Below are 72,089 nucleotides of genomic sequence, written 5' to 3'. Positions count from 1 at the left end.
AGGGATATTACTACTATGCGGACACCTATTGGTCTTGTGAGGATGTGTACCTTGCCTCAAGGTGCTACAAACTCAGTTGCTCATATGATGAATGCTATGCGTAGAGTTCTTCGAGACTATATTCCGCAGTATACCATGCCTTTTCTAGATGATGTGCCTATTAAGGGTTGTGCAGAAGAAGAAAAGAATGAAAGTCTTGATTTGCGTGGATGTAGACAGTTTGTGGCTGATCACTTGAATGCTTGTGAACAAATATTGACACGATTAGAGGAGGTAAATTTGACACTTTCAGGGCTGAAATCTGTCTTTGCTGTTAATGAAGTCATCATAGTTGGGCATATGGTTGGATATTATGGCAGAAAGCCTTCTCCTGCAAAGGTGGATGCCATAAACAGGATTGCAGAGTATTGCTCGACTACTTCAGAGGTGCGGAGATTTGTGGGAGCTTGTGTATTTTACATGATTTGGATTCCTCATTTTGCTCATATTGCAGATGTTCTCTATCAGCTGCTTCGAAAGGGGCAGAAATTTCATTGGGATGAGAAGCATTCAAAAGCCATGCGTAAGCTCAAGAAGCTGTTGCAATCAGCTCCTACTCTTCGCAAGGCGGATTATCAGTGTGGACGGCCGATTATGTTGACAGTTGATACTAGCCCTATTGGCATAGGTTGGGCTGTGGGACAGGATGATGCTGATGGAAATAGGTATGCAATCCGCTTTGGAGCTAAAGTTCTTAATGAGCGACAAAGGAGATATCCGCAGATTAAAAGAGAGTTGTGGGGAGTAGTCACTGCACTGAAGTGTGACAAAGGATATTTTATTGGAGCTTCAGTTATTGTAGAAACAGATTGTTTGCCTTTGCTTGGCATGATTACTAGTTGCTCGACTCCAGATATAGCGATGCTTCCGTGGATTGCCTATATCAAATCATTGAATCCAGAATTTCGACACATAGCAGGGAAAGATAATCCAGTTGCTGACATGCTTTCTAGAGCGAGATATGAGGATGAGGAGTCAATGCTTGCAGAAGATGATGAGACAGAGTTTGCTGCTTCTGTCCTTATTCATGATTGTCATGTATCTACTGTTGAAGCCTTTACTGAAGAACTTTATGTTGATGAATGGCTGCAAATTGGACAATATCTAAGTTCATTGACTCGAAGAGCTGATTGGACAGATGATGAATTCAAGAAAATCAGAAGGAAGGCTTATGGGTATTTCTTGAAAGATGGTTTTCTTTGGAAGCATCCAAGAAAGAGAGGAGGCTTGCCCTTGAGAGTAGTTTGTGATGTAGCGATGCAAATACAGATTATGCGAGACTTTAATGAGAGCTCATGGGCTGGACATAGAGGTGTGTGGGCTACCTATGAGAAAATCAAAGAAAGATACTGGTGGAAAGGGATGTATAAAGATGTTTCTCATTTTGTGGAGACTTGCAGGGACTGCCAGCTTTACTCTTTAGTGCGACATCGTGATGAGTTGCATCCGACTTATCCACTATGTATGCATTACAAGTGGGTGGTAGACTTGGTTACTTTGCCAGTGGGACTTTGGCAGATGAGATATCTTGTCTTGGCTAGGGAGGATCTTACAAACTATGTTGAAGGTAGACCGTTGCGAATGAAGACCACCACTACAATATGTAAATTCTTGTTGGAAGAAATATTTTCCAGGCATGGATGTATAGGCAAGATTACAGCTGATCGTGGAGAGCTAGATGCTGATGAAGCTAGAGAATTCTTCTCACGGCTTGGGATTAAATTGGCTCTTACTACTGCCTATAATCCAGAGGGAAATGGCAAAAGTGAAAGAGGACATCCGCCAATAGTTAAAGCATTGGCAAAAGCTTGTAGAGGTCGGATTGGAGATTGGCCGAGATTACTACCTTTTGCATTGTGGGCTGATCGCTCTACACATAGTGTGACTACTGGATACATGCCTGCGGAGTTGATGTATGGGCAAAAACCTGTCATGCCTACTGAAATTTGTGCTCTCACTTGGAGTGTTCTTCCGTGGCATGAGAATTTATCAAGGGAAGAGCTGTTAGCCCTTCGGATTCGTCAACTAGAGAGAAGGACAGAAGATGTGCAGCTAGCCATTGACCGTTTGAAGGCAGCCCGTCTCAGAAATAAGGACAGGTTTGATTTAAGGCATCGCTTGAGGCCTAGAGCCATAAAAGAAGGAGATTGGGTTCTAGTCTATGACAGTAGTCTAGAAAATCAGCATAGTAGCATGAGAAAAATGGTTCAGAACATGTTTTGGACCATATGAAGTAAAGCAGGTTTTTGACAATGGTACCTATGAGCTGGCTGAATTAGATGGAACAACATTAAGGGTGCCTATTGCTGGAAAACGAGTCAAGATTTTCAAGAGAAGAGAAGATGAAGAATATGCACTTGAAGCATTGACAGAAGAAGAGCAGATAGGAGAAAGACAAGCAGATGAGACAGAAGGCATAGATGATGAAGCTGATAGAGAAACAGGTTTACTAGAATCAGAAGATGGACTTGACCTGTCTGTGGAGTTGAATGATCCTGGATAGTTGGCACATCCGGAGGATGCGCAGGTTTAGAGGGGGTGGATGTCGTATTGCTGCGCATTCGAGGTGTGTAAACCACCCAAAAGTTGTGCATGGGATTTGGTACTTTGTACATACTTAGTTGTTGTGATTACATTTATTTAATGCGTATGAGTATAGTGGGGAGGAGTTGGAGACAAAAGTGGCGAATATGATGAGATGCTTTCAGCCTATGTTGAGCAAGGTTGAGTGGAAAGCACAACTGATGCTGGTGAACATGTTAGGACTTTGTCTTCTCCTTCTCCAGCTACATCAAAAATACCTAATGATAACAACCCTCCACATCCAGGAGTTGGAAAGAAGGAGGCTAAGCATTGAAATGTGCTATGAGAAGCATGGAGTTATCACTGTTACAGTGTGTGCTTGTTTTGGGTTACAATGTGTTGTTTACATGGGCGCCAAAGATATGGAACGACAGGCTCTTAAAGTATTCAGAATGAGACTTTTTGGAGTTGAGGTACGTGCTGTCCAGTTTGGTACAGGTACGTTGAAAGATGTGGCATCAGAAGCAATAAGATACTTGGTTACAAATGAAGAGACTACACACTATATTTTAAGGTCCGTAACTGGATCTCACCCTTATCCAATGCTGGTGAGAGATTTTCATGCCATTATTGGCAAAGAGACTTGACGACAGTGTTGCTAATGAGGGATTTCAAATGCTAAGAAGGGAGGGAAAAGAGGAGCGTGTGACGAAAAGGAGGGAAGGGGCAATGCTAATTGAGGAAGAAAGGAGAGAAAAAGCAGGGGAGGTCACGAACGGAAAGGGGGAGAGGAGAATCTGAGCTCTTTCTCTGTCTATGCGCGTGTATTCTGTCTCCCGCACTGGACATAAAATTGCAGACTGAAGAAGCTTTTGAAAAATGAAGACTATTAAGGACTTAAGCCGTCCGTCTGCAGGGACATTGGAGCATCATGCCTTGACTGATTCCTTCTTCTTCTTTGTCTAACCGGACAAAGGTTTAAGCCTCTGACACAAATTTGACTCCTTTGGCTTTGATGGCGACGGAACGGAGGATGAAGAGTATGAGAGTGATCTGATGCCTTCTGATGTCGAAGTTAAGGTGGAGAGAAGATGGCACTATGCAGAGTGAGGGCGGAGAGTCGAAGTAAACATGAAGGCAAGCAGTTCAGGGAATGGAGCGAACCATAACAGCAATGATTATACGGATCACCCAGACAAAAATCAGGCGCTTGGGGCAGAAGAGGCTTTAAGATTGTCACAACCAAAACTAACGTTGAGGAGACTACATCGATCGTTAGGAGGGAGTTGCTGGGATATATCCGATGGTCTGATTAAGCATGAATAGGCGCCAAATCAACAAGGCTGATTTCAATTTTAATCAGAAGAGGAAGTCGACAGATACATTGTCGATTGGTGGAGAAACGAAAAAAGGACAGATGTAAGGTGGTATCGACTCGCGCTTGCTGTGAGACAGATTATGGTTGATTTCTAGGCAGCTCAGAGACACACATTCCCCTCATTCCTCCATATGTTTCGCCTCTTTGAATCCGCTTCCATAGACTTCTTTACACCAGAGTTCTGACACGGCTTTTGGAGATGTTCCCTGCTTCACTACAACGCATATAGTTCAAGAGAACTGGCAAGAAAAGAACAAGGGAAGAGAAGAGCAATGTATTTCGACAGTTTTCCAAGTGGAAGCTGTGGACTTGTCTGAAAGAAGATGACATATTTGATACAGCGCTGAAGACGGGAAGCTTTAAAAGACATATCAGAGCTCAAGCAGGGCATTGGGGAGCTATAGACTTGGTAGCTTTCTTTAAGCTATATTGATGCTTAGTTTTTTAAAGCTATTCAGGGTATACCTTAGAAAGAAGATGATCATCTAGTTCATCCTCGCCAGATCATTTGAAGTGCCATTGATGCTTCCAACAGAAGAACCTACTGATTCTGTTCTTCCTGATTGCTCCATCTTCTGAACACTTCTCACTCTCGTAAGTGTCCTTTGCAGCATGGAATTGAGGCCATGGGATATTTGCTGTTGTAAGCTGGAGGAAGGGTTATGAATGACATGCCAATTGAAGTTACAGAGTTGGAACATCTTACCCTGAAAAGCAAGTTCTTAAGCTTTATTGTAAAGCTATAAACAAATTGTAATGCTTTGTCATTTATTTTGACTTTATATCCATAAGTCATCTACACTGATCTATGAAAAGAGCTTTATCAAAACATTGCAACAGTGCAAAGCCGAGAGACGCTTAGCCTATGCAAATTCCTACACAAGCTGAATGTTCAGAATGAGAACTTATGGACCTCTTGTAAAGTTCTTGACAAGCAATATATGATCTTTGGCATCAAATATTGAGATCTTCTTGTTAGCCTCTTTCCTTGCTGTATCTTGAACCCCGTGTTTTGCAGCTCTTGCACGATCTTTTTGACACCGCTATGGCTTCATCCTCATCTATATTCTTCTTTAAAGTACAAGTTGAGTTTTTAGACTCTTAAACTTGTTAATGTGCATGGTCATAGAAGAACTATCCTTTATATCTAGCTTATAGAACTACATGAGTAATTTTACTTTTGAGTTTTTAGCTTGAGTTCCAAAGATTTTGTCAAGATCATCCCATGCCTTTTTTGCATCTTTGATACCAAAGATATGGTGCAATACATCATCAAATAGTCCCCAGGCAATGATGCCTAGAGGCTTGTTGTTCATCTTTTTCCACTCTTTTGTCTTGAGCTAGGACTTCTTCAACAAACTCGTCTTCATCATCTTCCTTCTTGCCATCTACATCTCCTATATCATCCTCAAATAGATCCCAGGGGTCTTCCCTCATGAGATGGTACATTGTCTTTTCTTTCTAGGCGTGAAAGCCTTCACCATTGTTGGAAATTTGCTCAAGTTTAGACATTTTGAAGGAGCTCTTATCGCGAGTACACTACTCGAGTAGTGTCTATCCTTTTACAATGAGATTGAGACTTACAAGGGATTTAATCAATTGGGCATTCCACATTAAATATCTTCATGTTTGTCATTGCAAGAGCTAAGGTAAAATCAACGAATGAGTTGTTCTTGAATGTGCTAAGAACACAAGTGCCAAGAAGCACTAGGCTAGTATCAAGAGATACTAGCTTATCAAGCTTTATGATGTCTGATTTCACGTGGTCTTCTTGATCTTCATGTGGACTATTTGAGTTTAGGTGGGTTGCTCCAAATCTTTTGCACTTTCTTGAAACTTTAGAGAGATTTTTGAAAGCTCCAAGTGTTGCTAGTCCAGTTTGACTATGGCGCAGACAAGGTAAAGTGGAGATGGAGGTGAGAAATGAAACCATGAGCTAACAATGAATTGATCAGAGGTAAAGAGAGATTGGAGGAGTAGAGTAGAGCTAAGCCATGCTCAACTGAGCTTTGATACCATGTTAGAAAGATGGATCTAAAGCATGGCAAGAGCTATGGAGATTGGAAAATGAATACAAGACCTCGTACAAGACTCATGATGACATAGATAATGAACTGATTTTTACACATGTGAATTAGGTCCCAAGATAGAAGCTTGGACTCATAAACAATCTTGTGTAAGACACTAACAATGACACTAACTGAAAGAAAAAAGCATCATGATATAGTGCATTCAACTCACTCAAAGTAATAGTCAACTACAATGCTTTAAAGTACATTAGGGGAGTTTTGAGGTCTCGAAAATGCCTTTTAGGAGATAGAGAGGGAGTGGTCTAGACCGATAGGAGTAGAGCCTCCATATAGAAGTTCTATTTTTAAAAATATAAAAAAATTACAAAAATATACATATATAATAATGTTACGACTTTGTATTATCAATATCTATTTTTAGCCTCTTATATTCATGATTATGACCTTCTTTGTATTAATAATATACAGTCTCGGCCACTTTTATTTAATGATATGTCTAGATTAATGATAATAATATGTTTAATCTAAATTAAAATTAATAAAGAGCTTGGCACTTATTTTTTTCCCTCCTTTCTTTTATCCCTCGTGTTTTTCCCTCCTTTGTGGTAGCTTAGTCCTCTCTCTCTCTCTCTCTCTCTCTCTCTCTCTCTCTCTCTCTCTCTCTCTCTCTCTCTCTCTCTCTCTCTCTCTCTCTTCTTTGTATTAATAATATACATTCCCAACCACTTTTATTTAATGATATGTCTAGATTAATGATAATGATATATTTAATCCAAACTGAAATTAATAAAGAGCTTGGCACTTATTTTTTTCCCTCCTTTCTTTTATCCCTCGTGTTTTTCCCTCCTTTGTGGTAGCTTAGTCATCTCTCTCTCTCTCTCTCTCTCTCTCTCTCTCTCTCTCTCTCTCTCTCTCTCTCTCTCTCCCTCCCTCCCTCCCTCCCTCCCTCCCTCCCTCCCTCCCTCCCTCTCTCTCTCTCTCTCTCTCTCTGTGTGTGTGCCATAGATGCAGAAATTTGACCTTCAACAAGGAGTCCAAGCTCCCAAATCACATTCATATCAATGTTTAACTCATTCCAAAAAGATAAAAGATAGATTCCTACAATCATTAGCAAAGGTAGTTGGATCACCATGCAACAAGAAAAATGTGGGAAAATGTGAAGATATGAGAGCTCATTCATCTTTGCTTGGAAGGGTAGAATCCGAGATTTCAAGCTTGGAGTAAATAAGAATAGCATAAAAGAGGTTCTGGTGCATTTATGCATAGAGAGCTATATTTGGAATCTAAAAGTTCAAATATTCCAATGCATAAACCAAATTGTAAGGATTTGATTCTTAAATTCTTTGTTTTCTTTAACTGAGTTTAAGGTTTTCCATTATAATATTTGTTCACTTATCTTGTAGATGTCTATCCTCTAATCTTGAGGAATGGCAACCGATCGAGTCTATTGCTAATGTGATTGATATGATGCATGGCTTGATTGAAAAAGAGATGTACAAAGGTAGAAAGAAGATAGAGCTTGCATAGAATGGAATATTCTTCTATGACCATTCTTATATTATCCCCATGTGTAGCGTAACCAATGGGGATCAATATCCCCCCTTCCTTTGCCCAATTTTTCAAGCTTTGAGTGGCCTTTTAGCTACTAGTGAGGGCTATAGATGTAAAATATTTCTAAGAGCATTAAAACCTAGTATCTCAAGTAGGCTAAGCAAAGTTACTTTGTTCATGCCTATTAATATATTCGTTGACTTATTTTCTAATGCTGAGATAAGAATAATTTGTTGATGAGGGATAAGAGACTAGGATAGAAGGAAAAACTATATGTAAGAATTATCAAGACTCTATAGCTTGTAAATATATGATTGCTACTCAAAATTTCATCCTTAGCTTTTATTATAGTAGATGGCATTTTGTTTGTGGTAGTTTGGTTGCTTTAGACCAAAATCTTAATAATTTTAGCAAAGATCCTATAGTGGATCTTGATGTTTGGTACAATGAGGATATTATTGCAATCCTAAAGGTTAGATCATCATCTACGCTACATCAAGTGAGGATGGATTTACAGAATAAAGATATTGAACTACCATAGTACTCATTTGTATTCCAACTTAATAACAAACGAGTAATTTTTAATATTATATTATATCCACTTAGGTGTATGTCCAATTTCACTTCTTGATTAGTAAAAATTTGTAATATATATTTTTTACAAATATCAATGAGGAGAGAGAAGAATATACAATTCAAGGATATTGAAGAAAATATCTATTTACTATCAATATAAAATACATGTACAAATTTTGTGACAATTTTTTGTCATCTATCTCCATGACTTATACACAAGGGCTTACAATCAATGAGGCAAAGCTACTTTTTTTGAGAGCTTTTCTTAGGAGAAGGGACATCCTTTCTAGGAGTCCTTTTGCCTATCTTTGATGCTTTGGTTGCCTTGGGTGTTGAAGGCATAGCTTCACCTGTTGTAGTTACATGCGTCTCCTCTCCTTCAATGTCCAAGCTCCACTCATGAGCTTTGCTCTTATATACCAAACATACTCCCTTGTAAACTGTCATACATTTGTAAGAAAATATTTTTAGTTCATTGTTATTTTTCACAATGGACTATATTATTATCATCAGTGGACTACTTTGCAATAAAAATCTATCTTAAATTTTAATATCTTTCACATTACCTTTATAAGTTTATCATCATTGATATAAATAAACTAAACCAATCTTCCGGCATTTACAATTACTCTCCAGCCACCACAAGAGTAACTATCATCGTGATGAGGGCATTGCAATCAATAATGTAAAGTAAAACTATGAAACTTGTTTATGGTAGTTTTTAAAATAAATTTTCTTAGTATGTTCCAACCATATTAATCAAGACCTTATCGCAACTTGTCTATATTGCATTGTTGCAAGTAAGTCAAAAGGCATGGGAGGCTTTTTCTCTAGTACTTCAATCAATCTTTTTACAGCTTTGTACCAAAAAGACAATAAAATTTAGATCAAAATATTTAGAGTACCTGTAAAAAAAATCAAAATATTAAGGAGACCCTAAATTATATAAATTACAACTTGGCATTTCCATGGCTTCCTTTTATAGAATTGATGAGGAAACATTGCCTCTCCACATAGCCTATTCCAATTAGGCTCCAATGAGAACTGAAAACAAAAATATTTCAATTATCTAGCAAAACAAGATCTCATAAAATCTAACAAAATATCAAATTACTTACTTTTCATTGTATGGAATTAGAAGAACCTCCAAAGTTTCAAAGTCAATTGAATTGAACCAATGGTCAAATGCACTTACATCAAGCTCACTCCTCATATAGTATGAGATAGACGGATCAAGAACCTCAATCTTTTGTTGTATATCAAAGGGAAGCTCATACATTACACACCTAGCAAAGAAATGGAGATAGTAAGCATCAATATGAAAGTCTATTGCTAGAAAAATATATTTAGTAAAAATAAATTTTGGTATACTATATCTCATCCCAGCAAGAAGAATAGAGTCATTTAGTTCTCTCACTTTATCCTTGAGAACTTGAACACAGTCAGAGTCAAAAAATACCATATCAGATCTTTTGTTAATATCACCAGGTAAAAAGAAACAAACATTGAATCCCTTAGGGTCGACCCTTTCAAGAAGGGTAGATAGCTCCTCTTCAAAAGTTGGGAGTTGTTCTGCTTCCTTTTCTTCTTCCTTCTTTCTTTTATACTCCCTCCATTTATTTGCCTGCTCTTCTGTGGCATTCTTTCTCATGTTGTCTTTTGTCCTTTTCATGGGTGATATCTTCAACCTTAAGACCTGGATCATTTTTCTTCTTTCTATATGGAGGGACATTTAAAAGCCTTCACATCAAAAAGAGGGACTGGCTCAAGGACCTTTGAAAACCTATATCTCAATCTCCTAAGAAGTATCATGTCTTTATCCATAAGTGTAAGCCTATGTGCATGAGCAGCACAAATATAAGAATCTTGGAAAAACTCAATCAAAAAATCTTATGTAGCCTCCTGAATATAGTTGAGAGCTACCCTAGTCCATCTAAAAATATCAGGACTACGCTTGTCACAAATTTCTCTAACAGGCCTCTGAAAATACAGATTTGGAATTGCATTATTCAAAGCCTTCATTGCACTTCTTATCTCCTTTAGGCATCTAATGTGTTGTGAGAACCTTCTTGTTGGCTTTGATTTCCTTGTAAGTTTGGAAGGCTTGGAGAACTAATGGATCTTTGAAACAAGACCTCTAAGATCAACTTTCTACTTCCTTGCAATGGCCTTAGTTCTGGCCATCTGAAACATCCAAGAAAACAAATAATACATCAAATTTAGAACAGATCTCCAAATCTCTGACATAATGTTATCTACAATCACTTAGTAGCAAACAAACACTAATCGCATAGTCTACCTCCAATTTCAATAAAACAATGCAAGCACAAGACGTGTGAAACACGAGAGGGTGTTTGTTTCTCTTGTCCAGAAGGCCTCTTCACATTTCACATGTCACTAATTTTTTGGATACATATTTGATCAAATACAATTAATGTCATGAAGTTTTACAAGTCTCACAAGAGAACAATGGTCATTCTGCAAATCTCACATCTTATTCTCAATGAGTTCAACCCTTGAAAGAAGATCTATCTGGATGTTCACATCAATAATATTGAAATCTTATCCACCTAATTCTCATCAACATTAGTGGAAAAAAAATTCATCCTTCTGTGTAATTAAGCTCTGTTGATCCATGATTCTATTTGAAGAAACTTGCATTCCTCGTGACATATGAAACGTGAAATAACTCTTGTCCATGGAAAGAGCCATGACTAATTGTGTTTCATACATCATGCTTTTTTTGGGATTATTTGGCAAGATTCGTTCAAGTGATTCAGAGCTAGCTTAGATTTGTGAAAAAACTTACATTTTCAAGGTCTCGGCGCATATGTTGGGTGATGAAATCTTCTTTACTCGCCTTGCGCTACAGAATAATTTTGCACTGTGACCAAGTTAGCATTGTGTTGGTGTGATTGAGAATAGAAAGAGCTTTGTCTTCGAAAAAACTATTTTGCGGTTCAAAAATTGGGTTTAAAATGATATTTGTTTACATGTGTGGTTTCACGCGTGCGATGAGCAGGACGTTTTTGCTTGGGAAGTTGTGCCACATGTCACTTACGTTTTTGGCATGATAGCGCTTTTATGGCTCCACTTTTTAAAGGTAAAAGATGATTCTTAGCATTTTCTTTTTTATTTTAAGGGTAGCTCCTCCAAATTAGTGCACTGTACTTCTTGAACAAACGTGCAGTGACCTTTGGCATATACATATGACAACTAAGGGTCAAGTTTATGCTAATATTTCTTTCACTATTTTGTATTGTCTTCAACGAGCTATTTATCTCGTAAGCATCCCAATCCAAACCAAGTGTATTCTAACAAAAAACCATTTATTATCAACAACAGAGAGGACTGCAAATCTTCGATATTAAACTTTGTATTGTCATTTTTTCTCAGCAATCTTGAATTTCAAGGCATTGAAGATTATCAAATTTGTAACCTTTCCTACGAAACAATTCACTGACGTATGAAACGTGATTTTACCATTTGCAAAGGGTTTTGAAAGTTAGATGTCGTGTTTCATGAGTCTTCAATGTCAAATAAAAATTGATCAATGAAATGCAAAATTGCATGCCTCCTCTGCTGCTTAAGTAGTCAACTCACTTTTTAAAGGCATTGTATTTTGATCCATTAACCATGTGTGATATCTTAGGGATTTCGACGTGCAAGATAAATGAAATAAGGTGTCATTGTTAACACTAATCTATGTTTGTTCATTTAAGAAGAGAAATATACATTAAAAACTTAGAAATTCTATAAGGGTTTTACTTATTTTTCTATCAATATTGGTTTAATCTTGTACACATATTAAATGATGGATTTTGATGTTCTAGATGCATTGTTTTAGGCAAATTTTTTGGATGTATAAAATGCAAATTCATCAAGTTTTTTGGTTTAAGCAACGTGTGAAATGAGATTTTATGAACTGTAAAGCGGTTTGGATCATCGTTTTCGTGTTTCATGAGTCATGAATGTAAAACAAAATTTGATCGATGAGATGCAAAATTTCATGCTTTCTCTGCTACATAAAGGGCAAATTCACTTCATTCATCTTGCATTTCTAAATCTCTAACATAACAAACATGTTAAATTTTTCAAAATACTAAAGCAATGCCTTGTAGGTTTTGACTAAAAAAATTTAGCAATCTTTCTTTGGTCTTCTAGATGTGAGAAAATTTGGATTGGTATATTATGCCTCTAATTATAATTTGTTGTTTTCTGGATTTGGTTTTGTGAGTAATGAGGATGACTAAAAGGAAGTTTTCTTTAGAGGGAATGGAGGAGAAGGATCTAAAGGATACTTGTGATGAAAAGCTCTTTGATCAACTAGAAATTCATCTAGATTTGTTTACATCAGAGATGTGCTCAATGTGGCAAGAGCTCTTGAAGGATCTTGAAGATAAACTGAAGGATTTTAGAGAGTTTTATGATAGACATGTGGAAGGCCTAGAGATTAAGGGATTTGTCCATTATAGCAATGTAATGGAAGCTACCAATGCTGCTAGAACAACTTTGCAAACAAGGTTTGGCCTTATTGATGTTGAGGAATTCAAGAAGTGGAAAGCAATTTTCCCTTTTCATCAGAATTAGCATCAATGTCTTCTTGTACAGAAGAATGTTGGATTTCTTGCATATCTTCAATATATGGATAGTTGTTCTTCGGATACAATACAAGAGAAGAAGATAGAGGATATTGCAAGCAAAGATAGAGAAGTTGAAGAGAAGGAGGAAATGTTTCAGTAGGATATTGAGAACCAGTTAGTGTAAGGATTTGATGTTGCTTTGTTCAAAAGTGAGAACCTTACAAAACTGGAAGAAAATGAGATAGAGTTAAGTGCAGAGATTGAAATAGGTCCTCTTGAATGTGTCCCAACATTTTCCAATTATGTGATCAAAAAAAAGAGGTATGTATTGCTAAATGATATTCAATACCTTTTTTATCTTAGAGAAGATTACTGTTTGGAAATCCTTGCAGCATGGGGTCAAAATGATAATAATTTTATCGATTATTAAAAGGAATTGCTAGCAACTATTGATGTTGAGGGAGAGAATTTTCAAGACAGCTTTGTAGCTGCATTTTTGTATTAATCAGATCGTGGAATATGAAAAGAGGGGATACATACAGAGGAAGAGTTCTTACAAATTCAGTAGAGACTTGGTATTGATAACATGGGGTATGAAGAGAAACTGAAGTCTCCATTAGAGGAGAAACCAAAAAATTTAATAAATCTATATTTTGATAGTCTTCATGAAGAAGATGAAAACCCTAAGGCATGAAAGATAATTCTAAGATATCCATTATGATTTATATTAGAGCATGTTATGCATTATAGACAAATATTATTGGATATTTATCCACTGGCATCTTATACTATTATAGTTTATTGTGCAAATAGAAATTGAAGATACATACAACTTTCTTAGAAGAGCCAAGGGCTCAAGGCCATTGAAGCTTAGCAAAAGTCAAAGCCTTGGTCATTATATTGGAAGCTTAAATAATCAAACATTTGCAATTTATCATAGCAAGTTGTCAAGCTCTCCAAGATTACCAATAATGGCTTTGAAAGCTATCTCCAAGGTGATTGGATCCTAAGCTTTCAATAGAGGTTCAGACAATATAATTTTGGTGGAGAAGGAAGAAGCTGTAAGAGTTTTTGGCTTCATGCCTAGATACAATGGATCTAGGACAGGATACTCTGGAGTTGTTGGCTCTTATTTGCTCTCCCATGTAGGAGATGCCAAGAATTTGAAGCTCCTTCCAGGCTATAGGAAATAAGAGTTCCTAAAATATAGAGGTCTCATCAAGTGGGATGAAACAAAAGATTCCTTTAAATGACCTAGTGAATTCCTTGAAACTAAAGGCTCTTCTGCAACAAAGTTTGACTAAAAGATATTAAGGGTTTCTTGAAACCCATCTTTTTCCATCTCTTTGTCTAGTTTGTAACCATTATGAATATCTTTGCTTTGCACAAGAGTTTAAATATCCCTCTTTCCTTCTTTGGGTGATAGTGAATATAGTCATTGCCAAAGATGATGTATTACATGATGCACTTGTGTCTTTGAGCTTGAATTTGTACCAAATTTGTCTATAGAACCATTGAAAAACCTCTAATAAATGGTTTTCTTTGTATCTTCCACCTCCATGTCTTATGTATTTTGTTCTTGCTTGATAATGTGATTTTCCATACCTTGGATTGACCAAATAGATAGAGATCCACATTTCTTGATAAAATATGGAGCATGGTTGTATAAAATATGCTACACATTTAACAAATAAAGAAATTCAATTAGAAAACCCTATATGAGTTAGACAATAAAGAGACATACATATGCAAACTTCTTGCCATATAGTGAGTGAAGTGTTGATTACCCCAAGCTTTTGTCATTGCCTTTTTAAAAAGGTTCAATTGGTTTTTGAAGTCTTTGAGATCATCATTATTTCATTCATTTTTATCATAATAAAAGAATACTTTGTCTAGTGTTTTCCAAACATTGGATTTTCTATTCCGAGCTTGTCCATTATCAACATGATCCTTAACTACATTATGTAGGCACTTCCATTGATTGTATCTAATAGTTTAGCTACCATTCCTAGAGTTTATCTTAGCAAGTCTCCCATGAAAGTTTGGGAACCTTCTAGCCTTCACTCCACCAACTTTTTGGGGACATAATTGCCATCCTTAGACTTTTGAAGATTTGGTTCAATAACAACATTACCACCATGCAAACCAATTGATAAGACTTTTTCAATCTTTGTTATAGCATTTGTTCTAGCTGATAATAGCTTCAGCTTCCATACAAATCCTATATAAAGATGAACAAGCTTTTCAATTATCCCACAAAGCACATGAAGTGTACAAATATGGACATTCACTAAAGAATATCTAGTACTGGCTTAAACTGTGGATCCTTGTTGTGCCTAGAGGAAGCTCTATTCCAATTGCTTGAGTTCAACTCTATGGTTGGAGACATGAAATATAGGCAAAGAGATCTAGAGTGGGTCCCCTTCGATACATTGTACATACTTTTAAGTGTCTTTAAGCCACCAACTATGTGTCACTCAATCTTATAGTTCCAAATCCTTCAACAAATAGCTCTTCTCCTACTTGTTGTCTCTTAATAACATCAGGTATTGGTGTTCAATGAAAAACCTAATACAATATATCAAAATCCTCGGTATCTACTTCAAATGCTCCTAGCCACTAGATGTTGTGTTCCGATTGAACACTAAATGACATTGAGTGATTGCAATGATCTGATAAAAGTGCTCTATTCATCAAGAAAATAGATATCCTCTCTAGTTTTGTACATTTTAGAATCTCACTTTCATCAAGTTTAACCACAAATCTAGCCACTCCTTGTGCCTCTTCTAGTGATAAGTCATAGAATCTAATCATTAAACATTGTAGGGTGGGCAAGTCAATGAAAATATTGTTAAATTCATTGAATACAACTTCATTTTTATTACCCTTGAATCTAGCCTTGAGAGGAAAGGCTCACCCAGAAGCTCCATCACTTTATTATTCACTCTCTATCTAATAAGTTTTAACCATAAATGGCCTTGGAAATATGCAATTACGTACTTGTCTCCTTGCTTCATATTTGACTGGAAAAGTTGAAAAATTTGTATATAAGCATCTCAACTAATACCAATATTATCTAGTGTCTTCTACAAGCACTAACTCAATATCCAAAGAATTATCCTTTATAAATGACTCCAACCATTGTTTCTTTGCCTTTTTAAATTTCTTCTCAAAAATATCTTTTGAAACTACTGAAGGAAGAAGATGATAATAAAACTAAGATACTTTCAAAGAATCTCTTTCACTTGCATTTGGTTGAAAAAGAGACCTAAACAAAATCAACATCACAAATCAATACAATTAATTATAAACAAAATCATATTTCATATTTTTAAAGTGAAAAAAAAATGCACCTTGCTGCTTGGATTCTTTTATTACAACTAGATCCTCCTCCTCATCTGAGACTCAATATTTCTAAGAGTCTTTTATCCATTTCGAAGGCCTTAAATAGTTTGCTTTCATTAATAATATTTGATGCGTTTCTCCAACGAATAAATCCTCTATTGATAGCCCTCTACCTTCTGTAGTAATTGTTGAGATATCGAGCTCCACTCGTGATATGCCAGGGTGACCGTTGTGCATTTATGTCACCACGTGTCAATTGCAGATGCGGTTGGTACACCGCCCATGAATAATAGCTAGATGACAGCTATCCTTATCTACTCTAGTTCGTGGCTCAGTTAGTATGCCACCTTAGTTATTTGAGTTTGGTTTGAGACCCATATATAGGGTTCTTCTATTTCTTTGTATTTGAGTTCTTTTTGGCTTACACAACTAAGAAGAGGAAAACTGTTTTCAGCCTCCACCTCTGTGTGTATTCCCCCATTGTGCAAGCAAGAAAGCTACAAGTGAGACTCATTCCTTCTCTCCCACAATCTTGACATGGTATCAGAGCCTTGTTTGTGGTAAGGAGCTCAAGAAAGCAAGCCAAGCTCGCGGTGTTCTGGTAAGAGGAGCAGTGTTGCTTTCATTTTCTGTTTTGGGAGCAGATCTTTGCAGGTAGCACAGCCGGAAATTGCAAGAGTGCATTGTCTCAAGTTGAGACGCCCTTCACGGTGAAGCAAGAGGGCAGTATATGCTGCAGGAGAGGGCTTTAACCCTTGGCGACCCTGTTTTTTTGATTTGAGGCCATTTCGGGGCCTATTTTGGAGGCGGATATTTTCTGCACGCACTCAGGAAAAGGCCTAGTTTTATGCTGTGCAACCACTGTTCTACAGGTCGATGAAAAGTTACTGTAGAAAGTGCATCGTATGCTTGTGTGCAGAGACATTGGAAGTTACAGAATCATCCCTGTTGCCTGTTGATGCAAAATCATCACTAGGAAGTGACTGTGTGGTCAAATACCACTTTCGTCAGTTTTGCAGATTAGCCCTTGTGAGGCTGAAGCTGTGTTCTTTGCAGTGACAGAACTTTTTGCAGTGTTCTGTAATGGCGTCTGATTCTCTCACACAGATTGTCACTGAAAAGCTTGACAAGAACAACTTCCAAGCATGGAAGTTTAGAATGACGAATTTCCTTATGGGAAAAGGATATTGGGAATTTGTTGCAGGAAATGAAGAAGAACCAGTTCTTCCTTATGTTCCCAATCAACAGTAAATGCAGGCATTCAAAGCATGGCATGAGAGAGCCAAGAAAGTTATGTACTAGCTGTCTATCAGTATTTCAGACTCTATGATTGTGCATATTCAGGATGCAAGTACGCCAAAGGAGGCATGGGATACTTTGTCAAAAATGTATAGCACAAATACTCAAGCCAAAAAAATGTAGCTCAAGCAAGAGTTGCATAATGTGCAAAGAGAAAATATGAGCATCAATGACTACCACATGAAGGTGAAGAAGATTGCAGATGCACTTGCTTCCATTGGGTCGCCAGTGGAAGATGATGATTTAGTTTCTGTGACCTTGAATGGTCTAGGAAAGGATTATGCACAGTTTCGAACATCCATTTCCGTCCGTGAAAGATTTCCTGATTTTGAGGAGTTGATTGCTCTTCTAATTTCTAAGGAGCAGAGAAATGGTGGTGCATCTTCTTCAGGAGGAACTTCAAAAGAAGCTGTCTTCTACTCAAATGCTGGAAGAGGTAGAGGCAGAGGTAGAGGAGGCCGATCTGGAGGCCGTGGTAGAAATCAAAATATGCAGCAAACTCAAGAAAACTAATCCTATGGAGGAGGACGTGGTAACTCTAGAGGCAGGGGGAGCCAAAGAGGTCGTGGTGGATGGCAAAGAGAGCAAAATGCAAACAGCAATGTTGAATGCTACTACTGTGGTAAAATGGGTCATATGGCTAAAGACTGATATAAAAAGCAGAATGACATCATGAATGAAAAACTGCAACAAGGAAATTATACATCTTCTAGTAGACAGGGTGATGATAGAAATGAGCATTTGTTTATGGTGCAACACATGAACGATTCTGTGACAAGTGCAGAAGAAAGCAACGATGTATGGTATGTTGACTCAGGTGCATCAAACCACATGACAGGTCATGCAGAATGGATGGAGGATGTAAGGAAAATGGAAAAACCAGGATTTGTGGAGACTCGTGATGATACTGCACATCCTATTGTGCAGATTGGAAAAATTCCCTTGTCTATGCGGGATGGGAAAAAGAAATACCTGTCCGATGTATTTCATGTCCCGAATATCACCAAAAATCTGGTTTTTGTTGGTCAAATGGTTGAGCAGGGCTTGCAGGTCAGATTTAATCCTCATGGATGTTTTGTTGAGGATATGAAAAATAAAGGTCGCTTGATAGCAAAAGGAAAGAAGAAGGGTAGAATGTTTACGTTGGATGCAGACATGTCTGAATTAAGTGCAGCAATGTTTGCACATGGGACCTGTGTAGTTGCAGATATTGATATCTGGCATAAACGCATTGGTCATGTTAATGTACAGCGACTTAAATCAATGCAGGCCCAAAATATTGTTGCAAGATTGCCTAAATTCAAGGTTGCAGAAATGCATAAGGTATGTGAAGCCTGTCAGTTTGGAAAACAGGCAAGAAAACCATTTCCTAGACATGTTCAAGAGAGTAAGAAGCCATTGGAATTAATCCACTCTGATGTGTGGACTACTAAAGCTGCATCTCTTGGAGGCTGTCATTATTTTGTCACTTTTATTGATCACTATAGCAGAAAAGTTTGGATGTATTTTATGAAAAAGAAAAGTGAAGTTTTTGGGCATTTCAAAACTCTTAAAGCTATGATTGAAAAAGAAACAGGCCTGCAAATAAAATGCCTAAGGTCAGATGGAGGGGGAGAGTACCTCTCAAATGAGTTTGCAAGGTTCTTGCAGGACCATGGCATAAAGCAGCAATATTCATGCAGTCATACCCCACAGCAAAATGGAATTGCAAAAAGAAAAAACAGGCATATTGGAGAGGTATCTCGTGCCATGCTCAATGAAAAAGACCTGCCAGATTTTTATTGGGCTGAAGCAATTGCTACAATAGAAAATCTTTGGTTGCATTGCCTATGTTCATGTGCCAGATGAGTTGAGATCCAAGTTGGATCCAAAAGCTGAGAAGTGCATCTTTATTGGTTACTCTCTGCAGCAGAAAGGGTATAGATGCTATAACCCTTCTACTCGTAAGTTTACAGTGAGCAGAGATGTTTTTTTTTATGAGATGAGTAGCTGGTATAAACCAGTAAATGTGATTGATGATGTAGATGCACAAAATGGTAATGCTGCACTGAATTCACAGCAGCAGTCACAAAATATTAGTGGACCTAGAGTGTCCTCTAGCAGTGGTTCACATTCTTCGCCATGGACAGGCAGATTGAGATCAGGAGAATCTTCTCAAAGCAATGCAGATAGTGGTATGCAGGTTTCACGAAAAGGAAAAGAGAAGGTAGATCAGCCCATGTTTGATGTGAATGCAAGTCACTCTTATGTGGATGGTGAATCCAGTGGCTCAGAACAGAGCATTGATGATGAGTTGGGTATCCCCTCTATTGTTATACATGGAGTAAGGAAGACCAGGGATGTTTTGAGAGCACCTGGAAGTGAGCCTACTTTGCGTAGGTCTACCAGAGCTAGGTATCCTGTGGATAGGCTAAAATATGATGGATTTACAGCCATCCACTATGCATATATGGTCAAAGTGATACAGGAACCAGAACCCACTTCTTTTGAGCAAGCCATGGGAAAAGAAAAATGGGAGAAAGCCATGGATGAAGAAATGGATGGCTTGGAAGCAAATGCTACATGGGAGTTGGTACCTTTGCCTAAAGGTAAGGATGCAATTGGCTGTAAGTGGGTTTATAAGGTGAAGCACAATGCAGATGGTTCTGTGAACAGATACAAGGCAAGATTAGTAGTCAAGGGGTATGCACAAACATATGGTATTGATTATGAAGAAACATTCAGTCCGTTTGCAAGAATGGCAACCGTAAGAGCAGTCATTGCTATGGCTACATCAAAGGGATGGTCTTTACATCAGATGGATGTAAAGAATGCCTTCTTGCATGGTGATTTGCAAGAAGAGGTCTATATGGAGCAGCCACCAGGTTATGTGCATGATGTTCATCCTGAGTTTGTTTGCAGGTTGAAGAAAGCCTTGTATGGCTTGAAGCAAGCACCTAGAGCATGGTCTGACAAGATAGGACAGTATCTTGTCACTATTGGCTTTCAGATTTCCAAGGCAGATTTCTCACTTTATGTGAGAAAAACAGAGAAAGGTATTATGCTGCTTGTCATTTATGTTGATGATTTGATTATGACAGGTGACAGTGATGAAGATATCCTTCATGTGAAAATGCTATTGAAGCAAAAGTTTGAGATGAAGGATTTGGGAGAGCTGCGTTATTTCTTGGGCATTGAGGTGATTAGATCACCAAGTGGGATACATCTCTTGCAGAGGCAGTATGGATTGGACACGCTGTCCAAATATGGGATGACAGGCTGTAAGCCTATTTCAGTTCCTTTGGAGCAGAATATGAAGCTGAGCGCAGATGCAGGCGAGCTTCTGGAAGACCCTACTATGTACAGACGCATAGTAGGAAGCTTGATTTATATGACTATTACCAGGCCAGATTTGAGCTATGCTGTTGGATTGGTAAGTCAATTTATGCAGGCTCCAAGGAAACCGCATTTGGATGCGGCTAGACGCATACTCAGGTATGTGAAGTCCACATCGCAGTATGGACTATTTTATGAGACTGGGGTTCAGATATAGTTGCATGGATACACTGATGCTGATTGGGCAGGTAGCATTTCTGATAGACGATCTACCAGTGGATATGTGTTCTCTTTTGGGAGTGCTGCAGTCACTTGGAGCAGCAAGAAACAGCCTACAGTTGCCTTGTCGAGCGCACAGAGGCTGAGTACAGGGGTGCAGCAATGGTTGCATGTGAGGTAGCTTGGTTGCATAAGCTACTTTATGATATGCATCAGTCTACAGATGGGCCAGTTGTCATTTATTGTGACAACATGAGTAGTATACACTTGGCAAATAACCCAGTCTATCATACTAGAACAAAGCACATTGAGGTGCATTATCACTATGTGCGGGAGAGGGTTTTACTAGGTCTTATTGATCTAGTTTATGTCAACACAGAGGATCAGGTAGCTGACATATTTACGAAGGCATTGGGCGCAGAGAAGCTGCGCAAGTTCAGAGACCTGCTTGGTGTGCAGGAATTGGGATTGAGCTCGAGGGGGAGTGTTGAGATATCGAGCTCCACTCGTGATATGCCAGGGTGACCGTTGTGCATTTATGTCACCACGTGTCAGTTGCATATGCGGTTGGTACACCGCCCATGAATAATAGCTAGATGACAGCTATCCTTATCTACTCTAGTTCGTGGCTCAGTTAGTATGCCACCTTAGTTATTTGAGTTTGGTTTGAGACCCATATATAGGGTTCTTCTATTTCTTTGTATTTGAGTTCTTTTTGGCTTACACAACTAAGAAGAGGAAACTGTTTTCAGCCTCCACCTCTGTGTGTATTCCCCCATTGTGCAAGCAAGAAAGCTACAAGTGAGACTCCTTCCTTCTCTCCCACAATCTTGACAGTAACTCGTTGTTATGTTTTGATAAAAGATGGTTCTCCAATTTGAGGACATCCTTTTGACAACCAAGTTAAGTGTATAACCTAGAAACCCATTATAATCATCACCAATGAACCTCAACAATGAAGAGCTATTATAGAAAGGCGGAGTGCTATTTTTGCTAGGATCTTTGAGATATAGCCTGTCATCTAACCAAAGATCAAGATTTTTATTTCCTTCAAACATGAGTATATGTTTCATAGACTCTATAATAGTAATGGGTTTTGTTCTCTTCCTTATTGGTTCATACTCACTATCCAACTCAATATGAAGATGATAGAGAGGCCTTTTACTAGAGCTTCAGAGATCATTGGATGACTAATCCATAGCTAAGGATGTAATTAGAAGATTGGATTGAAAAACTATGCGAATTAGAAACAAGAAGGAAAACAAAGAAGAAACTAGTAAGGATGGAAAAGAAAGAAGAGAGTGATAATGGAAGGAAGTAATCAAATGTTGAACAAAATTCAAATTAAATATTTTTTTTCACTTTAATGAGGATGAGTAAGATCTTCATTACGATAATCTATGTCACCTTTATGCCGGTCTAGATTTCTAAGTTTGATGTGACCACGAGAATATCGCAACAGTGACTTATTAACAATTTTTAATATATTTACTTACCAAAATATAAAAGTTTTTAAAAATATAAAAAATAATTTTATTTTCTAAAATATTTTTTCTCTCTACTAGGATCGCTTATAGGGCATTTTCGAGACCTCAAAACTCCCCTAATTGAGTTGGATAGTAGCATTCTTCCTCACTGTGCATATGGGATTTAGGGCATCTCTTCCTAAAGCATACATCATTTGTCATATCTTTCTACATATCAGTCATCATAGTATTGCACCATAGGCTATATCAAGTGTGGGACAACACATTAAGCTTTCTTAGACTTTGATCCATCCTCCAAACCAACATCATATGTCCTGTGCACCTATGCATGTGAAAGAAGACTAGCACACTCCCCTAGGAAGTGAATGCATGTGAGTTTTACTTTGTAGGTACAAAAGTTCGTAGCAAAGTGAGAAGAAGGTCAAAGAAAACTCAAAACGTATGTGTTGGATTTACTATGTATAGGATTATCATTTTTTGGAGCTTTGATATACTATTTTTGGGCAAGTGTATTACTTCATCGACATACCACATTTATTGGTGTATTATTTTGTGAGAGTTGAGCTCACTCTTGTGCACCTTGTATTATCTCTTACAATTATATTTAGCACACCTATAGTAATTGTTGTGTGGATTACACAAATAAAGTTATTAGAATGGTTAGAGCTACATCTAATTAGGCTAAGGTAGAAGCATACATCAAGGAAGGACTGGCTAAGAGTCCACGAAGTGGGTAGGATGCCTAAGAAAGGGTGCAAACCCTATTTCACAATTGTGGAAATCCTAAAATGGAAAGTTGGACACAAAGCCTAATCTTAAGCCCTTAACCCTAACCCTAATGTAAGTTTATATAAGGTTGGGAAGCCTCAATTGTAATTATACATGTAATACATCCATCCTGTAAAAGCAATTCTGAAGTATCCTTGTATGCATCCATGATGCAAAAGCTCTATCAATGCAACTATTGAGCATTCAACCTCTTCTTCTATTCTATCATTTTATGGTACCATTAGTGAGAGTGAGAGAGAAACATAGTGAGAGTTTGTGCTCGAGTTAAGGACTAGGGATAGTGAAGCTCATTTTTTGCTTTTTCTCTTCTTCTTCCCATGCTTGGTAATAGGTTCGAGTTTGAGGTTGTGTGTGAGGCTAGCAAATTGCGAGAGAAGGAAGGACCTTGTAGGATGAAGCTCTTCTCCATCTGCTTTCTCTCCTTCTTCTCTAGCTTCTTCTTCTCAATTGGGTGTATTTTCTAGTGGATACAAAGGACCAATGGTATGAAATCGTGTCTCTTGGATCATGGAACCATCTCTGGGCCTTCAAGATTTTGGACTACAACGTGGGAAAGTAAGTGTAATATCCCCCCCCCCCCCCCCCCGTGTGCCCCCGTGCCTCCCCCCATAGAAACTCCCCACACTTTTAGATTTTTCTAAATTTTTCTGAAATTTTTTTCCCCTCCCTCTCTCTCCCCCTGTCGTGAGCATGGCGGGGAGAGAGAGATAGGGAGTGACCTATGTGATGGGGGGCATGCAGCCCCCTAGATGGCAGTGGCACCGCCTTACCACCTCCCCTCCACCTACAAAGCTTCCCCCCTCCCTGGACTTTAGGCAGCCCCCCTGCTGGTCCACGAGCACAACACCCCACCAGCTTGACAGGCAGAGTGCGCCGCCTCCAGCTCAGGCAGCGTTCCCCCCCCCCCCGGTCAATCTACAGATCGCCACCTTTCCCCCCCCCTCTGCCTGGGCACAGAGCACCCCCCTCCCGTTGCGTCAGTGCGCCCCCCTGGGAGGCTTCCGATAGAGTACTTCCCCACCCCCCCCCCCCCCCCCCCCGGTGAGCAGGAGAAGAAGTGAGAGAAAAGGAGGTGAAGAGAAGGAGAGGGAGAGAGGAAGAGGAAAGGGAGAGAGTGGGGAGGAGAAGAAGAAGAAAAGAGGAGAGGGAGAGAAGAAGAGAAGGAGAGAAAGAAGGGAGGAGAGGAAGAGAAGAAGAAGAAGAAGAGGGAGAGAGAGAAGGAGGAAGAGAGAGAAGGGAGAAGAAGAAGAGGAGGAGGAGGAGGAGGAGGAGAAGGAAGAGGGAGAGAGAGGAGAAGAAGAAGGAGAGAGAGGAGAGGAAGAAGGAGAAGAAGAGGGAGAGAGAGAAGGAGAAGAAGAAGGAGAGGAAGAAGGAGAAGAAGAGGGAGAAGAAGAGGGAGAGAGAGAGAGTGGGAGAGAGGGGAGGAGAAGAGGAGGAAAAGAAGAAGGAGAGGAGAGGGAGAGTAGAAGAGAAGGAGAGAGAAGGAAGGGAAAGAGGAGGAAAAGAAAAAGGAGAGGAGAGGGAGAGAAGAAGAGAAGGAGAGGAAGAAAAGAGAGGGAGTAGAGGAAGAGAAGAAGAGAAAAAAAAAGAAGAAGAGAAGTAGTGAGAGAGAAGGAGAAGAAGGAGAAGAAGAGAGAAAGAAGTAGAAGAGGAAGAGGAGAGAGAGAGAAAAGAAGAGGAAAAGAAGGAGAAGAGAGAGAGAGAGAGAAAGAAAGAAAGAGAGGGAGTGAGAGTTGATGTGTAGCCTCGAGGAGTCACGTTCGTGAAGCCAGCCTTTTGGCGAAGGACCCCATCTAACAACCCTTCCTACCCGAGCCTATCGTTCTGAAATCCGTCGAGGTCCAGACTATCCAATCTCCGCGGGGCAAATGGCTCCCAAGAAGAAAGTCGCGGGAAGCCTAGGTGCCAAAGCTACCGTTGGGACCGGTAATACGGGAGAGGCAAGCGGAGCGACCAACGTGACGAATACCCCTACGATCATAAATCAAACCCAAGTTCTTTAAGCTTTGTAACTAATTATGTTTTATTTCTCGTGAAAGAAATGAAGGGGTTAGCTATGTGCATGGAACACAGACGAGTCTTAGGCGCTAGGTTGCATGCGCGAAATGATAGAGTATGGAGTTCGCATAAGTTTATATACATGAAATGATAGCTTTTACACACATAAAATGATAAGGTTTTCGCATTATTTCACATAAAATAATAGCTTTTAAACCAGTTCAGTGCATGAATAGTCATTTAGAATTCATGTTTCTCAATCATGATTAAAAGAAACACATGAAATGTTAGTTTCTGTTCGTAAGATACATTTGCACCGTTGGAAAGAAACCTAGACTTTCATATACTCCCTTATCAAAATAATGCAATAGCATCCTAAGATTGCAAACCAATTTTTCATGCACAAGGATGATAGAGTACTTTAAAGTAACAATTAGATCATGCACATGTCAATATATGTTAACTTGTACACTCAATGGGATTGCACGATAAACATTGATAGAACAGTAGTTCTAAGAGAAAATTGTGAATCCGCGCTGGGAATGTGGACCGAACCCGCCACGAGAGGTCTCTCCATGGAAATTACTTAGCGTAGGAGGACGCTTGGGTGCTAGCGGAGGCTCTGGCCATAAATCCCAATGCCTCGGGGCCCTACACGTGTCCTACGTGACTCAAGATGGGATCTCAAGGCCTTGATACTAGTTACAAGGTGGAATCTTGGTAGGATAAACCTTCAGGTTTTATTGGCGGGAGACAGAAGGATTTTTCTGCGGAGGCAGAAAGGAACACTTAATTCTCCTATATGGGCAGGAGACAAACATTAATCTTAAGATAAGTTAAGGAAGTGTATCTTGTTTTATCTTGTCTTTGTGTCAGTGCCCTAAATTACATAAAGGAACCTGTGATTAACGGGTTAATTAAGGAAGCTTCTTTTATATGTCAAACATAATGTGGTAGGTAATTAGATAACTAAAACAACCCCTGAAGGAAGTGTGGTGGATGTGACCAATGGGTCTATCCTACGGAAGGGTGGTCTCGATTAGCCGAGAGCTTTCCTCAAAGGAAATGTTAACGAGAAATGTTAGCAAAAGTCGGACTTCAAGTCGGTCCTAGTGGGAACGGCCGGATAAGTTCCGTTGCGGGGCAGACTCGAGAGACCCTAGTTGGCAATCCCTGTGTCATTCCTTGGAAGTGCCGGGCAGCGTCTTATAGATATATCTCTCGATGGACTACTAAGATGTGTCCCGCGAATTGAGGAGCATGCACGTTACAGTAAGATATATGAGTTCACTAAAATTCAAAGTTGGCCTTTTTGTCTTTCTTTCTAGGGTTAGAGAGGATGGTGCATGGTTAGTTAGAGTGGAGTGTCAGGAATATAAAGTGAGCGATTTTCACCAAAGTGAGTTGCCACTTTTGGAAGAATAGAAGTCGGTCTAGTGTCCCAACTATTGTGCATTTAACCCAATAACCTAATGGAAGCATGGCTAAAGGGCCACAAGTCTCTAGTCTATATGGTAGAATATATAGGAGATTGGCATGACTTGCATTCCTTATGGAATTTGCATGATGATCCAACGATATTTAAAGAGATCACACAAGACCAGGTAAATTAAAAAAAGATAGATTAATCTCTTATAACCAAAATGAATCAATTTTGCATGCTACATCACTCAACCGTGGACAAGTGGTTGACCCAATATGAGGTTGCAAACAAATAAGGAATGATAGCTAAACAAAAGCTACCAAGGCATCTCAAGGACAAATTTGTTGCAGTACCATGAGGGTCTAAAGGCATTGCCCAACTTCATGGCATGCTAGCTACATGATAAATTGAGAAGGACAATACTAGATGGTGTCCATGTATTTATATCAAAGGAATGGGAATTCTCTACAGGTTGGGCATAGAAAGAAAACCTTGAATGGGATTTCCCAATTGTTTATCAAAACATATACTTGTGGCATCTCTATTGCTAGTGGTTATCAATGTTTGGATACTCAATTCAAGTAATATTTAGCATTATGATCCCACATATGCGATCATTTCGATTGGATCATGTCGATCAAAGTCTCAATACATATGATTGTGTTTCATGCCCAAGCTTCAATAGGGGAGCCAATGAAGGATAACACATTTACATATTGTAGTCACAAAAATGAAATAATTTAGGAAGTTCCAAGAAAACTTGTAGATTTACTATCATACATTCAACATATTTATATTGGATATCCATTCATATAGGTGGTGATTGAGGGGCCAAGTGCAACAATACAAGATGCTTTAGGGTTTATGAAGCTTGACTCCACCAAGTTATTGATCGACCTATGAGACATATTTGTGATACCCAAACATTCTAAGTGGTTACATTTAGTAGATGGCCTTTGTACCCCTAATACAAGTACACTTTGTGCAACTTGCTAGCATAGTCCTTATGTTTCTAGGTCATTTTCCATCCCAAACATGCAAATAAGAAGTGGTCATAAGTGATAGTTACCTCCACACTCTCGTAGATTATATCAGGAGCATGACCTAATCAAAGCTAAGCCTCTTTGAATGGGGGTATTCTAATGACAAGTGAGAAATGGACATCCCTAATGAGACCCATAATCTACTAGACTAAATGCCAAGAAGATGAGGATGACTGAGCTTGATGTGGATGAGATGGACAAGAGGTTGCAACAAAGTTGGAGATTTCTCTTAGAGGGGAATTATTTAGATCTACATATTCATGCTAATATTTTTGAAGACAAAATCAAGGATAAACTTTAGGGTCCTAAAGCCATGCACCTAATATTATCATGAGTTAGAAATGTAGTTATGATATTTTGAAAAATTAAGGACATAGGATACTTCAATGGTCTTAATGAACAAGAGAGATAAAGGGGAGGGTTTTTTTTTTTTTTTGAGGGGGGCGGGGGGGGGGGGGGGGGGGGGGGGGGGGGGGGGAGTGTTATGCACCTTCACAGGACTTCATGCTAAAACCTATTATGAGGCACAAAAGGCACAATGGAATGGCACACAAGATATATCAATAAGGAAACTTTGTGTTCATGATATCAAAAAGGGACTACATTGAGGCACATCTACACCCTCGTGACGCTGCACATATGAGGGTTCACCACTGAGCATAGGGAATCACACGTAGCGTGGAAACCAAGCAAAGCCTAGAGTCACAACTACTCCCTATATAGGTGCATTCGGTGATAACACCATGGTATAGCTACAAAGCCCATACCCTTACAGGGGGGTGCGAAGAAGGAAGGCAGTGAGTTAACGATAGAGAGAAAAAGGAAATTTTGCACTAATAGGCTTTGTTTAAATAGATGACCCGCGCGCTTGTCACCATGATTTGATGATACATAGATGACGAGTTGGTGTGTATGATGGTAGATATGGATGATAAGATAGAGGCCCACTTTCTCATTATAACACAATAGGTTGGTATGTTAAGATCCTCTTCTCATGCTAAGCTAGAGTGTTTGCTTTAGTTTTCACAAACCTAATGTGTTGGTGGTGGTTGCTTAGATAGTCGCAGTTGTGGTGGTTGCATAGATCACAATTGTGGTGGTTGCTTAGATAGTCACAATTGTGGTGGCTATAGCCCTTGTGGTAAAGACAATATTGTCTCACCTTGGCATGACTCAGCAAGGTGTAAAACCTTCCTAGCCTATTAGTTTATTGTACCATCAACAATTCCTTCTACCTTTCCCTCCAAGCTAGGTTCACTTGGTCTAAGGAGTTCACTATATCACCACTAAGACCTTGCCATAGCTTAGTAGCTATTTGGACCCCATGCCAATGTCCATGATTGATGCATGGACCCATCATTATCCTAACCTTTTTTTATACTAGTAGAATCATGCCTGAGGCTACTCCCATAGAGAGCCCTACCCAAAGTGACACGCCCAACTTATTCAAGAGCACCATACCTCACAAGAACATGTTACCTTTGACGCTTCAAAGAGTCAAGCATACTAGATGATCCTAGAGACTATTTAATTATAGATGTTTAAGATAAGAGGGTAATATTGAGGATGCATGAGCTCGTAATGCAAGTTTTTAGGCACACCATCTGGTGTGTTCCCACAATCTAATCCAAAAGCCAAGCTCTCTAGTCAATCATGTAAACACTACCATGTGGAAGCATCTATCCCATATGTGATCCAAACAACAATGGAAAAAAAGAAAGCATTTTTGTATTATCTGGGATGAGTGAAATAAGATCAAGAAAGTCAGAAAGGAGAATTACAACACAAGTAGAAGTGATAGAAGGAAGTGTAGGCTGTTATGGGGTCTACACCACATCTTAGCATGTGGTTGGCATTTGCTTGAGATTGACTTTGTAACTATCATGCTTTTATATTTTTCTTAATCTTCTGATTTGGATTTTGGACGTAGCTTCCATATAGTGTTAAACTTTTCAAATATTATTTGGGTATTTTAATATTTTCCTAGATACCTTGGCCAATCAATTATAAGGAAAGAGAAAGGGTATGGATGTGTCATGGCCTTATGGGACTTATTGAAAATTTGTTGGCACATGGAGAAGAGGTAAAGGAAGCACAACTTTCATTTTTTTTATCATACATGCCTTTTATACTTTCTACAAGAGACTTTATACATGTACTTGTGTTTGTTTCTCATTTTAGGTGCGTACCAAGTTCGTGGCAACTGGTCTTGGTCGTCGTCCCGTCTAACTTTATGTCATTAGCTCCTCGACCCCCTGCTGCACGTCGACTGCAAGGCTACAAGCATGTAACTACAAATTTCTTTCTCCATTTCATTAAATGAAGGAACAACTACTTTGGTAGATCTAGTTTACCATATTTATTTTTTATTGGATTTAATTCTTGAGATTTTTCTTGAGATTTTAAATACCTTCAAATGCCTACTTTTAAGTGCTAAGAAACAATGTCTGGTTTTGTTGCATGCATAAGGATATGTGAGAAGAGAACTAGGTGGGCTTGCAGCATGAGTCACTTTGCGAGGATGAGATTTTTTATATCACCTTCTTTTTTTTCTTATGTCCTAAGAATTTTTATATCACCTTCTTTTTTTCTTATGTCTTGGTTCTTTCTTTGCATATGGAGCACTTCTTTGTTGTATATGGACATTTTGATATAAGAAGCTCTATCTCCTTTTTTTTTGCTAGTACATTCTTTGTGCTCATATATCAACCATTCATTCGTGTGTACTCATATTCATATTTGTTTCACCAATTACTTTGGCTAGTCTTGATTGTCATCATGTTTACTTGAAGATTGTATCCCTAAACTAAATTTTTGGCAAGGGTGGCAAAATATGGATAGAAAGGATTTGGTTCTTGTGGAGCTAGACCCCTACTAAATGTTCTTTTTCCTACAACAACTCAATATTTTTGTAGATATTTGTTACACAAATATTTGCATTTCTTTACCAATATATCCATCAATATTCATGCTAGTATTTGCATTAGTATATGTGTTGCTATACATCAACACACATATCAACAAATATACCAAAGAAATCTAATGGATAAGATGTGTCATCTTTCGGCAAGGAAGATATATATATAGTATAATCCTAAGAAACCTTAACAGTTAAGATACACTCTCCAAACAAAAGAGAGTGGATAAGTAAAAGAACTTATGGATAAGAAGTTTTATTGCACCCAAACATACCCTTTAAGCCCCTATAGAAACTATATCGTTGCCTTGTATTAAGTTGATCCACAAATCATCTCTGTGAGGCCATTTACTAATATCAAGTACTCATAAGCTAGTTCAAAAACCTTTCTTGTCTATATCCATAGCAACATCTTTAGAGAGCTTTAGTCACTTACAACCCAAATGACACTTTTCATTTCCTTTGGTACTTCATAGGCTAACATTATAAGGGCAAAAAGGTCGCAAAAGATGCAATAACGATAGCCCACGTCTCACAAAGAAAATAGAGCTCAATAGAAAGCCTTCCAAAAAGACCACATGTAACCATATTTGTCAACCAATATCACAATTCATATCCCAAGTGATGAAACAATTCATCTCAAGACTAAAAAAACTATGTCACATGCACCAAAAGCTCTTCACTGATGTAGCTAGTAATATTCAACCTACCAATTGAAATATAAAATAGTGTAGCATACACCAAAACCTTATCCTAATACAACTAAGATCTAACATATGAATCACTAGGTATTGAGCATTGCAAAACACACAAGCTCACATTGATCCAAGCACTATCATTCAACCCTATAAATTTGTAGGTTGAGAGGCTTTGAAGGGCTAACATGTTTTATAGAGTTTCAAACTTTAATCAATTTTCCATCTATCTTATCTTGATCCCACAAAAAACACAATCTTCATTGTGGTGCCCTTTTCAAATCCCACTCATAAATCCAATCCTCATCTACATTCCATGAAGGCATGACCACCACATGCTCCTAGAATTGGGTGGGGTCAATGCTTTAGCTCTTTTGAAAATAATACAAAAAAGCAAATGTTTGTGGACTTTGAATTTTCGTCCTTGTTGGAAGCTTACTCATAATGAGTCCTTAAAGGATGAAGTTAGTATGTTTGAGAGTGTTGCCCTCCAAACTCACTTTTTGAGACATCTAAACTTGAGTGCAAGAGCTTCCTTCTCTAAACTATACATAATAGGCTAGCAAATCCATATAATATGCTCTTTAACTTTAATTTAAAAAGGTTTCACACCTTTATATATGTTCTTTCAAGCATGAACACTTGAAGAAAGCCCTTCTAATTTTGCACTTAAGTATAATGTTTTGTTGGGCTTTGTTATATTTTACTTGTTCATAAAGTAGACAAGCTTCTCTAGCTCATAGAAAGGCTCATGTGGGCACTACTTTTATAGGAAATCACATGTTAGGTTTAGCAAGCGAGTACAAGTCATAGGATTTATTTCAAGTACAATAGTTTGGCCAAAACACCACCATCAAATGGTTAGCATTTTGGACTTTTGCCAATTCTCAAATGATTCAAATCTTGAGCTTCAAAACATGCAATTCAAACTCCAATGAGCATGCATTCATAAACTCATTTCCAAGATCCCTTATGGCTTCAAGAAAGGACTTCCAATAATTTCTCAAGCTTCTAACAATGATCTCCTCGCTCACATCTTGTCTCATGGAATACAAAAGCATATGTCTAAATATTGACTTTCATAATCCTCCAGGAAACTTCAATATACTCCACATCTTGTAGCACTGATGTAATTTCTTCTACGCATCACTTGGGCCATTGCAATTTTGTCTCACAGCCAATATATGCCTCCCAATCTTATCACAATAAACTGAATTATTGTTAGGCTCAATGTGATTCTCTCAAGTTCCCCAACAAAGCAAAGGATCTCTTAAGCAATGGCAAGCCATGTTCTGTCAGGCCCATAGTTAATATAAAGGGGAGAGCAATCAAGGTGTATGATCAGGTTCAACCACATCTAAGACTCAATTATGCTCAAGCAAAGTTACCATCCTTCAATAGTATACATCCTGCGCTGCAGCCCTACCAAACTCTCCCATGTATATTGCACTACATCAACATCATGTTCACATCAAAGTCCAAGCAACACCATGAACATCACATTAGTCTCAAGGAATTCCAAGTTAGCCTTTCATCATAAATCCTGCAGCTGGATTCAGGTGACTCATCTTGTGAACCATCTGTCATATTCCAATCACCCATCAGAAGGGTGCATGCCTGTCCAACCTTGTCCCATGGCAAATTCCACTTTTCTGCACCTTTTGATAGCATTCAATGCATAGACCAAAATTGACCCTACTATCTCACCTTCAACATAGACTGCAATTGCACATCCTGAGCCATTGGAGCTTCTGATCTAAATAGTTTCTTAGTTATATCTTGCAAGTCCTTCCACGCACAACCTCACCTCTTATGAGCCCAGGAAGTAGAGTTTTTTTCCTCTCCAATAGACTATTGGCACACCGCAGTCCTTTTCTCCGAGTAGATGCATGATTCCTCAACTACAAGACACCAAATTATATTTGACAATTAATATTTTAGCGTACCACCGTTTTTGGGTGATTGGAAAGTGCACTACAAGAAATGGCATATCTATATTAAAGATTCTTTGTAAAACTTGATACCCTGTATAGCGATAACACTACAGATACAACATATTATTAAATAAAATAGAATAGACATTCTGTTGCAAATGGGACAATGCACAAATTTGTGATTGGTATTTGGGTGGTTGGAAAGTGCAATACAAAAAATGGCATATCTATATTAAAGATTCTTTGTAACACCTGATACCCAGTAAAACGATAACACTGCAGATACAAGATATCAAATAAATAGAATAGACACTGTTACAAACGTGACAATATTTTGTGATTGCATTGGTTACATGCCTTCATCCCAGAGTTGGCTTGGACAGAAATATTTACTAGTCCCTCTGTGCCCCAATGATAACCTGAAGGAGAGTTGCCCGAGGATGATCATCTCAATTGGTAACTGCTCACACCTCTGCTAATGTATTTATATGCCGCTTGGGTCGAATACCTCTTCAAACATCTCAATCTTGCTGTTGGGAGTTTCAAATCCCCCCCCCCCCCCCGCCCCCGCCCCCGCCCCCGCCCCCACAAAATTGTTGAAATGCTGACAGGTCACTTGCCATTGAGCTCTTAAAATACCAAATTGTGTCACTTGCTGTTGAGCTTTGCATGTGACCCCATGCTCACTTTGCTATGTCACATCACTGCTGCTTGGAGGTGACAATTAGAGAACAACACTCCTCATCGAAAAGAATAAATTGCATCAGAGAATCTCTCCTTATACCAAAGCCCTTGTGTAGTGTAGCAAGGATTCTGCCGTCAGTTTGCTGGGGAGAGGAAGCACTTTGGTCGGTAGATTTAAAGACCTTAAATATGACTTCTCTATATCATTAGGTGTTATAGACATCCGATTCATTGAAAGTTCAAACTCATCCATGTCTTGATCATCTCCATCAACATCCTCTGGACTTTCCACTTGGGTTCTATGGACATGTTTTGCAACTGGTCTAGCAGTAGTATCTTCAGATTCAAAATCATCGTCCAATCCACTCTCATCATCATCAGAACTCTGTTCTTCCCATTCAGACTGTACCATTGACCAGAAAGTAAAGTTGGGTCTTATGAATCTGCATGCATTTACCACAATTTAGCTGATTTAAAGATCCAGATCATACCAAAACATTGAAGGAATAAGCTTTATGTAGATTCTATTACCTATCTGAATGCTTAAGTAAATAAGGATCAAAGGGGAAAAACATATCGAGCCTGTCAACACCACCAAAACTCTTGGCAGATTCAGTCTCAATCGTCCTGCTGATTTCTTCTGATACACTAGTGTCTACAAGATGCAATGAGGTAGCCTGCTTCATGAATTCTCCCACTACAGATGGCAAACATAACTGAAACGAAACAACCGCCCTTGTGTCAAAGTATGTCTCGCACAGACCTTGTCTTCTTCGGAGCAACGTAAAAATTAATTACCTTTAGAGGATTCATACTGTGCCTTAAAATTTGTTCAATGAACAAATTGCAAAGAGTAGCACAATGCTCTGGATCTTCCATCAGTTTTTTCATTCTGAAACATAGAACATACAAAACAGCCTGTGGACAAAAAAGTTCCAACATTTTAAAAATTTGTCATTTAACAAACTACTTGGGTCTGCAGGCAGTCATCACAAGTCTGCAAAAAATGTAACCTATACCATGTTTTGAAAGAATTTTGCAGTATAGAAAAAGAAATAGGTGAAAGCAAGGGTTCCTTTAGGATGTTAGCTACCTGACATGCTGAATAAAATACACTATTAACCCCTGTATCTGCAGTAGAAGCTCCCCTCTTGTCAATATGCCTAGGAGTGAAATTTATACACCAATCCACAGCTCTGCATACAATAAATATCCCATTCATTATGTATGAACTGCAGATTGGGAGCAGTAAAATACATGAAAAGCCAAGAAGCTGCTGTAATGAACACTGACCTTATCAATGATGATGTAATAACACTTAAAGGCAGGTATTTAGCACGAGCAAGAAAGCTAGCCAAATATGCTGCAGCTGACATCCTGTTACAATCAGACATGCAGAGGCTCACCACAGTTTCTACTTTATAATTAAATTAAAAAACGCAACTGGTAATCAAACAATATTTATATATATACATAATAGGCATGAATACAGACACTACATGCAGACCAGACTATGATGTGAACAAATTTGTAAGCATATCATCTATTCACAGTTAGATGGCATATATGTGAGTGCACTCTTAGAAACTGCAAGGTGAGAAAAACTATGTTGGAAAATGAATCTGATGACAATCGATGTTCTAAGCTTTGCCTGCATTTGTTGTCATGTGAGGATTTTGCAAGCTGATCTAGGTGTGGGCTTAACAAAATATGTGACCACACATTCAGAGCAGGTCTGCATGGACAAGGGGCAACCAGTCTCATACCCCAGAGTTGTTGCCCAATTACCTTGCCTACTATAAATTGGCTTTGTTCCAGAGACCTTTTGCACCTCACAAATCTCCATTTGACTCATAAGATTTATAAACAATGCAATGAATTCGAACTCAAAGGTTGTGTACAAGACACCTCTGTAAGACGAACCTATGAAGCATGCTGTCATGTAAACTTACATCCTGTCGGAGTGCAGCGAATGTGGAAGCATATGGACAAGACTAAAAGAAAATGAACACAAGAGAAAGGGAGAGAGAAAAGAGACAGAACACAGAAAAGGGCAGATATACAAGGGTTGTCAATGTATCTCCTTGAGCCATCTCTGTCAGAGTGCAGCGACGCGGAAGCGTGGGACCAGGACTGAGAGAGAGTGAACACAGAGAGAAGAGAGAGACAGAGAGAGACAGAGAAAGAGACAGTAGAACAAGATCTGCTGTAAGAAGTATGCTGAATACAAAGGAATGCAGATCTGTACACAGGAGCAGTGCGTATGCCTGCGTTATCTCCTTGATGATGTCACCACACGAGCACACCTTGAGGACAGCAAGGCCTGATCACGATCTGATCTCCACGATCTGCTGAGAGTGCCTGTGAATGAATGAGTGTGTGCCAAAAGATTGGCTATATATAGCCTGGAAAAGAACAATGTCCAGCATCAGGTGCAGCATTAAAAAAATGCCAAAAACTGTCCGACTGCACAGTCCTCTGTCCGACTGCACAGTCCTCTGCCACGTGGCATCTGCGACAGCATCTCCCACCACACATGTGACTGCTGACCTGGCAGAAATGATGATGTGGCACCCTGCTGCTGATGTGGCACTCAAACTGACCCTGAACTGCTCTGCACACTGCCTGAAAGAGGAAAATGCCTGTGTCCAAGGGATGATCTCTAACACCCCCTCTCAGATCCTGGACGAGCCATAAGGCTGAGGGATCTGGCATGTCTCCAAGGAAGAGCCTGGGGAAGAGCCTTTGTAAACAAATCTGCAAGATTATCCTCCATCTTGTAGGACTCCACATCAATGGTCGCATCCAAAAGCTTCTCCCTAATGAAGAGGTACTAGATCTCTATGTGCTTTGTCCGAGCATGGAATACAAGATTCCATACCAAGGCAATGCAACTCTTGTTATTGCACCGCAGAAGAGTAGGACGAGATTGGGGGCAACCAAGCTCCTCCAACAATCTTCGAAGCCACATAACCTCACATGTGGTGGAAGACGCGGCCCGATACTCCACCTTAGTAGAGGAAAGGGCTACCATGGGCTGCTTCTTGCTACTCCATGAGATAACACTTGCACCCAAGGTAAAACAATAGCCTGTAGTAGACCGCCAATGGTCCACATTGTCAGCCCAATCCGAGGCGCTCCAACCTACAAGAACAAGATTTGAAGCACTTGTACCTACTAGATAAGAAATCCCTAAATCAAAGCCCCCCCTCAAATACCAAAGAATCCTCAGGGCAACCTGCCAATGCACCTGTTTTGGTTCACTCGTGAACCCCGCCAAGAGACCTACAGCAAAACAAAGATCAACACGAGTGTTGAGGAGCCAAATCAATGATCCAATCAATTGATGGTAGCGGGAAGCATCCATCAGGGGAGAATCTGAGTGTGAAGTGGCCTTCCAGTTCTGATTCATAGAAGTAGAAATGGTACGACAAGTCTCCATCTCAAAAGTCACCAAGAGCTCTTGAATGTATCTCTGCTAAGAGATGAAAATCCTCCTCTGAGACTGATAAATCTCGTGACCAAAGAAGAAATGAAGAAGTCCCAAGTCCGTCATCTCGAACGTCTGATGTAAAGCTCTCTTTGTCTCGTGGACCTTCTGTGCACGTTCACTTGTAAGAATCAAATCATCAACATACAACACAAACAACACATGACCAGCCTCGAAAGTATATACATAAAGCTACAGATCGGCCTTGGAGCGCCGATATCCCAACTTTGACTGAAGGAACAAGTTAATCTTTCTCATTCCATGCACGTGGAGCCCGCTTTAGGCCATACAAGGCCTTCTTCAACCTATATACTTTTCCATCCCAGGATCCAAAGCCAGAAGGCTGCTCCACATAGATCTCCTCCTTCAAATCACCATTCAAGAAGGCCGATTTCACATCTAACTGAAAGACAGGCCAGCCAAGGCAAGAACAACACAAATGTCGCCATGCAAGCTGTAGGGGCAAAAGTATCATGGAAGTCAACACCTGGGTGTTGTGCAAAACCTTTAGCAACAAGGTGAGCCTTGTGCTTGTCCAAAGAGCCATCACTATGGTACTTGGTCTTGAAGACCCATTTGATACCAATCACCTTCTTATGAGAGGGACGAAGCACAAGAAACTAAGTACCATTCTCCTCAATGGCCTCCAACTCGGCTTCCATCGCCTTCTACCAATGATTAGACTGTAAAGCTTCCTTCATTGATGTAGGCTCTCTATCTTGCATAACACGGGACATCAAACAATAGTTAGAGCAAACAAGCTCCATAGTATGTGCCTAGTACCTCCGTGACCTCCGCGGTCCATCTAGCGGTTCCCACTCCTTAAGAACCCCCTCAAGAATCTCTCTGTTAGCAGATATTAGTCAGCTCATAGGTGTGAGTCTGTGTGCAGAGGCTGGGCATTTTATGTAGCATTTTATGCAATATTTTATGGCACATTTTTGTGGCCATTTATGATGTATTTGTAGCATTTATTGCTGGCCGACCAGCATTAAATGCTGGCCGACTGCATTTTATGCTCCCCACTTTTTGTGGCTATTTATAGGGCTCCTCCTCCACAGTCTTTGGTACTTCAGCCATCAGTGGAGATCCTTCTAGGAGAGAGGAGCCGGTGCTGAGGAGCCCACGCAGCCAGTGACTCACCGTTGTATGCTGCTGTCTCGTGTTCGATATGGATTCCATTTCCCGAGCATACATCTGAGTTCTCATCTGTCTACTGTGTTCATTCTTTCTTCTGTCTTGTGTTTCAGCATTTATTTCAGCATATTCTTCACGCTTCCATTGCTGCACCACTTCTGACATGGTATCAGATTTCAGGCTGCAACCTATTTGTGCTGTGTTTTCTTGCTGATTTCAGGATTTACACCCTTCTTGCTGATCAGCCAGCTGTCCTTCTTGCTGGCGACTGCTGATTTGCTGCTGGCGACAGTGTTTCAGCATTTGCGTTTTGCGTTTTTCTGGACAGATTTGCGTTTACTGCTGTTCCACTCTTTGCTGCCCATGTTTTCTTCATCAACCTGCTGGCAACAGTCTTTAGCCCCTGTTTCTTCAGTTTGCAGCCTGTGTTTTGCTGTTTACAGCATTATTTTTGCCTGTTTTTCTGATTATTCAGGCCGTTTTTTGCTGTTTTTGGCAGTTTTTGACTGATTTTTTCACTTTGTGCAGCAGCTTTTGGCTTATTTTGGTCAGCCTTTGGGTTATATTGCATGTGAACTCACTATTTTTGGTGTTTTTGGTTGCGTTTTGGCTGTGCTCACTCTCCAAACGACCTTCTTTTCTTCTACTTCTCTTCTTATCCTCTCCATATGGCTCCTCCGTGCACTTCCTACAAGCTCCCCCCGGAGTTTGATGGAGTCGCCAATGCTTTGCGGGCGCACACATCATCGTCTCCTGTCAGTTTTACACATATGACCTCGATGCTTCTTGAGCATGAGGCATCCTTGAGATTACAGGGGCGACTTCCGGCACATTATGGAGGTGAGGCTTATATAGCTTCAGAGAGGGGTGACGGGAAGAAGAAGTCGAAGGCCCAGTGTTACCACTGTGGCAAGAAGGGACATTTGCGGAAGGACTGCAAGAAGTTAGCGGCTTCCAGGAAGGAGGAGCAGAAGACGAAGCGGGATGGTGACTCTACCGATGAGTCCTCTCCTTCATCAGACTCCGACTCCGATCCTCCGACCAAGGAGAAGTCCAAGGCGCGGAAGGGATCCTCTTCTTCGGATCGCGGGAAGGGCTTGGTGGCCCCTTCCTCGGCTGCTTTCTAGTGGTGGTGATGCGGTCATCCCTCACGACTCCTCGGTGCCAGAGAGGGAGTGTGAGCGGGTGTTGGTGGGGCTGCAGTGCCTCATCTATATTTTGATACAGGTGCACAGGTTCCAGAGAGGGACATCCCTGACGCATCGACGGTATCTGGCAGTGAAATCCTAGAGACTGGTGTTGATTTCTGGGTTCATGCTGAGCTGTTCTTCTTGACAGAGAGCGAGAGGCTTTCTGTGTGCAGAGGCTGGGCATTTTATGTAGCATTTTATGCAATATTTTATGGCACATTTTTGTGGCCATTTATGATGTATTTGTAGCATTTATTGCTGGCCGACCAGCATTAAATGCTGGCCGACTGCATTTTATGCTCCCCACTTTTTGTGGCTATTTATAGGGCTCCTCCTCCACAGTCTTTGGTACTTCAGCCATCAGTGGAGATCCTTCTGGGAGAGAGGAGCCGGTGCTGAGGAGCCCACGCAGCCAGTGACTCACCGTTGTATGCTGCTGTCTCGTGTTCGATATGGATTCCATTTCCCGAGCATACATCTGAGTTCTCATCTGTCTACTGTGTTCATTCTTTCTTCTGTCTTGTGTTTCAGCATTTATTTCAGCATATTCTTCACGCTTCCATTGCTGCACCACTTCTGACACTCTCCTCATCACTCTCCATCTGTTGAAGACTCCAGTACATTCATTGGCAGAAGCTCCACGAGATGGCCAGTGGAAGAGAAGACTCTGTATCTGAAGAAAAATCGTCATCAAGAGGTTGTGGCTCCAAAACAACTATCTCGAGAGTCCAACTCTCCCCTAGATCTCCAAGTATGGGGTGCTTCTCACACCCCTCTGTAGCCGGAACTTCCACGAACCGCACATCTCGGCTCGTATAGACATCCTGCTTCACGGGATCATACAAGCGATAACCTTGGGACTAGGAGCTGTAGCCAACAAATATCTATCGTCGGGAAGCTGCCTCAAACTTGTTATGCTGCGTCTTCGGGATGTGCACATAGGCGTCACACCCAAAGACCCTGAAATAAGAAACATCAAGCTTCGTCCCAAAGTAAGCCTCAAAAGGGATCATCCTGTCAACGCCCAAAGTAGGAGATCAATTTAGGATGTGGACTACCGTAGCCACTGCCTCGGCCCACAGAAACTGAGGTGTCTGTCGATGCTCCATCATGGTGCGCGCCATCTCGATCACACTAGGATTGTTCCGCTCCAAAATGCCATTCTCTTGAGGAGTGTTGGTATTGGCAAACTCTTGGTGAATGCCCCTTTCTACACAAAAACGAGTAAACTCGTTAGAAACAAATCCATCACCCTTGTTTGATCGCAAGGTCTTTAATCTTTGGCCAAATCGATTCTCCTCGAAGAGAAGCCAATCCTTGAAGTAGAAGAAAGCCTCCGACTTTAGCATCAAGAAGTAGGCCCATGTCATCCTGCTGTAGTCATCTACGATCGACATGAAGTACAAGCTCCCCTTCAAGGATTTGGTCCACATCGGGCCACAAAGATTCATAGATACAAGCTCCATAGGCGAAGTAGACCGCCTCGAAGCTGTGTGGGAAATCACATCCCTATGTTGTTTCCCACAAATGCAGGAGACACATGGTTGCTAGCTCACCACTATGTCCAACAAACCTCGAACAAATGATCCTCGCAATGCCTTCCGAAGATATGCAGATGTAGAAGACTTCAATTTGTAAATGTCGTTCTCCTCGTACCCTGAAGAGAGAACCTTCCTTGATCCACGATAAAGGACTCGAACAGCATCACTATCAAACTCCACCAAAAGGCCAAGAGAACAAATCTTATGTACTGAAAGTAAATGATACCCTAAACCTGGCACATGCAACACCTCGGAAGTGTGGATACCACCACGTCCATTGAGAATCACCTGCATCTCACCCCGTGCAGCAATGGACACTAAAGAGCTATCTCCTATGAGAATCTGCCCACGCGAAGGTTGCAAATGGGCAACACCAACAGTAGAAGGAGTCATGTGCCATGAGGCACCACTGCCAACAATCCACTCTCGAGCCTGAGGGGCTGTCATTGCAGCATCAAAAGTCTGCGGTGTAGGGTCCTCAATGACCGCGAAGTGTAGAAAAGCAGCTGATGAGGGTGTAGCCACCGCTCCAGAATCCTTCATGTCCTTCTTCTTGGTGTCCTTATCCTTGTCGGGGCAATCCTTCTTCCAATGACCAATCTTGCCACAAATATGGCATGTCGATTTCTTCTCCTTGTCCTTCTTTGGTTTGTTGTCCTCCTTTTTCTTGTGGTCCTTCCCCTTCTTTTGAAGGGCTTGACCTATCAATGCCTCCAATTTGGAAGCATTCTGTCCCTTGAATTGTTCTTCTTGGTCCAAGACCATAGGAACCAACTCTTCCCATCGAAGAGTCCACTCCCGCCCGGATGCAATAAGAGCAAAATAAAAGGTACTGAATCATGGCAGCAACTGGGACAATAAAGTGATCGCCATGTCTTTGAAGAAAATGGGCTTCCCCGCATTCTAAACCTGCATCTGAAGCTTAGACGCTTGTTGATGTGTTCTTGAAGCGAAGAAGACTTATTCACGGACAAGATCCACATCTGCACCTCCAAAGAAACCCTCTTCATAAGGGTCATCCGGTTGTACATCTGGTCAAGTTCCAACCATATCTCCCGAGCCACCGTCAAGTGCTCGATATTGGCTATCACGGCTATTGTACAAGATAAAAAGAGAAAAGAACAAATCCTCGCATTCAGTTTGTCCCAATGAGACTGAGTTTTGGTCAACTCGGCACGAGTATTGGAGGAGAGTTTGAATTCATCTCTTACTAAGGGCCAATTGATCTCCTCCATCACAAGCTCCGCCAAATCATAAGACTCCAATATGGCCAACATCATCACTCCAAATACGGTGATTGTGGCCATCAAGCTTCTAATCTAATGGAAGAGCCAATAGAGCAGGCACCTTCCGGTCCATGATCGCCTGGAACTCCAAGTCGGTCTCTGTAGATATTTTCAACTGTAATGCTTGCACAAACGCAAAAGCAGCCCCCTCTGACTGTAAAGACACAGCCTGCTAGGGCTCTTTCCTTCGCTTCCCAAACCTTCTTCAGCCGCCGCCGGAGGCGATAAAAAGGTAAAATTTGCAATTGAAGGCCAAAAACGCAGCCTTTCTCCTCTTCAAAGAGCAGCAAATTCACCAATTGAACTCCTTTCCCGCGCGCCCATGTTCACTTCAGCCTTGTTCCGATGCGTAATCCTCCCACTCGCCCTCGAATGCTAGAAACGCAGCCTTGTGTCGCGCTGAAATCTCCTCTTTAGGTAGGTTCTTTACTCAGTCAGTCCATCTTCACCGCTCTAATACCATGTTACCAGAGTGCAGCGATGCGGAAGCGTGGGACCAGGACTGAGAGAGAGAGTGAACACAACAAGGAGAGAGAAAGAAAGAGACAGTAGAACAAGATCTGCTGTAAGAAGTATGCTGAATACAAAGGAATGCAAATCTGTACACGGAGCAATGCGTATGTTTGTGTATCTCCTCCTCGATGATGTCACCACACGAGCACACCTTGAGGACAGCAAGGCCTGATCACGATCTGATCTCCACGATCTGCTGAGAGTGCCTGTGAATGAGTGAGAGTGTGCCAAAAGACTGGCTATATATAGCCTGGAAAAGAACAATGTCCAGCATCAGGTCAGCTACATTAAATGCAGCCGACTGCATTAAAAATGCCAAAAACTGTCCGACTGCACAGTCCTCTGCCATGTGGCATCTGTGACAGCATCTCCCACCACACATGACTGCTGACCTGGCAGAAATGATGATGTGGCACCCTGCTGCTGACATGGCACTCAAACTGACCCTGAACTGCTCCACACACTTCCTGAAAGAGGAAAATGCATGTGTCCAAGGGATGATCTCTAACACTCTCCCACCAGCACCTGAAAAAGCAAGTGAGGAGGGCAGGCTGCCAACTAGGCCTAATTAGGAGGAAATGATATAATTAAATAATGCAGGCAGCCAACAAAACTGGCCCACCTGATCAAAAAGCTGCCGACTACATAAAAAATGAATAAAATAGTCAATGACTGATCCTCTAGCTGCCACGTGGCATCATCGCCTGCCAAATGGAACTGCCCGTACACTATGCCTACTGAAAATGGCCATGGACTGATAGTAACAAGGAATAATGCCCTCCGAGAGAGCTAACTGCACCAATGGTAACCTGAGAAATGCTAGTCTAAAGGATGACTAACCTCTAACACCCCCTCTCAAATCCTAGGCATGGCATAAGGCTTAGGAATCTCAAGTGTTGTCAGAGAAGAAGCTAAGGAAGTGCCTTCGAAAACAAATCTACGAGATTATCCTCCGTCTAGCAATAAACCACATCAATGGTCTCATCCAAGATCTTCTCCCGAATGAAATGGTACTAACTCTCAATGTGCTTCAACCTAGCATGAAACATTGGGTTCTATGCCAAAGCAATGCAACTCTCATTGTTACAATGAAGTGTCACAAGACTTGTCTAAGAACAACCAAGCTCTCCTAGTAACCTCTAAAGCCATATTGTCTCACATGTGGTAGAAGACGCCGCTGAGTACTCTACCTTTGTGGAAGAAAGGGCAACAGTGGCCCGCTTCTTGCTACTCCATGAGATAAGGGCCCAATTTGAATCCGTCCAACTTGTAAGAACCAAATGTGAATTACAAGTACCTGTTGGATAATGAATACGAAGATTGGGAGTCCTCCTCAGGAACCACAAAATCCTCATGGCAGCCTTCCAATGTACCATTTTGGGTTCACTTGTGAACTTAGCCAACAAACCTATAAGAAAACACAAATCAACCCAAGTGTTAAGAAGCCAAATCAAGGACCCAATCAACTCCCTATAGCATCAACCGCCATCAAAGAAACTGCATGGGTCGTAGCCTTCCAATTTGGATCCATAGAAGTAGAAATGGCCTTACATCCTCCCATCTCAAATGTGATCAAAAGCCCCTACACATAACACTGCTAGGCGATGAGAATCCCCCTCGAAGTCTAGTAAATCTCATGGCCATTAAAAAAATGAAGAAGGCACGTATCCGTCATCTCAAACACTTCATGTAGCACCGCCTTAGGCTCCTTGACCTTCTGGGCATAGTCACCTATCAAAATAAGATCATCCACATAAAGCATGAACAATGTGTGCCCTCCAGCTAAGGTGTGGATATATAACTAGGGATCGGATAAGGAACGTCGATACCCCAACTTCCCTTGGAGGAACGAGTCTATCTTCTCATTCCAAGCACGTGGAGCCTATTTGAGGCCGTAAAGGACTGTCTTCAACCTATACACCTATCCATTTGACGAGGAACAACCAGGAGGCTGCTCAACATAGATCTCCTCCTTCAAATCACCATGGAGAAAGGCAAATGCCATATTAAGTTGATAAACTAGCCATCTCCTATGGCTGGCTAAGGCAAAAACAGCCCTAACGGTAGCCATTTGAGTTGTAGGTACAAAGGTGGCTTGAAAATCCACCCCCAACCATTTTGCAAAGCCCTTTGTAGCGAGCCACACTTTGTACTATCCAAAGCACCATCACTGTGATATTTGGTCTTGAAGACCCGTTTGACACCAATCACCTTCCTATGAACAAACCGAGGCACAAGATCCCAAGTGTTATTCCACTCAATAGCATCCAACTCCTGCTCCATAGCCCAATGCTATGATTGCAAAGCCTCCCTCACAAAGGTGGGTTCCCTATTTCGTATGGCACAAATCATCAAACAATAGTTATTACAAACAAGCTCAGTAGAATATACCTTGTTTCTCCGAGACCACCACAAACCATCCTACAACGGCAGCTAGCACTCCTTAGGAACTCCCTCAATCCCTGAATCAAGGAGTGTATCTTGAGCCCAACAAGGAGAAGACTAGATCTCTCCTCGACCCGCACCATTTGCTGAAGTTTCTGAAACATCCACCAAGAGGGACTCAATTGGGAAAGCCAACAAGGAAGTAGTATCCTCATCCGAAGAGAAAGCATCTCCACAATGCATGGGCTCCAAAGGTGCAATCACTGGCACCCAATTATCTCCCAGATCTCCAAGCATGGGGTGCTTCTCATCCCCCTCTTAGGTTGGAACCTCCACGAACAAAACATCTTTACTAATTTACACATCTCGCTTGACGGGATCATACAATCAGTAACCTTAGGACTACAAATTGTAGCCCACAAACACGTCTTCAAGAAGCTGCTTTAAATTTATCATGTTGTGTCTTTGGGATGTGGACATAGACCTCATAGAGTGTCATGCCAACAACAGCTAAAGTGGGGGATCGATTTAAGGATGTGGACTGCACTAGCCACAACCTTGGCCCACAGACACTAAGGTGTCTTTCTATGCTCCATCATGGTGCAAGTCTATTGAGAAACCACTTCTTCAATTTACACACTTCATTTAGAGTTTCGCACTGATAGTCCCAAAAAGAGCTGGTATCCACATTTTAGCCACTTTTTCACTAGGCACCCACACAGTGGTGCGCTACCCAAGACAGCTTATGCCTATAAATAGGCAATCACTTCATTCATCCTTCACTATTCCTCCACTCTCTTCAATCATTCTTCACCCCTTTTCCTCCATCATCAAACACCCTTTACTTATCTCACCACCCCTTTCCGCTGCCCTCACACCCCTTCAAAAGGACATTGTGGTTTCTAGCTCGTGGCTGCCTTCACCCTTCCTCTTCTACTTCAGGCACCATATTCCAACATCAGGCTTTGCGTTTGGAGAATCTTCCACTCGGTGTCACCATCATCTGCTTGGCATCAACATCCTTTTTAATTAGGCTCCACCTTCACCCGCGTTTTTCAATGTGAAGATCTTCTCCTTGCATGGCCTCATCATCTCTAGCTTGGCGTCAGCATCCTAGCCTCTAGCGACAATCTACATCATTGAACATCAATGATTTCATCACTCGTCTATCACAGGGGCTGCTCGGACCTACATTTTTGCAACCTAGCTTCTCCTCCATCACCTAGAGTCACTCGTTTGTCACAGAAGCTACTAGGACCTACGTTTTTGCAGCCCGGCTCATCCTCCATTATTTGGTGTCATCATTGTCCACCTGGCATCAACATCTAGACTACCCTCCCTACATTTGACAACTTCAACACTCTGGGATTTGCGTTTTGCTACCTAGGTCACTCCTTGGCATCAAAGCACTGCGGTTTGCTCCATCGACAACTAGTGATCATCTTCCACATCTCTAACAACATCAAAGGACTATGGTTTACTCCCTCAAAATTTGTCCTTGACCTTCTAGTGATTACTTCGATAGCCAACTGCCCAGAGGAGTGCATTTTGCTCAAATCACTTTGCAAATTCCCACAAGTGCTGCTGCCTAATTCAAACATGATAGTGCAATTATCTTCTAAGCTTCAACTCCACTATATCAACTTTTCTTCTCATAGCATGATTCAATGCATCATCATCGTGTTCTTGTATTTATGAGTTTCTGTTCTCTCTCAAAGTTTGCCATACACACTGTATTACTCTCTGCAAACCCTACTGTCACTCTGTATTGTCGCTTATTTTTAACATGGTATCAAAGTATACTTGCTATTTTTAATAGAGCCATCTCAATCACACTTCAGTTCTTCCGCTCCAATATACCATTTTCTTGAGATATGTTTGTGTTTGCAAACTCCTCATGGATACCACAATAGAAACAAATTCTCCTCCCTTATTCTATTATAATGTCTTCAGTTTCCGACCTAATTGGTTCTCCTTAAAGAGTAACCAATCCTTGAAGTGGGAGAAAGCTCTGAATTCAGTTGCAAAAAATAAACCCATGTCATCCTACTAACATTGTCCACAATCAACATAAGATACAAGCTCCCCTTTAGGGAATCTATCCTCCTATGTCCATACAAATCTGTAGAAACAAGCTCCAAGGGTGTTGAAGACAGCCTTAAAGCCTTGCCGAGAATGGCATCACGATGTTGTTTCCCACAAATGCAAGATACACACAGTTGCTAGCTCACCACAATGTAACAAGCAGTCCCCTAGAAGCCTTTCGAAGGTAATTATAATTTAGGTGGCCAAATTGAGCATGCCAAAGCTCGGATTGCGTTTGAGGGTAAGAAGTCCAACTCAACCAAGAGGCCAAGGACACAAGTCTTGTGTATCGAAAGCAAGTGGTAATCCAAGCTTGGCACATAAAGCATCTTTAAAGTATGGACACCACCCTGCCCATCTCGAATAAGTTGCATATCACCTCCCCTCGATAGGGACAACAGAGCTGTCGTCGATGAGAGTTTGTCCATGCAAAGGCAGCAAATGTGCAACACTTGCTATAGGAGGAGTCGTGTGCTAAGAGGCACCACTGTCAACAATCCACTCACAAGGATGTGAAATCCTCAACACGACATCAAAAGCCCTAAGGATCAATGCCTCAATCACCTCCAAGTGGAGAGCGACAACTGATGAGGAAGCAATCACCACTCTTGAATCCTTTGAAGACTTCTCCTTCTCCTTGTCCTTCTTCTTTGTCAAGGCAATCCTTCTTCCAGTGACCTGTCTAGCCACAGATGTGACAAGTGAAATCCTTCTCGTTATTCTTCTTTGATTTGTCCTCCTTTTTCTTTTGGTCCTTCCCCTTCCTTTGAGGGGACTGACCTATCAATGCCTCCGATTTGGAAGCACTCTATTGTTTCAAATCCTTCTCCTAGTCCAAAACCATAGAAACCAACTCTTCTCAACGAAGAGTCTTTGACCAATCAAGGTAGAATAAAACGCACAGAATCAAAGCAGCAACTAGAAAAGAAGAGTTATTGCCATATCCTCCAAGGTAATCGCCTTCCCTGCATTCTAGACCTGCATCTGCAATCACCGAAGCCTATTAACATGCTCCTGCATAGAATAAAAATCCGATTGTACATCTGATCAAGCTCTAGCCACATGTCCTAGGCCACAGTCAAGTGCTCGATGTGAGCAATGATAACTGGAGTGCAAGAGAGAAAGAGGAAAGAACAAATACAGACACCAGTTTATCCCAATGCACCTATAACTTTATCAACTCATATTTCTCATCTAAAGACAGCTTGGAGATATGACGAGATATAGCACGGTCTATAGCCACAATCACAATCTCCACCAAATCATAAGACTCCAAGATGGCAAGTATCATTACGCACCAAATGGGGTATTTCTCCCCATCAAGCTTTTGATTTGAAGGAAGAGCTAGCAACATGAGGACTTTACGGTCCATAATAGCTTGAACTTCCGTATCAATATCGATCGACATTGCAAATAGAATGACCTGCACAAAAACAAGGGCAACCCTCTTTGACTCCATGTACAGTGCGATGCTTGCTAGGGCTTCCTCCACTCATCCTCAAAGAGTTTCATCTGCAAAAGGCAATGAAAACTCAAAATCTACAGCAAAAGGCTGAAAACAAAGCCTTTCCTCCTTCACCAATAGCAGGGACCTGCAAAGAAACAACTACTTCGCTCCTCTGCGCACAACCTCCTCACCACAACCTCCAAAGGCTGAAAACTCAAACTTGTCACAAAAAATCCTCCTTATCAGTACCGCCCATGATCAATCAGCCCTTCTATGCTACTTTAATACCATGTCAAAGGGCAACGAATGTAGAAGCCTATGGACAAGATTGAAAGAAAATGAACACGAGAAATGGAGACATAAAAGAGAAAAGAACACAGAAATCTGCAATCAATGAATGAAGAGGTTAAATATATAAGGGCTATCGATGTATCTTCTCGAGCCGTATCTCTCCCACCAACACTTGAAAAAGCAAGTGAGAGGGGCAACCTGTCAACTAGGCCTAAATCGGAGAAAATAATACAATAAATGATCCTCCAACTGCCACATGGCATCATCGCTTGCCTAATGGAACTGCCTGTACACTGTGCTTGATGAAAATGCCCATTAACTGACAAAAATAATGAATAATGCCCTCCGAGAGTATCTTTGAGAGAATGAACAGCACCAAATGTAACCTGAGAAATACTAATCCAGGGGATGACTAACCTCTAACACATCCCTCATCCACGTAATGCATTTTAGTTTAACATCTACACAAGGCTATAAAACCCCACTAGAAGTTGTATGTAATAGCTTGGCACATACACCTAAGCAGCATTGTTCGGTGATATGTAATGGCAGATGCTAATTCTTTAACTTGGAAGCTAATGCCCAATTATCAACACTAACACAAGCTTTGAGGTAAACCAAAACAGCTCAATATTGGAAAGTGAATTTGATATCTATCCTTCTATGTTCTGAGTTTTGTGTTTGATTATTATAAGAGCGTTTTGCGGATTGATCTAACGATGCACTTAACAAAACATGCAAGCACACATTCAAAACTAATCTACTTTGACAAGGGGCAATCATTCTCATATCCCATGGCCCAAACTAGATCGCCCATTTATCTTAATTATTTTGTAAATGGACATTCTCATAGAGTCCATACACTTGGAATTCTCCTTTCAACTCTCAATATCACGAGGATATGAAACTTTGAAATGCTTTAATCTTGCTGATAACATTTGATTAAATTATTAATCAAATGTGCAAGGTTGTTTAGCACATGTGATGCACATCACAATTATTTCATGGTAACAAGCCAAGGATCCCAAGGATGCAATGGGTGTCAAAAAGCAAAAGTAGTGATAAGTTATGCCAGCTTTGGGGATCAGTTAGTGTCAGTTTTGACCCTAGGACAGTTATTTGGTCAATAAGTATCGTTGGTGATACTAGGGACTAGCATTAATCAATTAATTAATGTCAATCTAGAGATCAACAGATATTGATGATCACTCCAAGTTACAAATGGCCTAACCAATTTAATTATGGATGGGCATATTTAATTTTGGGCTGGATCAGAAGGACTGAAATTAATTTTCAAGATTATTTAATTCTAAAAAGTAATTTAATGGCTAGATAATACTGAAAAATGGATTTAGAAGGTTGCCACTTGGCAAAAATATCCATGCAGATTGAGAAAACGTTTTTGGAGATTGGGTCTCAATCTTTTAGTTAGTTTACAGCTTGGGGAGGGAGGGAGGAGAGAGAGAGAGAAAGAGAAAGAGAGCTAGTGGTCCATTTTCAGATCAAAGAACAGAGCAAGGACTCATCTTCTAAGGACTGGCAACAGCATTGCTAATCAAGTGACAGTATTTTGGAGGTACTTGACAATAGGTGACTGCATTAAATATAGGCTGGAGCAAGCAGCAAGTAGAATTTAGAATTTTCTTGCGAAAAAAATTGCATCTCTCTCATCTTGGCTTTGTCTCTCTAAAATTTGTGTAATTGTTAAGGAATTCGGATACCAACCCATTCATTGTAGTTTGGGGCAACATTTGGCTAGTTGGTGGTTCCATTTATGCAAGTCTTGGGTGAAAAATCAAGGGGCAATTAGCCCGAATTGATTGTTGATAGTCGCTACAACAAAGAGGCTTTTTGGAACAGCAAAGGAGATTATGAATCTCAGCTTATACTCATTCCATTAGCACTCAAGTTAAAGAAATACCGAAAGAGGTGCCAATTTTGGGGCCCATAAGATGTTCAACGTCTGAGATTATTAAGGTAATTTGTGCATTTCGACTTATATTCATTTGCTAATTATTGAAGTTAAGTGCTTAATCATGGAATTACTGCCCTTTCCAAGAAGGAAGGCTGATTTCACTCAGGTTCTACACAATACAATGAGACCTCACTTGAGCTTATCTATGAGACACTTATGCAAGACAAAGCTATTGAAGCCTACTCTCATGTACACATATACCGTCACCCCATAATCCGCTTGGGTTTAACTAGCATCTACATGATGTTATGAACCTTGCATGCAACAAGCATTTTCACCCAAGTAAATAATAGCACAGAAGACACACTACTGGGAAGACAAGTACACAATTGCACACATACAAACACCAAACGCATGAACATCATGTAGAGTTGCCGATCACATGCTTTCGTATATAACAAGATACAAGATTTAGATGAAGAGACTCAAGAATTCAAACTGCATATACAGCTATCTGCTGACCCTCCCGTATCTGGTCAAATTGACCAGTACCCTGTTTCCACCTACCATTTGTCATCTGTCAACCAGAAAATCACCATGTATTTCCTGTCTGGACTGGTATCTCAGGTTGTTAGGCTAACATTGGCACGATAGCTCAGTCTACCAGTCCATTAAGCACACAACTAAGGCTTGTTTGTAACCAACAGACAACAAACAGAACTCGGTAAATGTAGGTACTTCACCTTGTAGTTGGAGCACGATGTGTGGAAGCCAGTATGTCACACAGTAGCATGGAGAATTTTTGGCCACATGTTGTTGGAGCAAGTGAGCAAACATAGAAGATCAGAAACTGCAAGAAACATGTTTTTCCAATGAGGGTAAGAAACATTTTTGCCAAAAGAGGATAACTGAACAATGAGCACACTGTAAAAGGCTCCAAATTTTATTGCATCAATAGAAAGTAAAACCTGGGTAAATTTTGACTTGTATGTGTCTAAGATTGTTGACTGAAATGAACTCATTAGGCAGTTGAAAACCTACAGCCATAGTCAGAGCATTCACCCAGAGAAGAACTCATTAACTCACAGTGATAAGAACTCATATTTGGATGTGACAAGAAGTTAACACAATATAAACTCTTAACAAATGAAGTTACTTGTTCGATTTGGCCTGCATTGAAACAAGTCTGCAAGTGCTGAAGTGTCATATCCATGAGTACATCCATCTTATCAGCAACAGCGCATAGGGTTTGTTTTCTTTCCCCGTTCAAAGCACTAGCCTGATGCCAGAAAGCCCTAAGCATTTACAGCCAGAAAAAATGGTCCAACTTGAGGCATATTACAGGCTCAAGCATACCTCAGCTCCAAGGCCGATAAGACCTGTTTCGTTTTCTTCTGACATCTCATCCAGATCCATATCAAACACAAAAACCTTGTTGCTGTCCTCTTCCCGAACAATATCCTCCCACCTTATCTCCACCTTGAAATAGACACATACAAATATCAGTAATCTACACTTCAAGCCTGGTAACTGTGTTTCAAAGGTACAGAACTGAAAAGTTTATTATCAGATTGCATTAATCACAGAGCATAGCTAATTCCTGCTTTCCTACGTGATGCTAACCATCATAAGCACACCATGCATTAACAGAAGACATCAAAATCTGAGTCTCCACTAACAATAAATAAGTGAGCATAGAGTTTTATGGCAGCAGTGGAAAGCTCAAACTTACATCGATTTCAATCAATCTATCAACCACCGCCATTAGCATTTGATTCCCAGAAGAACTTCGGTCAAGCCGCAACATATTCTCCAAATACAAGGCATTCCACTAGTAACAAAACAAAAGAGAATAAGAGACATGAATCCATGGTGCACTTTCAATTGAAATCCAACATATCCAGTTTCCTGCATGGAAGTAAGAATGAACTTCCGTACAGAATGCAGATAACATACTCTCAAGAACACATAGTGGGTATATATCAGAAAGTGCATCAGACAACAATATATGTAAATTCTGCATGTGCAAAACATGAAATACAAGTGACAGCTTAACTAATAACGTCAAGGATTGGGTTACTTCAGTCATTTGATCTGACAGACTGACAAACACGTAAACTGTAAGACCCTAGCCAAACTACACAAGCTTAATAATGTCGTCAGCTGACTAGAAAACCTCTTCATATAGATAACCTGGCTTATTACACAATGTCTGAATTCCTCATGCAACAACAACCACACTTCTAGCTAGCAACATGTTATATGAACACATCCAACAATCATGCAAGCATAAAGAAGGCCAATCACTGATGACACCAAACTTACCTGCTTATCCACAATTCTATGAGGCATCCTCTGAAGGACAATCGGCTGCAAGTGCAATGCTGTCATTGGCACAAGCTCTGCAATGCGCCCAATTGCAAAATGAACACGTTGTAGAACAGCATCTTTTCTCTCCAAATGGAGAGACTTCTGATTTAAGAGCACTTCCTTTGGCATTCCTTTCATAAGTGCTCTCCTGCTAAAGATGTCTAAAAACACTGGTAATCCACATGATGGAGGTAAAAAGTTACGTACGAGCATATCCAAACACTGTGCAACACAACCACCATTCACAGTTGCCTGCAAGAAAGAATAAACCAATTAAACTTGCATGTGCAACTCATGACTCAATATAAGTATCTGCTTCATTGACATACCAGATTTATTGCAAATTCTGACAAAGCATCTGCCACTTCAAGACTGTGTACCCAAAGGCTCATCCCCAAAACCTGGGAGTTACAAGAGAAAAACCAGCACTTTGTTTTCAATGTACACGCAAAACACTAATGAATGTAAAATCTACATGCAAACATGCATGAACCTTACGTGAGTCAGCAGAAGTTCATGGTCTCGCTCCCTGATGAATGAAACTGCCTGAGAGAGTGCTTTCAGGCGCATCTGTGTCATCAAAAAAGCACAATATGCCAGTCCAAAGACAACAATCCGAAGTCTGTCAAATTACCAACTGACTGTAGAAACTTCAATCACCCAAAGCTTGAAATTACCTGAAGAAGAGTGTCGCTTGTGGGATCCTCCACGTGGATATCCCTCAATTCACCGAGTAACTTGTCATAGTTAGCCAGTTCACCCTGGAATACAAAGTGGAGACCCAGTCAAAACAATTAGAAGTGCAAGTTGATTTTGAACATCTGTATCTCTGCCACAGAAAGAAATCCCACTATGTTGTTTACTTTTACACCACACAGAAACTGTAGGATTATCTTAGTGTCAGAAAAGAACGGATCATTGAGTTACCTTTGACGCATCAGTCAGAGCTTGCACAATTGCCTGCCTACCACAAGAAACAGCCTGATCGTCTCCAATGCTTTCTCTAGCGATCTCCATCTCCATTCCCATCTTCTGGCTTCAAACACAAGGGGATTTATCAGATATGTATGTCCGCCAATACCTGTCCTTGGAGCACCCAGACTTCTGATCAGTTTCTTCTCAAAGCACTGCTCAGTCTCCGTATTGGATAACAAATATAACGTGGACCAGATAAGCCAGGTAGCTAGATAGTCTCAGGGTATTTAAACACCAGGGCCATAATATTAAATTGTCACAAAGTATTTGACAAACTAAGAGAACACTTTTGTTGAATTTTGAATGCAGCATTTGCCATGAGACAGTTCAGTGGGGTTGGGGAAGGGATGTTCCTGTCGGACAACAAAGGCTTGTGATTTGTTCTAAGATGGGTTATCCGGTCAAATAGGGATGGTGAATACTATAGCCTCTAGTCATGTTATACCTCTCAAATCTCAACGTATACCGACAAGCCCGCGTTCACATCACTACACACCCACACACCATACCCCCCGCCCCTGCCTCCCCCAAAAAAAAGCTATCTATAATATGTTTTATAAATTACCATCCATATCTACACTATCTTTTATTGAACTGATCCCAAGCTTCACATGGCAAAATTAGGGAAAATAAATTTACTTGGGTTTTTTGGCTTGGATAATTAGTTAGCTGTTCACATGAGTGTAAAAACTAGAAACTAGTTTCCAGCACATTTTCTCATCTTCAAATTCAGTTTAGGGTCACATCAGTTGGTTTCCAACAACTCTTAATTGGAATAGGTTAGAACCATCCTTTCGCATTATCTTGCATCAACACACTACCAATGGCATTGTCCAAAGCATCATCAAAGACATGGAATTCCTTATTCTAGTTAGGAGGAATTAAGATTGAAGCCTTTGACAGCATCAACCAAAGCTATTGGAATGCCGAGTCGGCATCATCATCCCACTTAAATGTTGCCTTCTAGACATGGGCCAACTTGTTGAGAGGATGGCCCCATGGACCAAAAGTTGAACATAATGCCCATGCTAGCATACTTATCCAAGGAATCTCGAAATAGCTAATGGAGAATTAGGAACTTCCGCCTACATAATAGATGTCACCTTCTATGGATAGACAACAATCATCGTCTCTTGAGATCACATGCCCCATTAACATGCCTACCTTTGCAACAAAGATAGTCTTGGGTTTGAGACTAAGGCACATCTCAATATCAGCAACAAAGGTCATCACAGTAGGAGGTGAAAATATTCTCCCACTTGTTCCATGTTCAAAATCACTAGTGAGACTAAAAAGGGAATCTTGGCCACTTTGATGAGAATACAAAAAAGAATTTTGAGTGGCTGCACTCTTTACTAATTCATTGTTTTGATGAAAAATGGGATTGGCTCTCAATCCATCAACCCACAATCCTTACATTTTGCCATGGTGATAATATTCACTTCAAAATCTTCTATTTAGAAGAACATCATTGATTACCCAATCCGGACATCTGACTAAAATCATGCATAGGAGGCTTGGTGAAACTGGCTCATGCTACACTTTCCACACTTTCTCAAAGAGATCTTTGATTGCCATGATCGCTACTTCCTGCATTGGTCAAACAAGGAGGATCCAATTGAATCATCTTTACAAGGTGATCTTTGAATGCCAAAACTAGGTTCAAGTGATGGTCCAAAGAAATTGTGATGGAAAAGATTGGACACCCAAATTTGTCTTCGATGGTGACGTTGGAATTGCACCTAACTATGGGGTTGCCACACTTCCCAAGATTGGGAGATTCCCCAGCTCTACTTGTTGTTGTTTGGACCTCAAATTAGGGATAAGTTGTGAATCCTTCATCACATTGGCGGCTCTTTGCACAAACCATTCCACTACTTCATTCCATATTTCCTCTTGTTCTATCCAAGAAGGATCTATAAGTTTGTTTGATGTAGGTTTGAGCCACTTTCCAAAGTGGGTTACTACATTCACTACTAGATCCAAAATTTCTTCAATTTTCATCATCCTAAAGGAAGGCATCCTGCCCTTTTTGCTTTTAAGGATCATAAGCTTGGGCATTTAGAATTCCACTCGCCAATGCCCTTCTTGTATATAGAAGAAACATTATCTTTTAGAGAGGTGAGGACTTAAGAGCACTAGCCTGACCACCTCAACCACATCCTTATCCTCCATGACCCATGCTAGGAGACATAATTTTGCTGAGTATAAGACATTGCCAATGTTGAGACGCTGATGGTCCCAAAGCACTCCAATTGGCAAGCTAACTTTCTCTAATGCCTTGCCACCCCCCTATGTGGGCCAACAAATTATGCAACTTATATCAAAAAATCTCCATAATATGAGTAGAAGTCTTGCAAATCCCACATCATCATTAATTTAAGCAGCAATCAACTGCCAAGTGGCCCAAATCGTCTCACTCACTACACTAGATGGCTTTTGTTGTAGACTTGTGAGTGCTCTCCAAGGATTTACGACCCTTCTTCTTCTTCTAGGATTTTTTGGGCTTCATTCCATCCTCCTCCTTAGAGTCCTCCTCATCCCTGTTCCTTGGGGTCCTCATCCGAATCCAAGCTACTATCATCCAAACTATGACTTTTATTAGTGGACTTACTGGACTTCTTTGCCTTCCCATTCTTATACTTGCAAAGAACCAATTCTACCCACAAGGCTTGTTGAACAAAATCAAATCATTGGTCACTAGATCTTCCATAGCCAATGCTTTGTAGATATCATGGTGTAGTCCCCCAGGTATACATGGAATGTAACATCTCTCTTGTAGGCTCATTAGCATGAGTAGTAATTTTACTCACTGGCACCCAAAATCAGGTAGTGTAAGTTTTGGACAACGGAATCCCCTTAAGGCTTTACAAGCGGTCTTTATCTGATCTTACTAAAATTGCTTTGTGAATGCCACCTTCACCTCATCATAAGTAGCTCACTCTTGCTGCTCTACCAGCCACACTGCTACCTTCATCCACATGTAGGATTCATCTACCAGCCACACTACTACCTTCATCCACATGTAGGATTCAAACACTGCTTTCTGATAGGCTATATCATTTTGAGAGTGGAAATTTATGGCACAGGCCACCTTGAATTGCCGAATAAAGGCATCCAAATTTTGTGACGCTAATCTCATGAACTTGGGAAAGGGCACTGAAGGCGCCATCAGGATGTCATAAGGGGGAATAAAAGGAACGACAACTGGGATTGTTGAGGAAAATTGTTGACCAGCTAACTTTTATGATATCAGAGGAGCAATCGGTGGAGATGAAGGAGATGCCCAAGTCAAGAAAGAGACCACGATCCCTTTGGTCATGATGACATAGGAATCCCATCCTCATCTAGCTCCTCATCACCGAGGGAGATGAAAAATCCTAGAACCGTCGAAGTGTGTGCCCGTTGTTGCTCATGTTGCAAATGCTACCTAACCAAAAGAGTAATGGAAGAGCACGTATGAATGCAAACTCATGACTAAGGGAAGGATCGTCATGGTTGCCAAGTGTAATTGGGAATAGACATACTTAGGAGACACAGAAATCCAACATACTTGAACTGACACAAAGAATTATATACTTAAGAAATATTATTTAATTGAGTAGCTTAGGAATAGAATAAGCACCAAACATACTATTCTAAATATGTAGAGAATACTAAGGCAGAGAACACATTGCTCATCAAATTGCCCTCAGCATTACATTACATTGTGCCCAACAATTATTTATTGCTCATACATGCAAACACACACATGCACATACATACACATGCTCCCTCCCTCCCTTCTCTCCCTCCCTCCCTCCTCTCCCTCCCTCCCTTCTCTCTCCCCCCCCCTCTCTCTCTCTCTTCCCATAGGGGAGGTATTAGTACTACCTAGCATTCATCATAACTATCATTGTGAATAGCATCTTCATTCTCCCATGCATGATAATTTAACTTGCCCTATAGTTGAGTCCCAAAAGTTTTGCATGTCTCTTATTTATTTCTTTGTTTTTTCTATTTTTGTATCTATTACTCTACACCTTTAGTTACACCATGGCATTTACGTGTAGCACCTATATTTAGCTCCTCACCATTTGTTTATTATGTACCATAGCAAGCCCCACTACATAGAGTGGCTCATATAGGATGGTTGGATGCCTACTAGCTCTTACAAACCAATGCAACTATCTATCCTTACACTCTTTACATAATCAAACAACTAGCCCACAATACTCCAATTTGCCTCAATCACTAGGCTACATAATCAAACAACTAGCCCACAATACTCCAATTTGCCTCAATCACTAGGCCTTTCATTATTAATGTCAACACAATCGACCAATGATTCATATTGATTGCATAACCAAAGATGCCACTATGACCTTAAATATTGATATAAAGTCTATCACATTGAGATGGAGGAACTTTGTGAAGAGTGAAGCAGTGGTGGAAGCACGAGCAAGTGAAAGAGTGATGCAAGCTATGTGGATGGAGAGAGAGAGAGAGAGAGAGAGAGAAAGAGAGAGAGAGATATGTGGCAACTCCAACAATCACAATGTGTGACCAGCCTTCCCTTATTCAATAGTTGCTGATAGGGATGGGTATCTGCTATCGAAGGGGTTTTAGTTGAAAGGCCGTATCCATTGGGGATCAGAGAGAGAAGGAAGTAGAGAATAGGAGATAGAACAGAAGAAAAAGAATAGACAAGAGATACACAAGATAAATACAAAGCTCGATGAATCAAAGCACTATGTATTGATAGAACCAAAAAAGATAAACAAAATCCTTATCTAGGACTACTCAGAAGCAATCTCCAAGCATTAGATCTCTTGGAGATCCCTGGTAGACCAAAAACGTATATCAAACTTTAGTTTCTTCTTAGTTACTCAGACCGCAAATCTGATAGTTCCTTTAGCTCCAAAAGGGAGATAAAACCACAGGATACCTAGACAGAGTTCTTATAAATCACTTCTTCTCCCCCCCCCCCCCCATTCGGAGTACTGTTTGCTGCTTGAAAACTACGATTGGGATTGGTTCAATAAAAGATAGTGTAGATATGGATCATAATTTGTAAAACATATTATAGATAGCTTCTTTTTTTTTGGGGGGAGGGGGGGGGGGGGGGGGGGGGAGAGAGAGAGTAGGGACGAGGGGTGTGGTGTGTGGGTGTGGATGTGTGGTGATGTAAACGCGGGCTTGTCGATATACGCTGAAATTCGAGAGGTATAACACGACTAGCGGCTACGTCAACTATCGGGAGCAGGACGTATATAATGCAACGGACTGACCGACAGTAAGGTTTTGGTATCAAAGCAAAACCCTAATAATCCAGCCAGCTTTCCACGGAACGACGGAAGAAAGAAGAAGTGGTGCTCCTCCCTATAGGCTCAAACTCAGAGTCTCATATAGGAAGCTGCAGCACAGACACAAAGAGAGAGAGAGAATCTGAACTAGAACACAAAACGCAAAACGCAACATACTAGGCACTATAATCTTTAATAGAGATCCGATCATCATCATCATCATTATCATCAATATTATCCTCATCGTCTTCTGGCAAAGCTGCAGCTCCCGCAACCCCTCAATCCCTCCCGCAGGTTAGCTCCGAGCTTCTTGTTTAAAGTCAAAACCTAAGAAGAAGAAAATGACCCGCGTGTAGTGCACTTGTAATTGATTCGCACAATTTGAGAGTACAATTGATCCATTCAGGAAGAAGCACAATCATTCTCAATCAAAATGGACTGCTCAGAGTAAAACTTGTGACTTTGAAGCTCCCAGCAAGAGAGTAAAACTAGGAAAAAAACACAGTATTATCAATAGATTAGCATCATTTATTTTTAAATTTTGAATCTACCCCTGCGATCAGCTCAATGCGCACAAGAATGCATATTATCTCAATGTCTCATGGTCTTTGTGGATTCCACAAAGCCTTTTATACTGGCTTCTAGAGAGATCACAAACCATGGCGTGCCATCAGATTTGTAGTTGAAAGGATCTTAAATCACAAAAATTCATCTCCTAAAATTTTTCTGTTTAATTTGATCATGGAACTCTCACGGGGATATGGGAGATTGGATTGCACTAAAATAGTAGTCTTCTCAATGGGCCAATATGTTCACTATTAAGACTTGACCTGATAAGCCTTATGGGACAGATCTTGAGGATTTTATGTTTTTGTTCACTATATCACTAGGGAAGACTCATACACTGACATCGTTTCTCACTTCTTTGTCTTTCACCATACTTGGTACTATAAGCTTAGTTGCAGTGGGATCTTCATCACTTGATCGGGCTATAATTTCCCTATTTGTGTTCATCATGGCATTCACACAGGGACATGAGAGTGCATTGCCACTTGCATGCCTCAATCTATTGATTTGACTCAATAGAAAAGGAGAATCAGTAATCATCCCAGCGGGCTATAGTATTTGGTGAGCTTTCCATACGAAGTGCAGCAAGGTGTGCGTCCACACGTTGCCTCAAGAATGTCCTCTTCTCTGCCCTTGTCCACTCTACCATTTCTCTACACAAGGAGATCTGAAGTTCAGACGTGTTAGGAATCTTGGCCACTACATCAATAATGCCCTTGACAAATTTGACAATTTTGGCCTTGGGAATCAGCAAAAAGAAAGGCTGCGGATCTGTCAATAGACTACGCAGCTCACCTCCCCTCTTCTCCTGAGAAATAAGATCGGAGAGATTGGAAATTGCCTGCTCTTTGACACGGACAGCCTCAGAAGAAGTAGACGGATTCTGAATAATTTGCTGCAATATGGAAATGGCGTCAGCTGGCAATGCCTCCTGAGCCAACACAAGGGACTCTGCAGTGGCGGGGAGAGGGGAAGCGGCAGAGGACATGCTGATGCCTCAAGTACAGACAAGATGACGGGACAGGAAATGTGCTTGAGTTCGTGAGAATCAAGCGGCGGAACGCCTCTGGCCTCAATGACATACACGGAACACGTGAAACCAGTATGCAATGAAAGGAGGATCGAGTCCTAGCATGCCAACCTGGCCCGAGCAGCTGCAGCCTCTGATATGATACAGGGCAACGATCAAGCAACCACCGTATCGTATCTGTTAACAGGAGAAAACCACAGAACGATATGTACCTTGAATCAATGGAATCGAAAACCAAATAACAACGAAGCAGGTTGTCTGACCTTCTTCTTCACCCACGCCCTGATCCTGTCCTGTCTGGTTGGAGGCGCTCTAAAACCCTAGTAAAGAACGTCTCTCTAGAAGAGGGAGTAAAAACACTGCCTTAGCTAGGAAGGAAGATATAGAGACAAAGTTACAACTCTTTTCACACACGTGTGACGTCACACGAGAACCAACTACACCTAAGAGCCGTGTCCTATGTGGGTCAATCGAGGGAGTTATCACTACCCAAGAGAATTGGCCACGCACAAGTGGAGATAATGGTGGGTTTACTGCAAAGTGAAAGACGTGAAAATGAGGCATCAAGAGGAAAAGCGCAAGGTGAAAAAAAGGGGAAAGTCGCCCTACAAGAGAGTAAGTCTGGAAAAAACCTAAAAGCATGGGAATAACCACCATGAAAGCCGCAAGAAGTCAAAAGCAAAAAGGTGCACCTTTAAATATAAAGGCGTAGCCAAAACCTATATAAAAGAGCGTTAAGCTCCCTCTTGTGCAATTTGTAATCATGAAAGGGTGGTAGGAGTAAGATAGAAAGAGAGGAGGACAATGGGAAAAAGGGCCTAGGGCAAGGTCGGCCATGTAAGAAAAGGGAGATAAGGGGATGGCCACCCAAAAGGGATTTAGGGTTTTGTATATAAAGTTTAAAAAGTGAATGAGAGCTCATTTTGGATGAGTGGCTGAAAGTTTCTTCTTCTTCTTCTCTTCTCTTGTTTTCTTGCTTGTGCTTGAGTGAGGGAGTGAGTGAGTGTGAGAAAGTGAGGAAGTGAGTGTGTGAGAGTGAGGGATCAAGGAGAAGAAGCCCCCCCATCTCCTCTCTTCATCTTCTTCTCTTCTCTTATCTCTCATGACTATGGAGAATGGAGCTTGACGGAAAGGGATTGAGGTTGCTGAAGCTTGCCTCAAGGATCATGGAGCTACCGGCGTGCAAGAGAGAGGAAGGTACTCAATCAAGCATCAAGGTAAACTTACTACACCCCACAAGTAAGGATAGCGCATTGACTATGTGAGAGGTAGCCATGGCTGCTTGATTTGAAACTCTTGACCAATAAGCGGTCCATAGGTCTCAAAGGTTGAGCAAGAGAGCTCCCTTCATTTTGATTCTGTTGTCGGGATCAACGAATTCAAGCCTTGAGTGACGCGTGCTTCGAATCGAGCATGGAAGTAGGGTTTTATCCACGAATCAGTATTTGAGGTAGATAGGAGATTTAGGCATTTCAATCTGCAAAACAAGTAAGTATTTTGGATTTCTAATGTGTAGACAAGTAGGATGATTCAGCCCAAGCATTGTCTTGTGATTTTTATTTGCATTAAGGTAGGATAGGACTAAAATATTGTGAGAAAACAATAGGGTATAGCTGTTGTAAACAGGGCACAACCAAGAAAGAGCAAGAAAAAGACAAGCTTCCAAGTTTAATGACTAAGGAGGGTGGGTTGGGAGGTAAGGACTGAGTAAGGCTAAACCCTAAAATCCCTAGAATAGAGGGAAAGAGCTTATGCATACTGAGAGTGAAAGAGACAGCTTGAGAGAGAGAGACCTGCTGATCACAAAAAGGAGATCATGTGTTTTGATTCTGGTGTTTCCGACCAATCCAAGTACGTAAGGATCTTCTTTATGTGCCATTGATGTGATCTGGAAGGTATGACAGGGGGCCGTAACAAGGCTAGGAGAAATTGGCCAAGACATATCACGACACGCCGTTGGGTTCACAGTCGGGGACCATTGTGTCTTAGTCCAACTCCCAAAGTCCAGCAATCGGACCGTCCGACTGGGAGAATCAGACCATCTGACTCCAGGAGTCAGACCATTACCTGGGGTTCGATCAAACCACCCGTCCAGTCAGACATACTTGACAGTCAGACCTAGCCCTTTGGTTTGATCAGGCCAACCGTCTGATTGGACACCCACCCATCCAATCGAATGACCTTCCCCAGTCGGGACCATCAATCAATCAGATGGACACCCAATTGCCAATCCGACCAAACTTTGAGTCGAACTAGCCCGGTCCGATCAAACCATCCAATCAGATACACCAATCAGACCATCAGAATCAGACCAATTGGGCAGAGGACAACACAACCAGGAATAGGGCCATCCCCCAAGTTAGGACCAATTGGGACACATTCCTGAACACCCCTAGAAACCCGTCCTAGCTCACCGAAGCCAAAGACCAGAGAAAATTGTAATAGTGCAATCTAGTAGCATGGTCAAGAGACCAACTTGACTTAGAGCCATACTAGGTCGTGGATAAGTCAAGGGGGTAGCCATGCCTGTATGATTGTTTTGTTTTGTTTGCGCACCCCACAATGATTTTTTTACATAAGAGCACCAAAAGGATGGAAAGCTTGAATTTGCACTATGCACAATAGAGCACCCAGTACTAAGTGTACATAAGTCAAGGACAGTTTTTCAATAACAATGAACACACTCAGACATAATAACTCCAAGGAACCCACCAATAGGAGGAGACCCCAAAACACAATCAGGTGCCTTAGAGCCCCATTAATAGGACCCTCGAAGACAGCAGCGGCAAGACAAAAAGATTGAGGGAAAAGCACTACTAGAGCTACTCGGATTGATCAATAACCTCGTGGAACAGGAAGCATGAATGATGTTAGGAGAAAACCAGATCAAGGAGACGATCAGCTGGACTTGGGTAAGTTCCCAATCGTGGTCCAAGGCATGGTCAATGAATACAACCTGCTGACCAGAATAGTAATCCACAGTAGGCCAATAGAGGAGGTAGTGGCAAGCCTAGAGGAAGAGAGGAAAGTAGTTAGGAAAGCACTATAGGACATAGCGGCCTACAACTGCAAGAAAAGAGCTAGGAAGCTATAGCAGGACATAGATGTGCACGAAGCGCAATGCATGCTAGCCTTAGCTGGCAAAAGCAAGGCGGCAGGACCAAGCACGAAGAGTGAAAGTGCTCTAGAGACAACAGACCTCACGCTGAGCGAGCTTGTGATCAAGCGGCTCATGGACAACATGGCTGCTAAACAGAGTGTAGTAGCACTAGCAACCTCTCTACTCTCAGACCTAGGAATTACTCAGGGACGAAGAGCCAATCAAAAATCCCAGCAGTAGCTAAGCAATTGGACAAGTACCAGCTTAGTAGTGGCCCATACAGCTTCGTAGAGCAGTTCGAGCAAGTTTGCAAGGCCAACGGACTCACGGACCTGGCACAATGCTCCCAGGTGTTTGTCTGCTTAGGGGATAAAGCTAGGACATGGTACACTGGCTTAGACGTGGTGGAGTAGACAAACTTTGCCCCACTAAAAGATATCTTCATTAAGAGATTCTCAAAAGCAGGATACTCTGATAACCTCATAGTTCGACTAATGAATGTCAATCAAAAGGACAAGAATGACATAAGAGACTACGTCACTCATGTGTGCAGCCTCTTTAAGAGAATCCCCACAAATGAGTGACCCAATGAAAGAGTTGTTTCCACCATGTTCATGAACGGGATCCACATCGAGGAGTTGTACAAGGCTTTGGCAAGTAACTCTAGCTTGCAGTGAAATTTGTTAGCTAGAAGTAATTAGGGTGGATGATCAGCTGAGAGAGAGAAGCTCTCAAAGTTCGAACTGTGACAACCCCAATCAGAGAACCTCAAAGAGGGCCACAATCGAGCGAGGGATCAACCCCTGCATGCACGACAAGGGGAAGAGTGTAGATCAATGCCAGGAGCTAGCTGAGGTGAGAATGGAGCTAGCATGACTACAGGGATTGGTGAGGAAACCAACATGCCCACACGTCCAATGTGTGCATTGTGGCGGCAACCACCTTCTAGCTAAGTACCAAGATCCTAGATCTAGGCCTTGCGTGAATTGTGGTAGGTTCGGCCATGATGCCATGCACTGTAGGTTGCCTACGAGATTCCCCTATGTTCAGCAATACAATCCATCGTACTTAGGAAATAGGCTGCCAAATTTCTTTGGAAGAGGAGCCCAATTGGTAGTGCCGCTGGGATTCCTGATCCCGCATTGGAACTTCCTCTTCTTCTCGACAGCAGCAGTGTCCAGTTCTCTATAAACTTCATCATCATGAAGGGAGTGGACTATGGCATTCTGCTAGGCCGACCCTAGATGAGAAATGCTTGAGTCATTGAAGATTGGGGCAACGGGCTAATCTTCCTAGGAAACCGAACACAAGTAGTAAGGGTCGAGATGGACACTTGGAAGATGACCTCCGTTGACCTAGATGCCATCTTTGCCATGCTTAGAGGCGAGAGCTAGTAAGGAAGTCTTATGGACCTTTGACCAAATACATCCCTTGTCCTGAGGATGAGTGAGATTGGATGCACGTCCTAGCAACCATCAATCTCCCATTCTCTAACGAAGAGGGGATGTACAAATAGACTGGAAAAACTGCGAGCATGTCGAAGAAGGAGCCCCTAGTGCCACTCTACATGATGGCCAAGAGCTCGAGCAGCCGATCGAGGCCTATCTCTTTCCATATTCCCAGCAATAGGCTAGAACTTCACAAGATCCTCAAGTATCTGACAGACAAACTAACTCGCAACCTCGCCGCTAATCTTAAGCCTCTTAGAGGCTTCTTGGACGAACCGAAGTGGAGATGGACCACAATGCATGATCTGAACTTATTGTACAATTGGGCTTTAGTCACTGATGATGAAGAAGCTAGAGATGAGAGTCTAAGAGATGATGAGCAATCAAAAGATGGTGATTCCGATGACGAGTACGAGGACTGCCTCTTGGTTAGTCAGGAAGCATGGAAGAAATAGACACCATAGAATATGATACCGAAGGAAGGGTAATATAGCACATAAGAGTAGACTCCAAGCCCCAAAGAGAGAATGCCTACAGGGTTGAGGGAGGAGTCATGTGGATGGAGCACGGTCTCTCCTAATTGGAGCACATTAGGGCAGTGGAGTACGAACAAGCAAGAGTGGCCCAATACCCTTGCTTAGGACAGACACACCCTCCGAGTTACGAGCACCAAGGAAAACTCCTTCCTCTAGTGAGGATTGCATGTTTAATTCTGAATCGAAGGTTAGTACGGAGAGTGACCCAGAGATACCCCAACCTCTAGGACCAGATGCACCAAGGGGGACCTACCACTCCACTTGAGACACTGACAATTGAAGGAAGATAGGAAAGGATAGACAAAGAAGTCGAAGGTGGAACAACATAAGAAACCACAGGACCTACCACCAAAATGTTTCATAAAGTTTAAGAAAGGTGACAAGGTAGTGATCTTAATAGGGGCAAAATGACAAGGATAGTCAAGTGAGTCGATCGAGGGGCCCACTAGGGTCAAGGAAGTCACTTTGGCAAGGGAAGGCGAGAAGCCTCGACCTGTGTTTATAATTGACGACCTAACCAAGGGGGAAGAGGCAGGTCTCATTGCACTCTTGCAAGAGTACATGGACGCATTCGCCTGGTCCTTAGACAAGCTCAAAGGAGTGGATCCTAGAGTGGTAACACATAACATACTGATGGCCCCTGATTTGGTGCCTATAAAACAACGACCATACCCCATGAATCCAAAACATGCCCAAGATGTGAGGGAGGAAATTGATAAGCTAATGAGGGCAAGATTCATCTACGAAATAGAGCACACGGACTAGGTATCACCGATCGTGGTAGTCATGAAGAAGAATGGGAAGATACGAGTGTGCGTGAACTATAAGAAGGTTAACGCTATGACAAAAAGGGATAATCACCCAATACCATACATGGAGCACATGCTCGAAAGGGTAGCAGGCAAAGAGGCCTACATCTTTTTAGACGGCTTCTCACGATACAACCAGGTGCAAGTATATCCCGATGATAGGCACAATAATGCGTTTACCACTGAGTGGGGTGTGTTCGCTTAAATTGTGATGCCCTTTGGGTTAATGAACGCACATGCAGCCTTTCAGCAGCTAGTGTGCAGCATCTTCAAAGATATGCATAAATGAGAGCTAGAGGTGTTTATAGACAACTTGTGTGTGCACTCTAGTTAGGTAGAATACTTGGAGAAACTGCGAGCTTTACAACCTGTCATTGAACCCCTTGAAATGCCAGTTCTAGGTCAAGCATGGATGCATCCTAGGGCATGTGGTGTCCAAGAACCACATAGCCACTAACTATTCGAAGGTCAAGGTCATTGTCGACTTGCCACCACCAAAGGACTATAAGGGAGTTCAATGTTTCTTAGGTCACACCGAATACTATTGGTGCTTCGTGTTGAACTACGCATCGATTGCAAGACCATTGTATAAGCTATTGATTGTGTTCGAGTGGACTAATGAGTGCCAACTAGCATATGAGGAGTTAAAGAAGGCTCTTACAACTGCACCAATCTTACGAGCCCTAGATTGGAACATCACCTTTCACATGCATATAGACACATCTAAATTTGCTATTGGAGCTATCTTGTGCCAGCCTGTTGAACATAATTTTGGATTACCCTGTACGTTTCACTAGCAAACAACTCACTACGAGAAGATGAACTATTCCACCACAGAAAGGGAGGGGCTGGCCATGGTGTTTGCTGTAAAGAAGTTTTGGCACTACCTCCTGGCCATGCTTTTCACATTTTTCATAGACCATCAAGCATTGTTGTACCTTGTGAATAATCCATGCGCTAGTGGACGCATTGCTAGATGGTTGCTTCTTCTTCTAGAATTTGATTTCTCTGTGGTCGTACGCAAGGGCAAGCAGCATTACATGGTTGATAACATGTCCCGAATACCTATAGGAGAAGTTGTTGGACAAGGCATAGCTGACAATTTGCCGGGCGCTCATATTTTTAGCTTGTCTAACGAAAAAGATTTGTTCAAAGCCGATCTAACACCGTATTGGGTAGATGATGTAGTCCAAGTGCTAGAGCACGATCTGCCCGGCAAACCTATCAAGAAGGCCATGCTTTGGAGACTTATTTTGAAAATCCAACCTTACTAGTTGATAGCCAGTTAACTCTACATGCTAGGGCAAGAAGGATTGCTAAGGCGATGTGTGTGCGAATATGAAAAGCACGATGTGTTGAGCGAAGCGCATGGAGGAATTGCTGGAGGGCACTTCAGTGAGGATACGACAGCCCACAAGGTGTTACAATCTCAATTTTGGTGGCCCACCCTATTCTGTGATGCTACTAAGTTGGTAAAGCATTGTGACGAGTGCCAAAGGATTTAAAGTTCATGCACGAAAGGATAAGATGGATTTGACCCCTATCATTGCATGACAACCCTTTGAGAAATGGGGAGTCGACTTCATTGGACCCATCAGTCCCGCATCACAATACTCACAGGCTAGATACATCATTGTAGAAACTAACTATCTCATGAAATGGGCTAAGACATGAGCCACCAAGAAGAACAACATTAGGACCATATCAAAATTCTTGTGGAAACAATTTATCTCACGATTTGGTTGCCCTATTGAATTAGTAAGCGACCAAGACACTCACTTCATCAATGAGGTGATTGTCCACCTACTCTCAACCTTCTTAGTCATCCACAGGAAATCCTCACCCTACTACCCTTAGGCTAATGGCCAAGCAAAATCCACGAACAAGATCTTAGTCAATGTCCTTATGAAGGTAGTTTCTACCTCGCGAAGTGACTGGGACAACAAACTTATGGCAACATTATGGGCTTATCAAATGGTAAAACGGCTATAGGACAGACGCCCTTTAGGCTGACCTACGAGATTGAGGCAATCTTGCCATTAGAATTCATGTATGGATCATCGTGGGGATGGTACTTATTGAAGTGCTTAGCGACAACCAGAACCCTGCTAGTAGTGACGTCGCTAACGTTGTAGCGCTCTACTCTACTGTTGTGTTATCTAGCAACAATCGCTTCATGAGAAGCTCACTCAGCATCAAGTCTCCTTCTAGCGCTCTCTCATGGTCAGTTCGATTCTTGCCTGCTAGGTTCAACACTTGATGTATCTCTCGCATCTCTGTGTTCTACCTCAGGCTCCTAGTCTACTAGTCTCAGTTGTATTCCACTATGCCTTGCAGTGCTTTGTGGGCTAGCTTCCTTTCCTCCTCTAGGTCAGCTATGATTGCTTCTGTCATTCTACGGCAGTGCTCATACCGAGCATGAGAATCATAGTTGTTCACCAACTACTGGATCACTTCTGGGAAAACTCCCAAGTCGAGTTCCTCATTCTACCTGCGGTCTGAGGTTTCTTCTGACATGGTTACGTTCTCGTGCTCCACCAAGCTGTCGATAAGGTTAAGCAAGTTGGGTAGATCCACATCTCTGTCGCTTTTTGCTTGGTCCTATGCTGGGCTCCGATTGCCCATCTATGTCTTGGGATCTTCTCCTATTGGTGGGTTCCTTCAAGTTCTTTTATCTGAGTGAGTTTCTTGATTATTGCATACAATCCTCAAATTACCTCCACTCCATTGTGTGTGTGTGTGTGTGTGTGTGTGTGTGTGTGTGTGTGTGTGTGTGTGTGTGTGTGTGTGTGTGTGTGTGTGTTCTTTTCCGTGCACTTGTGTTCAATCAGGCTTTTGGCTATTCTTAGGTGTACTTCAAGTGCTGGAAATCAAGGTGAGTGCAAAGAACAAGTGTTTAAGTGGCTTATGCACTCTGGTTTCGTCTTAGGCCTGATAGGCTTATTCAATCAATTTTTGGTCATCTTGATAGGTTTTAGGGTTTCTTGATGCATCATCTTACTTGTTTTAGGTTCGTTTCGGAGTCTATGACTCCATTGGCTACCATTAAGGCATTGACTCTCTCAACAACCTACTCAAGCTGCTAAGCGGCTGCGTCTTGCAAATTCGCCTATTCCTTGCACCAAAATCGAGTTCTGGGCATCGGGATGGCTCACAAAGGTTTGCGCGGTTGAAATCTAGCTGGGTTTGGTGCAAATTTTCAAAAAAATTGCCAAAATTTGACTCAACCCAACTCGTCCGAATTGCAGAGGTTGAGTGGTGGATTCGGACGAGAATAAGAACAGTTGCTAAATTTGTGGCTCGGATGGCTGAATGGACATGGCCGAGGGCCAAGTCAAGTTAGTGGGCCGAGTCAAAAAGGGCTGAGTGGAAATGGTCGAGTTGGTTTGGGTCAAATCAAGTTGGCTGAGGGTCGAATCCAAACAAGGCCAAATTTAAAGGTGTTGGCCGAGTTGTCTGTTCGAACAAGCCAAATTGGCCAAATGCAAAGAGGGCCGAGGGCCGATTCTGGGACTCGACCCAGAACCAAGCCATTCAGACAGGCCAAGTTGCGTGGAGGATGATTTCGTTAAATCCAATGATCCAATCAATCACAAGGCACACAAACTTCAAGATCACAACAAGGACATAGGAGGAAGGGTTTGATATACCTGACGCATGTGAAGAACTCCCAGATGGCAAGATTAAATTGAATCACCATATGTTGGTTTTGAGGTATTTGTCAAGAAACAAACACAAGGTTGATCGACAAATAGGTTATAAATTGTATGTATTATGTTGAGCAATCAATGTAAAAGGCTACTTGATTTATTATTGTGTACTTTTTGTGAAAGGTTGTAGAACACTTGCTTGTTGTTTGGTATTCAATTTTATTTTAATGGCCAAGAATAGTAAGAAGTTGTAATACAAGAATAACTATCCATAATGGAAGTTTCATGTGATGAACTTCCTTATTGGAAAAGACTTGTATGAGTTTGTTTCAGGTGAAGAAAAGGAACTAGTGCTAAGTGATCCTCCAACTACAAGAGAATTAAAGGCAATGAAAGAATGGAATGAAAAAGATAAAAAGTGATGTATTGCTTGTCTCAAGTCATTAATAATACTATGTTGGAATATATCAAATATTCAGAGAGTTCACATGTGGCTTGGACCACCTTCCAAAATATGTTTTTTGTTAACACAAAGGGACAAAGATTCAACTCAAGTAGGACTTGAATTCTTTGAAGAAAGAAAAGATATTTCCAAATGAGTATGTTTTAAATATTGGTCTTGAATGATAGTCGTTAGCCTTGCGGGGTTGGGTTTGCTGGCTATGAGTAGGTCACTTTCAGTGTTGTGATGCCCATTTAAGCACAGGCTCTGTGGTTTTGGGGATGGCCTTTGTTGGCGATGGTTTTATAGTCTAGGTGGGTTGTGATGAGTCACAACCCCCCTCCCTAGGCTTGGTCCTAGGTAGCTCTATCGGTGGCATAGCAGGCTTGAGTGGAGCTTTGCTTCCCTTGCTGAAAGCTGCCCTCATTTGAATGTTACTGATGACAAGGTGAATATGTTGCAGATCGTAATCCACATTGCAATGTGCTTGCTTCTTGAAATTGCATCGTAACAGTGATTCTTGACCTGCATTCTTCGTATTTGCAATACATAGAAGATGACTGGTAGGTTCTCAACCTCGATAGAGACAACGATCTTGCACTGATGCCATGAGGTATATTCCATGGTGGAATCCGTGAGACCACGATGGATTCCGTGAGTTTTTTTATTCCACGATGGATTTCGTAAAACTACATTTATTTGCCGGGGCTTATACACAAGGTGGATTCCTTGTGCAAGAAGTTGACGAGGACGTCTATCCTTTTCGGGT

The 72,089-nt window shown here is 41.2% G+C and overlaps 1 protein-coding gene across 2 annotated transcripts; it reads right to left on the bottom strand.

Annotated features, from left to right (window-relative positions):
* Nucleotides 1-33,400: 33,400 nt before the first annotated feature.
* Nucleotides 33,401-61,701, bottom strand: LOC148026866 (RNA polymerase I specific transcription initiation factor RRN3 protein). 2 transcript variants are annotated; one of them, XM_087691397.1, is made up of 17 exons: nucleotides 61,599-61,701; nucleotides 61,447-61,512; nucleotides 54,406-54,559; nucleotides 54,156-54,239; nucleotides 53,977-54,048; nucleotides 53,808-53,879; nucleotides 53,434-53,730; nucleotides 52,841-52,939; nucleotides 52,465-52,587; nucleotides 52,265-52,387; nucleotides 52,077-52,145; nucleotides 51,852-51,958; nucleotides 35,122-35,205; nucleotides 34,922-35,024; nucleotides 34,627-34,746; nucleotides 34,360-34,544; nucleotides 33,401-34,271 (listed from the first exon to the last, which is right to left on the bottom strand). In XM_087691397.1, exons 3-17 carry the CDS (start codon nucleotides 54,505-54,507, stop codon nucleotides 33,923-33,925), a joined length of 1,989 nt encoding a protein of 662 aa, XP_087547523.1. In that variant the 5' UTR covers nucleotides 54,508-54,559; nucleotides 61,447-61,512; nucleotides 61,599-61,701; the 3' UTR covers nucleotides 33,401-33,922. The 2 variants fall into 2 exon arrangements, with proteins under 2 accessions (XP_087547523.1, XP_087547521.1); XM_087691395.1 differs by having other exon boundaries at nucleotides 54,406-54,514.
* Nucleotides 61,702-72,089: the final 10,388 nt, after the last annotated feature.

Source organism: Lygodium microphyllum, chromosome 13 (genome assembly GCF_053477565.2).
Source record: "Lygodium microphyllum isolate KBCC chromosome 13, Lygodium_microphyllum_v1.1.10, whole genome shotgun sequence".
NCBI lineage: Eukaryota > Viridiplantae > Streptophyta > Polypodiopsida > Schizaeales > Lygodiaceae > Lygodium > Lygodium microphyllum.
Note: the sequence above shows the minus strand (reverse complement) of the source record. Positions and strands in the feature narration are given on the sequence as shown.

Bases quoted from the DNA above. Each gene is read 5' to 3' on its own strand.
- LOC148026866 (XM_087691397.1), bottom strand. From the start codon at position 54,507: ATGGGAATGGAGATGGAGATCGCTAGAGAAAGCATTGGAGACGATCAG. The intron at 53,880-53,976 runs GTAAGGTTCATG...TGTAACTCCCAG, and splicing joins ATGAACTTCTGCTGACTCAC to GTTTTGGGGATGAGCCTTTG. The intron at 34,545-34,626 runs GTAATTAATTTT...GTTTCGTTTCAG, and splicing joins ACAGTATGAATCCTCTAAAG to TTATGTTTGCCATCTGTAGT.